This window comes from Brachycentrus maculatus, unplaced genomic scaffold, assembly GCF_059751285.1.
Source record: "Brachycentrus maculatus isolate JH-2025_06_01 unplaced genomic scaffold, ASM5975128v1 h1tg000329l, whole genome shotgun sequence".
Lineage (NCBI taxonomy): Eukaryota > Metazoa > Arthropoda > Insecta > Trichoptera > Brachycentridae > Brachycentrus > Brachycentrus maculatus.
In genome coordinates, this window is record NW_028281078.1 from 40236 (window position 1) to 112324 (window position 72089).

The 72089-nt window shown below is 31.1% G+C and overlaps 2 protein-coding genes and 1 long non-coding RNA gene across 3 annotated transcripts; 2 read left to right on the plus strand and 1 right to left on the minus strand.

The window, feature by feature from the left end:
* The first annotated feature begins 10210 nt into the window (after nucleotides 1–10210).
* Nucleotides 10211–12801, plus strand: LOC148304124 (uncharacterized). The gene is made up of 3 exons (XR_015838391.1): nucleotides 10211–10328; nucleotides 11371–11483; nucleotides 12270–12801. It is a non-coding gene; the product is annotated as an uncharacterized LOC148304124 (long non-coding RNA).
* Nucleotides 12802–31238: 18437 nt separating this feature from the next.
* Nucleotides 31239–59555, minus strand: LOC148304125 (guanine nucleotide exchange factor DBS-like). The gene is made up of 12 exons (XM_088268811.1): nucleotides 59364–59555; nucleotides 42167–42456; nucleotides 39710–39800; nucleotides 39097–39327; nucleotides 36648–36781; nucleotides 36117–36236; nucleotides 34865–34985; nucleotides 33383–33533; nucleotides 33089–33243; nucleotides 32756–32950; nucleotides 31931–32107; nucleotides 31239–31250 (listed from the first exon to the last, which is right to left on the minus strand). Exons 1-12 carry the CDS (start codon nucleotides 59553–59555, stop codon nucleotides 31239–31241), a joined length of 1869 nt encoding a protein of 622 aa, XP_088124937.1.
* LOC148304126 (E3 ubiquitin-protein ligase CCNB1IP1-like) lies at nucleotides 33734–34760 on the plus strand. The gene has a single exon (XM_088268809.1). The coding sequence runs from the start codon at nucleotides 33820–33822 to the stop codon at nucleotides 34615–34617; it is 798 nt and encodes a 265-aa protein (XP_088124935.1). The 5' UTR covers nucleotides 33734–33819; the 3' UTR covers nucleotides 34618–34760.
* Nucleotides 59556–72089: the final 12534 nt, after the last annotated feature.

Sequence of the window (72089 nt, forward strand, 5' to 3'; positions counted from 1 at the left end):
GTAGGCAGAGAGAACAGAATGCCACACTAATCTGTCTTTAAAAACTATTTTCGCCTCTTCCACATTCATGCATCTCATCATACATACACGTCGATTATTACGACTTGACCTAACAACTTTCGAATATTTGAAATGATCGTGCCAAGTTTTTTCGGTCTTCTTTTGCTTATTTCTTTAATATTCTGAAAAAAAGGTTAAGCTTTTGAAACAATAAATATAAAGAATTGTGAAGAAAATTTATTTCATACTAATATTCGACCATTTAAAAAAAAATATGATTGCATTTATTAATATCTGTTGACAACTTTGTGAAGTACTTTCTCTCTCTTAGGGTGACGACTGCCTAGTAAAAAATTAAAAAAAACACAAACAAAAAAAAGTAAAATGCTTCCCCCCCCACATTTTCTTCGTATAAAAGATCTTTAGCGCTTGTTGAAATATCTAATACGTTAGTATCATGGTATATAGCCTTTAGGAGTAAAATCTAGTATTAAGTTTATTTTTAAATTCTATATTGTGTAGTTATTACATCACATTTTGTAATATTTAACTAGCCGAATAATTTGAAGCTTGCTGACTTATAACATATTACAGTTATACTAAAAAAATCTCGACTATTTCCAGGATAAAGCAAAACATAATCGCATAACTAACGGCAGATAATATTTATTTTTTAGTTTGCAGATGACAAAGATTTCCATTAAACTCTTTCAAATGCAAATAAGTCATGTAGAAGTCGTACGGTGATTATAAGTACAGCTATGTTCATATGTAAATGTCATTCTAAAAAATATCTCCGAGCAAAATGAATGCGCGATACCTAATTTGTTGTTTGCAATATGACAAGAACTGCTAAAATACAAGTGTAAAATTTATTCTACTCGCGTTCGGTTAAAAATATTTCCATACAAACACAGGGAGGTGCTTTTTATTATCGGACACCGAAGTTTTTTACGAACTGTTTTTATGGAAAAAAATATGTTGTAGAATGTAAGTTTAATTCTCAAATTGCGCCGAAAAACAATATGTACATGTGTATTAATAAGTTGGTGATAAATGATTTAATAAAAAGATTACCGTTTTAATAATCGTATATTAAAAATGTATTTTAATGTCGGACGGTTAAATTTAATAAAGAAACAACTGACATTTTCAACATTTTTTTTATGTAAGTGTTAAACAAGTAGTACATTATTTTAATTATATGTATATTCTAATTATCTTCTTCTTCTGACCCTTATCCGCACCCAATGGTGCATAGGGCACTGCATAGTATTGACGCAGTGTTATCTTGATCGTTTCTAATATGAATGCAAGGTGATCACTTCTGCGCTGCAGGGACCAGACCAGGGTAATATTTTTAATAAATATTAGAGTGTAAAATCACATATATTTATTTTCACCCCTTCTGGGAATCGAACCCGGGACCTCTAGCACGGTAGCTAAACACGCTAAGCGTAATTTTACTAATATGTATTCTAAGTATACATATTATTAAAATTATGTAGTACACACAAGTCTATTAAAATAGTAAAAATCCTGCCTTGGAAACTCAATATCCTAAATGCCACTGTGCAGAAGCAGTATGTTTTCAAACCTAGATAACCAAACATTCGTCCACGCGACGACGCCCTTCTCCAAAAAAGTCAAGTGCACTTACTTCCCTTTGCCAGGCTTTGTTTACGGAATAGTGATTTATTGTTAAATGTCTCTTACATTCATTCCTAATAAACCAAACTTAAGTGTTATGTAACCATTTACTATTTTTATTAAATACTTTTGATAATTTTTACGTTTTTAACTGCGTAGTTCACCTGACGAATGTTAAGTTACTATGTTTCTAAAAATATATTTTAGTTATCTAGGGTTAAACAGACATGCTTTGATTAATTTAACCCTTGCTTTAATCCCATACAGTTGTTTTCATATGATATTGATATTCTGTAAAAATTTTAATTTTCTTTATGTTAAAATAAATGTGTCAAACATAAACATATTCTGGCATCTAGCAACAAAAACGATTCCCGCAGATCACTACTTCTATACGTACTTAAAATATTAGTCTGTGTGTATTTTTATAATTATTACGAGTTACGAAGTAAATATGTACCTACTATCCGGCGCGATGAGCTGTCTGGCCATAGAATACTTTACCCTAACTACTATCAATCAATAATCGCAAAAAGCAAAAATAAAACCAACTTTGAGAAATATAATACATCAATATCTTATGTTACCTATATTTTCAGGCCCAAAAAAACCTTTACGAATTGCAGCATTTCAAAGTACACTAAATATTTATAACGTTCGTATAAATTGCTCGTAAATTATTACACTATATTGATTGCAAATCACGACTCGTTACAAGGATTTCTCTCCGTAGATATCTACATACACATCCCGAGACGGGCTGTGCTAACTGTACTTGGAAAATGTTCTCATTGTGAAACAATCAAATGGAACATGCTAGAACTCAACTAGGCATGTATTGGAAAATCGAAAAGGAAATACAATAAGCAGTTTTTTCTCGTCTAACGCAATAAAAATGGTAAATCACTTTTTACATTAAATCCTAATATGATGTGTAAGACAAGACTTAGATTTTAAGTTAAACTACAGACAATATTACATATTATACTATTCATTAATAATTTAATTAATAAATAATAACTACCCACTTTTTTCCACATATCACTCACCCCTTTGAACAACGTCATATTTCAAAAATCGTAAATTTTCAGTTGTTCATGTTTTCGGAATGCTCAGAAAATGTACTACATCCCAGCAAAAGCGGCATATTTTCAACTTAATATTTACCCGCTACAGGGCAGAAAGTGTTGTTTTTGTATGTGAAGAAAAGCTATTGTTTTATTATATTTTTAAATATACTAAATATTTTTCAAATAGAGAAAAAACATTCAGGTTTTACCTAAAAAGATCTGCTGCACAGTAAAAAGTTCAATAAGTGGCTTGATATTTATTTTTAAAACATTGTATTATGTTCTTAAACTTTAAAAACGATGTTGGTAATGATAAAACCCGGTCACTAATACGACTACTAAAGTAAACAAAATCTGAGCTGAAATATTTTCTTATATTTATTGTATTATATTTTAAGATTTAACAATATGGGGAATAAATAAAATTTATAAACATGGTAAACACGAGTTATTATTTCATAAGTTTAAACGAACATCAGATTTAGGGGGAAAATTTAGGTTAAAATGGAGAGTTGAAAAATTAAATAAATAAAAAACATGACGTGCGATGAGAGTTTTGCTAAAATATTAAAGAATAGCGATAAAATATCTGGCCCGGTGACGAAATATTGATCGGAATCTCCCACGCGATACCAGGAGAGTAGCACTTGAAGAGGCAAGTCGAGATCCCCACTCGGCGGCACTCAGCAGCCCGGGCTTCAGTCGGAGGTGGCGCAAACCCGCCATCTCCTTGTATGGAGACTTTAGACACCCACTGCAGGAGATATTTGGCATTCAGGTCGGCCACTCACGGCAGTTTGCACTGGTCGAGGAACTCTATCGAAATTACGTCAATTCTAAAAATCATTCGAGGAATGTGATGTTAGCGAACGTGACTTGTTGGTCGTCAAAGATGCCGAGAATATATGCAGGCGTTGCGTAAAATTCGTTGAGCACACAACCTGATAGGTGTAAAAATGCTTTAACGAAAAAAATACAATTATGAAATCACATTAATAAAGCCATTGCAGTGAAATATTTGGAGTAAATATAAAAACTTTAAAAAAACTAACTAATCACCACGTCGCATCCCCGCAGGGGTAGGTAGAGAGAATAGGATGCTACATCAATCTGTCTTTGCAAACAAACTTCGCCCTTTTCACATTCATGCATCTCCTCATATGGCACATACCCGCCGATTATTCCGACTCCTGACCTGACCACTATCTAGTATTTGAAATACTTGATCATGTCAAGTTTTCCTAAGTTTTCCTCTGCTTTCGCCTCAAAATTTGTTTTTATGTTCTTTTTTCAGTAATTTTTTCACATCTCCAAACCATCTCTACACACCTTTCTTAACGTTGTCGATAATGCTTATCTCAGCCTTGCATTTTTTATTTTTAACCTTAAAGATGAAGGATACATTAAAACATTAATTAAATATTCTTTGAGATTTTTAAAATGACGGTGTGCTAAGATATATCAAAAAGCAAAGTGCCCCAGTCCTCTAGAATACACGTACATATTAATTATACTTTCATATATTCACCCAGAACTTTATATTTCATATTTTTGACAATAATTTTGTCACATCAGGGTGAAACAATTTGCATGAAAAAAAAATGTATTCAATTAAACGCGTTTTTTTGTTTTTATTTTATTATTAATTTCTCTTTTTTAATCCACCAGTCTGATAACGTCGGTATCAACAAATCCCAGTCACTGGTCAAATAAAATAAAAGCGAATAAAACTATACAGTTGTTTTATTATATAAAATGCAAATCCACCAAAAAAAAAATACATTTGTTTTATTTTTATTTAGGCAAGCGCCGTGTCATAGTTGGGTGGACGCTCGACTGCAAAACTGGCGTCGCGGGTTCGATTCCCGCCAGTTGAACAATGAATTCAAGAAAGATTTATTTTCAATTGGTCTGGGTGTTTGTGATGTATTTTTCACATTTACCTTCCCTATCCTTACTATCCTACCTGCAGACAAGCATCTAAAATAGACGCAATAAATTGCGGGTTATTCCTTTAAATTTTTTGGTAACAATTTAAACAAATATAAATTACTATTATTTAATTAATTAGTAAGCCTATCATTGACGTTAGTTATTAAAGAATATTAAGCACATAACTTAAATTTTCTAAACTTGGTATAGGCTACAACGAACCTTGAGTGGGAGACTTTAAAATGGCGGTAGATTTATATATTACCATTCGGCGATCACTAATTTGAATAAAAGATCACTGATATTATGTAAGTTGCTACAGCGAAATTAAAATGCCAGTGGAAAGAAATTATTATAATGAGTTCAATGTATGTGAATAATATGCAGTTACAAAACACATAGACTAGGTTAAATTATATATTATTTCTTAACGCAGAAGTATTTCCTATGTGAACGTATAAGTATTTACAAGTCTCGGAGTAGTTTTCTAGGCATATGGGTTGAGAAATAAAAGTAGTGAAGAGAATATATTGAAGAAAAACAAGAATATTGCACAAGCGACACGACCAAAAAAGTCGATATGCGAGTATATTCACACAAAAATGTTAACTACGTAATAGAACGGTACAAAAATGAACTTTTAACAAAGAATTGATATTTTATTAAAATTAGGAACGCATAAAGAATATTTATTTTCCTTTTTAAAATTACAAAAGAACTAAGTTTAAAATCACTCGTTTATCTAAATTTGACTTCATTATTTATTATGTCGACTGAGCAAATAGCTTTTCCTCAAGACAGTAAAATTATTCTAACCCTTATCCGCACCAATGGTGCATAGGGCACTGCATCATATTGACGCAGTGGTATTTTGATCATTACTTACATGAAGGCAAGGTGATCGCTCCTGCGCGTAAATTATTACTAAAATCTAACTATTTGGATGATTTCGACACTTAAAATGTTACACACTCAAATTGTGAATAAAATGACTGGTCAAATTAAAAGTTTCATAATTTTTTTATGACAATTAAAGAATGTAGTTAGAAAAAGAATCATAGAAAGATCGAGAAAAATTTGGCACAATCAGGTATGTCAAATACTTGAAAGCGGCCGGGTCAAGAGTCGGAACAATCGGCGGGTGTGTATGAGGAGATGCATGAATGTGAAAGAGACGAAGAATGTTTAATTAATTAATGAAATCGGTAATCTGATCCTATCTGACGGAACGTGTTTTTTCGAAAATCTATCTTGCCATAATATAAAAATAAATATTATATTATACGTACAAACTCGTATTTTCAAGTTTTTTTAAAAACTATATTTCGGTAATCTTGAATTCCCGATAATTTAAAACCATCAGGTTTTATGTGATGCTAGATTAGAAAGGTTTTATTGCATTAAATAAATAAAATTAAATTAAACACGATTATTGGATTGGATTCTACTTTTATTTACACATATATGATAATGTGTGACGCGTTTCGTCTTATTAAGACATTATCAAACACTTAGAGGAGAAATTGATAACGTCTTAATAAGACAAAACGGGTCACATATTATCATATATTATATATAAATAAAGTAAAATTCAATCCAATAACCATGTTTAATTTTGGATACAATACCCAACAATTCAATCAATGCTACCGATACGAATTATTAAAAATAATCACATTAACTTTAAAAAAACGCGTAATGAAAGGTTTACGTTTCTTATTTTTTATCATTTACTATTAGTGATGTACATTATAAAATAATACATTTTTTATGCATATATATATGTATGTACAGATGCTGAAGGCAGATAGATTATACCTCGCTATTAACGGGAAATTAAATGGAAAACTGTACCTACCTATTCATAAATTAATCTACAATCGTTCGGTATTTCAATACGCATCAGAAGCCATAAATATATATGTGCCTTCGAGTTTAAACATTGTAATATTGAATTACAATTTAAATTCGCATACTAATGTATGCGAACGTTTAGAAAAAATAATAACAACAATTTAATGATTATAATAAAAATCAATATTAATAATGCAAAAATCAATTATTTTCATTAAAATTCGTGTTTATTATTGTGTATTCACATAAAATAGTAGTTGATAAATATGCTTAATTTGATAAACACTAATATTTTAACTCGTAGTGCTATTTTCACTATTTCAATGTAAGAATCAAGTTGTAGAAGGATTGGGATATAACCTAATAAATGACTGATCATAAATTTAAGACGTATTTGAAAGGCGTAATTCATAAAAAAATATTTACTATAGAATCAATCAAAATTTGGACGACACCAGTACAATAGAACTAACTATATGCAAGATATTATATTTAAATAAATAATCAATGAATATTTTTTATTTATTAATTTTCCTATTATGAGTTACTGATATCAATTAATCTGAATATCAGACTGCGTTGTTCTTTTGTGTTGACTTTTAATTCAAGTGTATGCATGTACTTTTATTGAAGAGAAATAAACTATGTTCAAATAAGGCCTTTAAAAGTTTATGACCAGATTTCATATATTCATACAAAACCATGATTTTCAACCCTTGCCTCGTTGCATATATAACATAGAATTTCGTCTAGCCTCCCACCAGTGTAATGATGTCGGTAATGACAAACCCCGCTAACTGGTCAAATAAAATATATGTGGAAAAAAACTATAGTTGTTAATTTATATATAACGCAATTAAACTATGTGCGAGTATATCTATTACCGTCGATGTTATTTAAACTCAATCAGCACAATACGAGATTGGAAGGATATCCGATATTGAGTTTCAACGGACCAGAACTGAACAGAAATACCATATGTACTAGCAAGCTACATACAGTTTAAGCATACGGTACATAAATAGTAATACAATATTTTGCAGTACAGGTTTACACATTTTGCTGGCACTGACTGGCTGGCTTGTGTGATCACTTTATACTCTCTGCGACGTTGACCATTCTACCCATTTTTGTACATTCATATTGCATAATTATCTAACGTCCAAGTGAATGAAATTTAGCTTATGCAACACCGCTTATCATGACTCTACATAGGATCCAACTTTATAAGTTTTGTAGCATATTTCTACATGTGAATGAGTTTACTCTTTATGTTTAACGTGACTAATTTAATTTAATTTATGAGTGAAAATTGTAGGCAAAAACACTCTTTTTATACATTAATTTTTGAAAGATGCATATATGCAGTGTTAGAATTACCGCATTTTCGCATTTGTATCTTATTTATAACTGATAGATGCTGCCATCTATTATGGACTCAATTCATGAAGTAAATCGTTTTCTCAATATTATTAATATTTAACGCATTTACATTGTGGTTAGTCATTTTTACTTATTTGTTTTTTTTAGAAAAATGTTAATAAAATTAGTATATAACCACTCACTGAGATTTTTACGTCTACCAGTAGACGTAAAAATCTCGGTGAGTGGTTATATACTAATTTTATTAACATTTTTGTAAAAAAAATAAATAAGTGAATCGTTTTCTTCACATGAATATGGGTGAGAATTTTCACGATTATTTTCACGTTTTGAACTTGTAATAATATTTCTAATTCAGCAAGTTAACTATTATAAACATTTTTTTGTATTCATCATCAGGTAGTCTACATTTGAACTGATGATGGAATGGTTATCCAGAAACTGGTAGTCATGAAGTAGTGTTTTTAAATGGCATAACACAAAGTGAATGATGAATGATAAGGAGAGCGTTTGATTATTATTATTCAAAATTAATTAATTATTTTGATTTTTCATATATCGCTCACTCCTTTCAAGAACGTCATAAATCAAAAATCGTCAATTTTCAGTTGTGCATGTTTTCGGAATGCCCAAAAAAATGTACTATATCCCAGCAAAAGAGGCATATTTTTAACTTAATATTTACCCGTTACCTGTAACGGGTAAATATTAAGTAAACAACACTTTCTGCCCTGGCAGAAAGTGTTGTTTTTGCATTTTGAAGAAAAGGTATTGTTTAATTATTTTTTAAATACACAAAATATTTATCAAATGGAGAAAAAACCTTCAGGTTTTACCTTAAAAGATCTGTTGCACAGCAATAAGTTCAATAAGTGGCTTGATATTAATTTTTAATACATTCTATTATATTTTAATCTTTAAAAACGTTCTCCTAAAAAATAAAGTTTAATTTATTTATGACGTTCTTGAAAGGAGTGAGCGATATGTGTATTTTATGTATGTCAATTTCTGTGTCATCTTCAAGTTGTAATGCATACATAGTACAAGGTGGTCATAGTTATAAAAATTAGTCCATTTCGGTCACACCACGTTTTAGTGGAACAAACAACGAGTCCATAGTTAGTATGTTATATTTTTGGTTGTATAAATTTGATAATACGAGCTCATTATATATTTCCGATTTGATGAACTAATTACTTAACGACCGTAGCGTGATTTTACGACATGTTGATATGTTCGCCACTTACACGTGTGAAATATAATATATAATACTAGTTCGCCAAGAATACTAATATGTGCCATATATCATATGTGGGTATGATCTTATGTAGGTATAACAAAATAAGGCCCCTTCATCTCTAATCTAATATAAAATACTTATCCCTCTAAGAAGTAAGAAGTAAGAAATCTATCACAGAAACATGCCCAAGCGAAATCTGCCCTAATCTCGTTAATGCCCTAATCTCGTTAGTGAAAAGGTTGGGATAATATGATAACAAATATAATAAAATAACAACTTTGTAATTTTTCCCACATGAATTTTATTTGACCAGTAACCAGGTCACGTCGTTACCACGACAGGACACCATCAGACTGGTGTTATATACACTGATATATATACCTACAGTCAGATGATGTCGGCTACGACGAAAACCGGTTGCTGGTCAATTAAAATAATGTGAAAAAATTATATAGTTGTTATTTTATTCTTTAAAATGCAGTTCCACCAAGAAATGTCAGTACAAAACGTAAATATGATAACATATGTATTCCAAGAAAAATAATGGAATTATATAAAAAAAAACACTTGTTTTTTACCACTTGAGTTAATTTTATTATGACGACTAGTTTCGGAAGCTATGCTTCCATCTTCAGGTCTAAATGTAAGTAGTAAATTGTAGTTTATATTTCAACCTGACGGTGGTAGCATAGCTTTCGAAACGAGTTATTATAAAATGAACTTAACTCAAGTGGTAAAAAAACAATTGTTTTTCATTTATAATTTCATTATTTATTTTTATACATACTTATGTAGGTACTATAAATGTATTTTTTGACTGAATGTAACTATTGACCAAATAATAATAAGCATTGTTTTGTTTTTGTTTTTTAAAACGACGTTTTTATTTTGAGTATGACAACGAGTTATTCGAGCAATCAGATACAATAATTTATGTCAAAAAGTGTAACGGATTTATATTACAATGTCAAATAAAAACAACTAGTTGTATAAAATGCCAATTAATTTTGATTTCAATAACTAGCATAGCATTGTAAAAAAATAAAAACACTAGTAAATTAACCGATGATATTTCATTAATAAGATAACGAAATGTGAAATCGAACCGTGTGCATGATATACGTGTACCTACTGTGGCACTGTGAATTCAATTTGTACTACTATTCCTTCTACTACCATCGGGCTGTTTCCCTGAAGAGGTAAGCAAAGAGGATGGAACGCTATACTCGTCTGTTCTGACATACACTCCTAGCTTCCTTCACATCCATACATGTTTTTGGGTACACTATTTGAAAAACTGAGCCAAAATATTGGGGGTCCTACTTTCAGGCTAGTACAAAAGAATCTACTGACCAATTAATACCACCATTAGGGTATTTATTTGGTAAAGGAGTAAACATCTACTGAAGGAATCAATTTGGATGCCTTCAAAATTCACCCATCTCATAATACACTCAGATTTCAAGCTTTGATACGTTAAATTTATAAAAAACATAATGTGAAATGTGAATGTGAATGAACAATGTGCGAGTGCGATCTTAGCTTTAGTCCCCTCGACGACACCTGTTTATACTCGCTTGTCTCAAAGGGAGTATGGACATAGGCCGTGCTCTACTCGTGAATGCTACACACAAAGGGAATAGTGTGTACTAGTATCTACAAAATGAAATTGCATATTATTTTACGCATTTAGAACATTGCTTCTTTGTCAGTATCTCGTCATTGTTCGTGATATATTGAAATCAGTAAACGTGTTAAAAAATACACACGCAAACCCTTACCCGTATTTGATGGTGCATTGGGGACTGTATCATACAAATGCAGTGTTTTATATAGATTGTTAACATATGAAGGAAAGGTGATCAGCCCTCCGCTTCAGGTACCAGTCCTGGGTAATAATCAACAAGTATTACGAACATTAATAATGAACAAATATTGTATAATGGTCAGCACGCTCGGCCCCCAGGAGGGGGTCACATAAATATTTTTTTTTCACTCTAAAAAAGTACATATGGTAAAAAAAAATTACATTTAAAACAGCGGCATACATAATTTAAGAAGATATACTAGACATATCCGATATGCGAGTTGAACAGATTGACATTTAGGAGGCGTACGTGATACGCCTACATTATTATAATGTGTATTATAAAATGAAGTTACGTTCTATAAAGCAGAGCAAGTTCGTTTTGATATCAGTTGATCATTAACCTTATTCTTCTACATAATATTAAATTACAGGTGATCAATGATCAGTTGCCCTTTATTGAGCTGTTGACCTCGGCATTCTGATCGCAGAAAGTTGCGTATACGATATCACGTTACTGCAAAGAAGACGAAGAAAAATAATCGAGGTATTTTAACATAATATTGTATTCTCCCATTTTCGTAAAATATATAAATATTTCTTACAGTACCTTCTAAGGAGCCCTAGAACGTCAAACGATTTATATTCGTTCGCCTGTCGATCGTTTTTATATCAATTTTCTAGACCAGTCGTCGGCAAACTTATTACCCAACAGAGCCAAATATCCACAATACAACGCATGAGTTTTTTTTTGGGGGTCACATTTCTTAAATTAAAACTATAAAGGTAGAAACATCGTTAATTAACTTAATAAATTTTAAATAACTTTAGTGCCTTAAATAATATTAATAATAATAAAACCCTTACCGCACCCCAATGGTGCATAGGGCACTGCTTCATATAAACGCAGTGTTATCTCGATCGATTACACATGAAGGAAAGGTGATCAGCCCTCCTTTTCAGGTACCAGTCCAGTGTAATATTGAATAAATATTAGAGTGAAAAAATCACTTACATTTATTAAACCCCCCTGGGAATCGAACCCGGGACCTCCAGAACGGTAGGCGAGCATGCTGACCATTACAACGGAGGCGGCCTTAAATAAACTACGAGTATATTCAACTAAACTTGGTATACTGAACAATGATATTCTTAATTGATATAAATTACAGGTAAATATTAATAAGTAAGGTATCCATAAACTGAAATTATGACAATGACTGACAAACACTTAAAGTGAACTATGGCTTTAAACCTCATTGAAAAGTTGTTTTCATTTTTGGTACAATTCCAGATTCTCATCAATAATACGATTTCTCGTTCTTCTCTTTAGATTGTCAGCTGGATCCGATTACAACCCGACGTTGGCCGGCACACAGACGCCTACACAACCCCAACCAGCACAGCAGACAGACACGGAACAATGCCGAGGCATTTGCAGAAAATGTCCAGTCATCGCATTTCCCACTAAACCATTATTAATTGATATTATTTTTTGACATCTCATCAAAGATGAAGAAGAATATGGAAGTCTGGGCATTTAAGGGGCTGACGACTGTCATAGGCTGGTTTAAGTGATCACTTTACACACCTGTAACATTCACCAATTCTACCCATTATTGTCAACCGCACTACTCAAATTCTTGGAAGTTCTATATATATGAGCCAATTTAGAAACCTTGTTCTTGAATCACTAGAACTTCACTAGAGACATCTATTGGTGAGATACTATCCTAAAAAAATATGAAAAAGAAACAACCCAACTCACAACCTAGCTCAAAGTCCTTACCACGACAAAGAAAGACATTCCAGGAGTCAAAAATCATGTCTTCCGACAAACTAAGTGTGGGTCGCACTTAAGGGGCTAAAGAACCGCCCGTGGCTCTCGAGCCACGGTTTGTCATCCACTGTTCAGGTCGCTAATAAGAGAGTTTGATTAGAACATAAATCAAATGAAGATATATTATAGAATAGAGAACAGACACTCATTCAGTTATGAATTGGCTCACTCAATGTAATGTCAAACAGAGAGCTTTCGACTTTTGTGAATGTTATGGCAAGAAAACAAATAATGATTTAAACTGCATTTGATAATCATTTACCAATCTCAATAATACCAACCACACGAAATCCCAGAAGACAGACATACCGAATATACCACGCAAAAAATATTTATAAACTAACAAGTTATAAACTTGATTCAATTTCACCTGTGAGAAAAAAACAACTTGTCTGTAAGACAGTACACGTTTCGGTCAATACGTATGGGTCGCAATATTAAATTATAGAAAATCAATTATAAAAAAGAGCTAATGTCAGTATGGGTCAATTCAATTTACAAAAAATAAATTGAGTCATAAAGTATCGATTTAGCAATAGAATATAAAAAAATAAATAAACGTAAGTTCTCCGTCTCCGCAGTGTAATGGTCAGCACCCTCGGCTACCGTTCTGGAGGTTCCGGGTTCGATTTCCAGGGGGGGGTCAAATAAACATAAGTGATTCTTTTCACTGTAATATTGATTCAATATCATCCTGGACTAGTACCTGAAGCGGTGGGCTGATCACCTTTCCTTCATGTGTTAATGATCAAGATAACACTGCGTTTATATGATGCAGTGCCCTATGCACCATTGGGGTGGGGTAAGGGTTTGAAGAAGAAGAAGAAGAAGTCAATCGATTTTATTAAATTTATTCATGTTATTTTCTTTTTAATTTTCATAATCGTTGCACCTGAATAAATAAATTTGTTGATTGGTCTCACCCTTTGATCGGCTACAACTGCTATGAGCTAAGTGATCTTACCAGCTGGCAACCAAAATAATAAATTTGACGAGCGTTCCTTTGCTGTTGCAGGACCGATGGCGTAGAATGCTCTTCCACCAGTAGTTAGAAATAGCAAGAGTGGGATGTTCTTTAGAAAAAAACTAAAAACACATTTGTTTGATAAATTATTTCCACCATAATATTTTCCCCAATTCATTCACAGTGAAGCCCCCTTGAGGTAGTATTTTACGAAAATGGCGCTTTAAAAGTTATCAAAATTTGTTATTATTATTATTATTAATAACGCTTTTGATTTACAATTTTGTTTGTTTGTTTGTTTGCTTAATAATTTTCATACTCTGTTTTTCCCCTATTCAATCACAGTGAAGAGCGCCTTTGAGGTAGTATTTTAAGAAAAAGAGGCTGTATATATTTATTGTTATTATTGAGTATTCTGCAAATTGTAACATTAACACTTAGCGCGACGTTATCGATAACATGATCATCGTAAAAACGCGCTATTAAAATGAGTTCAGCACAAAGCGTTGAGGCTAATTTACTGTGCAGTTTTTGGAGGTCGGGTTTGCCATATGGAATGGACAATAAGCGAGATATACGTACGGTAACTCGGACATACGCTGGCGCTGGTGAGTAGCTCTTGCATAACTGTACTTAGTCAATCTGCACTTCCGCGTGGGATATTGATCTTCAACCGAACTATTGTAAATGAGAAAACAAAACGTTTTTGCTCTAATTTCATTAAAAAGACAATGCGTCTTAACCCTTTGAAAGCAAAAAATAAAAGTTGATTTTATATTCTATAAAATTATTTTATTTCCTTTTATTTGTTTCAGACATGTCCATGGCTTGTAAAAGCCATGGACTATAGTCGATTTACGCGTCTGAAGGAGAAAAAAATTCGGACGACTTTAGTCGATTTACGCGTACAAAGGGTTAATGGTATATAAGGCAAGACAGAATTCATTCACCGGTCGACTGCAGTAGAGGTAACACCTTTTTTCACGCCCGATTTTTAAAGAATTTATTGGATATTTTTCTGTTTTTTTTTTTAATATATCGAAAAAATATTTTTTTTTATCTCCTAACCTTTCAATAACTCTTTTCTTTTCAAAACCATATAAGGTAAGTGGCTATAATACTGACCTAGTTTTTGTCTTAAGCCGGTCCATATTTTTAAAATATTTATTTAATATTAAAACGGCTTGATAATTTTTTAAATTTATTTTTATTTTTTAATGGGATAGTTTTATCCTTACAAAGTTAAAAAAATAATAGTCAAAAGTCAAAAGCATATATTAAAATCCACGCAATAAACAGTTAAACGCTTTGTATTCAATACTGACCTATTCGAAATGGATTATTTCATAATACTGACCGCTGTTGCCCCTATTACTGACTATGAGTGAAAAAGACAACTCAATTCATATTTTAATATATTTTACCATATGTAAACTGGAGTAAGATATAAGTATTTGTAATGGAAATAAATGTAAAAGTAAGTACTTATGTGACAATTTATTATTTATTAAAAAAAAACATATTGGTTAAACATAATGTATTGTTAATGTATTTTTTTAAGCTCTCTATAAATAAGTAATTCTGGAATGGAATAATTTCCTCTAGCATTTAGTCACACCGGTTCTGGAATTGTTTTTATGATTCCTTCTGAAGTATACTATATAGTATCCTGTTTTTTTGGCACTTCCAGTTCAGGCATACCACGACCTTGATCAAAGCGGAACCATCCTTTTTGGGATTTATTACAATTCCTAAAAAATTCCCCTTCCTACTTTACAATACAGGACTCATTTTATTTTAGTTTTTACGAGGAAGATTTTTTGAAGACCCTTGGTGATTTTCAGTTTTTTTTTTTCTTCTTTTCTGCCACTTTATCTTCTGGCACACAGAGACTGCTTAACCTTTCCTGTCCAGAGTAAAAAAAAAACAATCCGCGGGTTCCGAAGGGGGTACTGGCAATATCCCAAGTGAAATGCTAAAAATACAGGTTTTTCACAAATTCGACTAATGTCAAAATGTTTATCATGCTATTGTTATTCTATTTTTTCCATTTAAATTTGAATTTTCTGCAATAAACAATAATTTTCAAAAAAACATAGTTGTGAAGAAGTTCTCTGCGGAAATGACATTTAATTCCGCCCAATGTTTAAGCATCACTGGACACTAGGCGCTTCGGCCGGAAACGATGCAAGCGAGAGGGGGTGAAGAGAGAAAGAGAGAGAGAGAAGCATACTACTCGGTACATACAAGCGGGTTTCTAATTTGTCGTATATTATGGTGAAAAAAAAAACAAAGAATGGTAAAAAAATCAGATAGCGAGAAGCAATACAAAAATGACATTACGTTGTATGAACAGTTTGGACTTGGGTTTGGGAATATCTGTCCATCTGTAGCCTGATTTGGAAGTGAACAAATTTTCTTCATTTCTACTGTTGTCTACCATATCTACGGGCTTGACGCTGTTAGAGTCAGATTCATCAAGTTCTTGGATTATATAGTTATCTGAGTCGGCGTCGGAAGCATAATCTTTATTTTCTAACCCTAAATGGAATTCATCATCACTTATATACATACATCAGTGTCCGTATAGCTCAGAAGTTGCTCAATCATATCATCTGTCAATTATTTTCCACTCATTGTTAGGGTAAAGTAAATATTAAAATTATGTCAATTTAATTAGTGTAAAAAGGTAGATATTTATAAAATAAATATGAAAATGCAATTGCACCAAGAAATTTCATAAGATAATTTAAATTAATAATAATTCTTATTAGAAACGAAAAAAAACACTCTGTATTTGCCAAATAACGCTCGCGTATCGAGAACACGATTCACACGCGTGCAAATTTGAGGATCTACCGCCGATGGTTAAACTGTGGAGATAGATATAGCGCTAGTAAAGAAATTGATATCCCCTTCGGAACGGGACAGTTAAACGCTGTTAGAACATTTAAGATCGTGGGATTTGGAGGTTTACAAGGAGTAACCTCATCTGGGTGTGCAACATTAGAGCATGATGGTAGTGTGCCTGATATGTATATACACATATATATATATATATATATATATATATATATATATATATATATATATATATATATATATATATATATATATATATATATATATATATATATATATATATATATATATATATATATATATATATATATATATATATATATATATATATATATATATATTTATATTTATATTCTACTAACCCTTATCCGCACCCGATGGTGCACTCCTTTTCTGAAATAGTATGTGTTTATAATACTGATCTAGATTCGTTTCTATTACTGACCGCTGAAACTATTTATTATAATTATAAAACCAAGCAAAAATATATAGGTCAGAATTAGGCCCCCATAATCCAAAAACTGTATGCTATCCAAAGCACGCAAGAAATTTACGTATTTAAGAATTTTCACAAATTTATGTAAACTTTAAAAATGCTCTCGTCTTACTCATTACTGACCTATAGGTCAGTAAAGGAAACTAATGAAATTTCGGGTGAATGTAATACTGACAACTTTTATTTTATAAATGTATTGTATTAATCATATGGTTATTTCACAAATACTTTGTTTTTTGTAAATTCAATACACTAAACTAACTAACACATATAAAATATTAGTAAATATCAATCATATAAAAATAATACACCTTTAAAATAAAACTTGAAAGATTAGGCTTGTCTGTTAAGGATTTTCCGTGTGCGCGCGCTACTTGCCAGATGTCCAAACTATAACTGATATTTCAAATATGAAAAATCAAAATATTGACTGTAAAACATTGTCATCACATAACACAAGCATGGCTGCAGTGTTGGTAATATTAAAAATTAGTAATAATTGAACCAGTGTCTTATTATCTGTTGTTTCTTTGAAATAGGTCAGCAATAGGGGATAGGTCAGTTTTATAGACACTTACCTTAATTATTTATAAGAAAAACTTATTTTTCAATGCAAAAACGGTGTTTTAAGAAAAAAATCAACTACGTAAAATGTTACCTGGATTTAGAGAAAATTAAATGAAAACTTAACCAAAAGGAATGTTTAAAAAAAAAACGTCAGTCTCTTAAAACATGATATAGCTCTCACTGTCAGAATGACTAATCACATTTCTCTGATTGTAACATAATGAAGTGGAGTTGAAAAGCTTTGTCATCAAATATTTTCGAAGTGAATCTTCATGATCAATATTTGGACAAAATTGAGGGTGAAATTTCAAGAAAGCGTCACATTTACCAGGCACATTTCATCACATGACAGAGAAAAGAGATATAACGCAGAAAGAAGAAAGATAGCTTTACATTTCGACGCCACGGGGGTGGAGCAAAAGAGAGCGATGTATACACAACGATACGAAGCAATAGAATAAGATAGTGCGATAGACGCGTGCGTTGCAGATGTACACAACAGACGCTATATATGAACAGTGAGGTACCACGCGTTGAGTAAGTAATATTTATCGTTGTGTTTTGTGATTATTTAAGCTTTTTCTTTCATTAAAAAAAAACTGAATTATGGACATATATATCTCATATTTTGGTTGTTATAAATCATTAATATCAGTACATATCAATGAGAGTTTAAATTTATGTATAAGTTTTAAATTAAACACAGATTTTTTGAGTCTTGTTGTATTTTAAGACTCAAAAAATATGTGTTTGATTTATAAATTAATACATCAATTAAAATTGAGTTCTACAAATTGAACGCCAAATCAATAAGTAACTATAGAGAGTTAAAATATTGAATAAACAGTATATTTTTATGGAAATTTTATATTGTTGTATTTCTTTTGAGATGCTCTTTTTGTCTCTCAAACTAAATTATTTATTTTATTGTTTTTCTTATTCATTATTTTTTTCTTATATTTTGTGGTGCATTTCATAAAATTATACAAAAACAAAAAGCCTTGTTCTCAATTAATTTTATTTTGGTAATATTTCCTAATTGGCTTCATAAAACAGCTTTTATTCTTCTGTAATGGGTGGTATATAACCATCCCCGGAGAAGACAAGGTATTAAAGAAAATGGTACTAAAGTAAAAGTGACTACTAAAAACGACTTTGTTTTAAGCAAAGAAAGCCCGTTACATTAATATCATGATATTTACAGTAATATATAATAAGCTGGCCAGCAGGAATTAATGCAGGCATTGCTTCCTGCTTGTCTGCACCGCTACAATGTGCGGCGTATAGCGAATAGTCTGTACGTTGCACACTGCAGTTCCGTTATCTCATGTTCCTGCGAGAAGGTACATCATATCTGCAATTTGTTTGGGAATGCAGTAAAGTAGTTAGCTTGGGATATCGACAAATATTGCGTTATTGAACCGATAATTCGGGAATACTGTTTTGAATATATTGAATATTTAAATGTCAAAAGCTGGACACTCTTCCAAGCTACCATTTATTTTATTTTGTTTGGAAATTCTAAAGCTTGTACGTAAAAAAAGTTAGATTGACAATGATAAAAGCCACTTAAATAATTACACATATCGCTCACTCCTTTCAAGAACGTCATAAATAAAGAAACTTGATTTTTCAGGAGAACGTTTAAAGTTTATAGATATAATACAATGTATTAAAAATAAATATTAGGTCACTTATTGAACTTTTTACTGTACAACAGATCTTTTTAGGTAAAACCTGAAGGTTTTTTCTCCATTTGAAAAATATTTAGTATATTTAAAAAAATAATTAAACAATACCTTTTCTTCAAAATGGAAAAAAAAAACACTTTGTGCCCTGTAGCGGGTAAATATTAAGTTAAAAATATGCCTCTTTTGCTGGGATACAGTAAATTTTCTGGGTATTCCGAAAACATGCACAACTGAAAATTGACATTTTTTATTTATGACGTTCTTGAAAGGAGTGAGCGATATGTTATGAATACTGTATATGAAGAAAGAAGAGAGAGAATGAAAGTGAACCATAAAGAAGAAGAAAGAGAGAGAGAGAGAGATTTTGTCCTCATCCCGCTATTCATACAGGTGTATTACATTCTAAATAATTTAGGGCTTACGACCTGTCAAAGGCTGGTTAAGTGATCATTTTACACACATTCACCATGGTTGACAACCACACTCTTACAATTTTTGGAACTCCTAGATATTATATATTGATCAATCTCATGACATAGTACATATGAGTTCACAACAGCCATCTACCATATGTTGGATTGAGGAAAGCTTTTGTTTAGCAGAGACCCTTTTTGGACACACTCAAAATGATGTAAATTTTAGTGTTTAAAATCAGTCGTAAAATATATTTCCAGAATTCATGCGTGTTTTCGTGAGGGCATTCAAAACACAAGACTGCCTGATAAAACGTTTTATATTCAATGGGCGTTCTGAGTGATGCTTATTTGTCTAAATTTGAGAATAATTGATAGATTGAAGATCTCAGCAAGTAACCAGTGTTATGTAAAGCCAGCAATCTGTTACAGCTGAGGTTGTTCATCTGCAATCATTTTAAACTGCGTCATGTGGCAGGTTATTTTCCGAATAATCTGTACATGGATCATAATCGATTAATCTGTATCTGCATTTGAATATATGTAATCAATACTGTATCTACTCATCACATCAAATAAACAACGGATTTTGTAACATACGAAATAACTAACATGATATATATTATGCAAAGTCGGTTTAAACCTTTTCAACTGCTTAGTTGAAAACCAAAAAAATAATTATAAACATTTTTTTGCAGTTTAAAATAGTTGAACTCAACAGATGAAATGCAAGAAGTGTTTGTTCGAAGGGCAAACCAAGCATTTAAAAGTAAAAAATAACCCAATGTTATTTGCTAGTATTTATTTGGCGCAAAAAAAGAGTTAACGAAAAAAAATCTCATTAATTGATTCGTCACTTTGTGGTAAAATCTATCCATATTTAATTAATGTTTTACTTAGTAAATAAATAGTAGTGGTATTTACTAAGTGAAATATTAATTAAAAATGAAAAAAAAATCTACTGCAAGACACACTAACAATTTCTTGAATGTTTTTTTGCAAATACTTTGTGCCACATTTTATAAAACCGTATAAAATAAAACTAAAATTTTGCTTTTAATAACTTTTATTTTTGATAATTTTCTCCAACCAGTTTTGACAAAGAATCTTGTCATCTTCAGGGATAGACAATTACTAAATCTAAAACTGTGAAATATTTCTATTCTATTCGCGTAGCCGGATTTTCAACCATTTTTCCTTCTTCATAAATATGTAAAATGTAATAATAATTTTGGATAATTTATATAGCGCCATTTTAACGGCGCTTTGCTGTGATTAAATTGGGGAAAAGGAAAATTACGAAAATGATTTAGCAATTAAATGCGTTTTTAGTCTTATCTATTCTAAAGATCAAGTATGGTAGATAGTTGCTTTATGATTGTTGAGGGTTTAACCGTTTTAATTTTCCGAATGATCTTATAGATTATAGACTATAATGCAATAAAATAAAATAAAACCAAATATCGTGGTAGAATTATCAGAAGAACTTGGGTTACGACCACAATTTGGAGTTAAACTTGGCATTAATAGCTTGTTTTATTACTGATGGATGTACGCGTATGGTAAACGCTAGGTACTTTTAATGGTTTCGGTTAGTTTCAGAGTAAACAGTAAAACAGAACTTGAGAATGTTGATTACATATCGCGTACGTGAACCAGCACGTAAAACAAACGTGCCCGGGTATTATTCTATTGTGCAATATAAAAGCAGTTACCTAAATGGTTCCTAAAAATGGTGTAGGGTAACGCAGAACTGAGATGTAACTCGGAGATAAGAAAATAAGACATTGTGTCTCGCAGTTGGACACAAAATAATTATATGTTTTAGAATAGGCGTTGCGTAGGCAACACACATCACGTCAATGTCAAGTTGAATAGCGCTAAAGCACGCAGTGAAAATAACAAATTGAGTATTATTTACCATTGCAAGTGTAAAAGGGGAATAGTTTATAACACGTAGCTTAATTTTCGTTAAATCCAGTTAATATATTTTTTTAAACTCGCCTGTGGCGACTACCAACGTTTTTTAAGCGTTGATATTGACTTCAATCAGACGTCCATATACTTTATTTTTGTTGTATATTAAAAACATTGTTAACTTTGTGGTATGGTAATATAACTCTCTCCTTATCATTCGTCGTTCACTTTGTGAATTCAAAATTCTATTTTTGTATTAATGCCAGACCGAAACAATTTCATTTTGATCTACATTTGACCCGATGATGGAATGATTATTCCGAAACCGGTTGTCACGAAGTAGTGTTTTTTTTAAAGTGGTATTACACAAAGTGAACGATGAATGATGGGGAGAGTGTCCATAATGCAATAATGTCCATCTATGTTGAGATATTCTTCCTGGTTCCATCCCAACTTATCGTCTTTGTAGACTGTTGGGGTCAGCTCTCCTCGTCCTAGGGTTGTAGGTCCTTCTGTCCTGGACAACGTGTCACCTATGCCATGCCTTCAAATCGTGTTTTCTTTCTGCAGCATCCATGAAATCTTTGGTGTTCCTCTTGATGTCGTTCGAGGAAGATCCATGGCGATCGCCTGGTCCACAGTATGATCAGGTTCTCTGAGTCCTATGTGCCCATACCATCTAAATTGCCTTTCCTCTACCTTACTATTAATGTCTGTTACACCCAGGATTTCACGAATACGTGGACTCTTTGTTTTGTCTCTAAGGGACACTCCAGCTGGCCATCTAAGCATTCGCATTTCAGCAGTTTCTAGTTGCCTAGAGAAGGTGTTACACATTGTCCAGCATTCGGAGCCATAGAGTGCTAATCTGACAATTGTTTGGTGGACTTTTTTTCCCCTTTAGCTTGGCTGGCATTTTGGGGCATAAGGACAGCCATAACGGATTATTACACTTATACGTTACGCTTAGAACGTTTTATATTTTATATTTCGTTTTGTCTCAAGGATCTCTAAAGACTCTATGTTGAGATGTTAACAATATATGAATTGAATTAATAATTTAACAATACAGTAATATCTTGTTCGAGCTCTCTTCAGAAGAACTACACTTGGAGAAGCTTCCTAGTCATTATTCGAATTCACGTATTCATTCGATTATTATTAAGAAATTTAATCAGCGCGTGAGATGGCCATAATTAGCACTATATAAAAAACGTCGACGGGTTGATGATGTATCAATCAAAAATGAAGAGTTCGATTACAAATTACATTTCATCAATCTTGTGGAATACTATCTCGGTCGTGTCGGCTGTTTCAATACGACATCAACGGTACCATGGGCTGTGTCGGTATTACTATAGATATCCGAATTGTACCTTCTAGGTGCCTATTACTCCGTACAAATTATAGATTTAACGGATTTTCACACATTTAACATCGTGATTATTAATTATTACCATTATGCACTGTGTGATTATACATTAGGAATGCAAGATCGACCAATTGAGGGAAAATAATTCTAATAATAGCGCAACAAACTCAGAGCTTTTTAAAAAAAAATATTGATGTATCAGTATCACATAATAAAATAACAACTACTTATGTTATTTTTCCCACATGAATTTTATTTGACCAGCAACCGGGTTTCGTCGTAACTGACATCATCAGACATTTTGATTTTTCTGAAATTTCGTGTGGAGATTGTGATAAAAATATATAGGCCAAACCGCGAGAAATTTAAAGATTAGAATTAAAGAACATCGTAGCGGTCTTGTTAGTAATTATTTTTTCGGAATTTGCAAATCATATAATAGATACAAATCACTCATTCCACTCTCATAAATTAAAATGATTACACCTTGTTCCACATAAAGGATTATTTAAATAATAATAATTATGTAAATAATAATAATTTATTAAATAATATATTGTTTCAAAATTCTTCACCTTTGCTTTCCTTTTTTCCTTTGTTTTCAAACTCCGTCCCTTGACTAACCCCCTCCCCTAACTTTACCCTCTCCTTATTTATAGAACAATTTTATATTTCATATTTTAGTTATTATACAGACCTGAATGATGGAAGTTCAACTTCCGAAACAAGTAGTCTTTAATAAAACTCAAGTGGTATAAAATAAGTGTTTTCTTTTATCATTGTAAATGATTATGATATTAAATGGAATAAACCACGATTTCGTTATAATTTTCTTATCTGAATGCAGAATAAAACTTGATGCAATTCTCCCTAGAAGTGCTATTCATAAGCGGATAATGAAAGTGGGATCTGAAAAAGATTGCATCATTCAGCCATGTCGTATTTGATTGCATAAACAATTTTCTCACATTATAATTTTAAAATAATTTTTGTAAAATGTTTCTTCGGCACGGGAAAACTAGGTGGGGCCACATTATTATATGACGAAACAGATCATTTTTATAAATAAAACACTATTTTATTTGTTTATTTTTAGCTCTTGATGACAACAAATGTAGTTCTCGAAACTGGTCGTGTGTATACATTAATAAAACTCAAGCAAGAGTTTAATTTTCATGACAAATAAAATAATTTTTTATCCATAAGTATTCCCTTTTTATTTTGTGTTTTTTTTTTTATATTGAAAATTCTACTTAAAAGTATTAAAGAAAACACTTGTTTTTTTTTACCACTTGAGTTTGTATAAAAAACACAAGTGATTTCTTTAATTATTTCAACATGTCCTACCACAAAGTAAATGCCGAAACAATAAATAAAATATAATTCTACTTATTTTCTATGAGAAATTAAATAAATATCAAAGCGACTTCCGATGACAAGGCAATAGTATGTAATGAATAATTGACAAAAAATTAAATTATCATACGTCTACAGATATTTTTTTACATAATCTAATATAATAATGCACGTAAAATTAATGGTGATATATTACCCATATATCGACACGCGAAGTTCAATGCACTCGATACGCACATGCAGTATGTGTACTAACATAACAGCGCATTTTTAAATTGCTACAATTTTACTGGAAATATTCCCGTATAATTATTAACATATTTGTGAAGGTAACCCAGTCTCCGTTCCCGACCCAGTAACCATATGCAGCCGGTCGGTCAGCGCCATTGCTGCGTGAAATTATGACAGTTAACCAAAAAATATTTATCTTGGATTGAGAACATTGTCGAAGCTTGCCACTAAGGGTGTACTCTCAAATATACTAAATCCGACCGGCTGCGCGAGAAGCCACACGTGTTGTCCGCGGACATTTTTTTTTAAATATACATGTATTGGAATTTGGCGAGTAATATTTTTTATCTTAACTCTTTACCTTTCAATAATTAACCATATAATTATTTCGAAGAAAATCTTACATTTTCAATACAAACAGACTGATATCTCATAACGTACGAATTCAGAACGCGACCAGCCGCGCTAGGGGCCAGACGTGTTTCCGCGCAATATTTAAAAAAAATATGTATATTTTCAAAACTGACATTTGAAAAACACATCCGCGACATGCAATTCTATAGTCAGGTGAAGTCTGCAATTTTGTTGATAGCTGTCAATGTCGATGTTTTTCAACGAATATCGTTGTCAAATAAATAAATTATCACACTATTATTTAAAAAAGTAATAAACATATTAAAAAATGTGACCATTATAGGATATATATTCACAAGTTACAAAAAATTAAGAAGTGTGATTATCAAACTCCACCGACAAGGCACACAAGGTGGCTATTTTCAATATGTTTACATTTACATATTTAAAAAAAATAAATGAATGCAGTATATGAAAAAAAAACATGGGTAGAATAGTGAATGTAATATGTGTACAAAGTGATCACATAAACCAGCCCATGACAGGTCTTAAACCCTGTTAAGATATAGTAAAAGTATTTCCTACCACCATAAGGCTTCATTAATAACCTTTATTGATCAGCTGTCTCTTCAATGAAGGCGCCTATCTCCGTTAATTTTGGGGGAGGGGCCAAATAATAAATTTCACATTAATGGACGGGTTTCCGAATAGGCCCTCATCACGTACACTTTTACGTAAGACGGTAACATCAAATTAGCGGAAGTAGTACGTGTTATGAATTCATTTCATAATCAAGCTTCTAAAACAGTGATGTGAGAAAAAAGTAACAAAATAAGGAAAAAAGCATCTCAATATGGCATTGCGAAAATCTAAAAACTTCTTTCCCATGAGTTTAAATCATCTGTTAAAAATATTTGGATAAAATATGTTAATTGGTCATAAAAGATAAGTTACGTAATTATTTACCTACCCACTAAAAACGTGTTTTGATTAATATCACATTTAAAAAATATAAGACGGCGATTTCCATAACTATTGAAATAAATTAACAATGTGAGATTTTCGGAATACATATCGCTCACTCCTTTTAACAACGTCATTTATCAAAAATCATCAATTTTTAGTTGTCCATGTTTTCGGATTGCCCAGAAAATGTACTACATCCGAGCAAAAGCGGCATATTTTTAACTAAATATTTACCCGTTACTGGGCAGAAAGTGTTGTTTTTGCATATTAAAGAAAAGGTATTGTTTAATTATTCTTTTAAATATACTAAATATTTTTCAAATGAGAAAAAAGATTCAGGCTTTACCTAAAAAGATCTGTTGCACAGTAAAAAGTTCAATAAGTGGTTTGATATTTATTTTTAATACATTTTATTATATTTTTAAACTTTAAAAACTCAAGTTTTTTGATATGTGACGTTGTTGAAAGGAGTGAGCGATATGAGTATCTAAAATAATCACAAATTAAACTTTATTTTTAATTTAAATAAAGTATTTTTCGGTACCTACTTTAAGGTTGAAGATGATGTTCACGTTCAATTATGGGTCATTTTATGAACACGCGTATTGAACATTCAAAGGGTTTTTTTACGATTCTATTTTTGAATTAAAGTATCAAGTTTAAAATTAGAAATAAGGAAGTGTTCTGTTTTGAAAATAAAGCAATATGAAAGAGCCTGTTATTATTTTTAAAATTTATTTAAAAAAATAATACGTACGGTTGATATAATAAATAAGTTATAATAATAGATCTTTACACTGCGAAAATCATTAATGACAATAAATAAATTAACAAATGGTGAACAAACGCATTTTCCAGCGTTAATATGACATTAAATAATACAATTAAAAAATACCTGCGATGGTTAAGACACGTGGAACGGATGAGTGAGGAAAGAACCTTAGAACAAATCTATGAGGCGAATTTAGTTGAAAAAGGAGCAGAGCAAGACCGAGGAAAACTCGACATAATCAAGTATTTCAAATACTTGAATTTGGTCAGATCAGGTATCGGAATAATCGCCGGAGATGAGTGTGGAAGAGGAGAAGAATGTTTGCAAAACAGATTGGTGTTGTATTTTCTCTGACTACATCTGCGGTGAAGCGGCGTTGTGGTTTGTTAGTTATTTTTTATTTAAATTTTACTTGGTGAATACTACTACATATTTATAATAATCCATTAATATCGTACATTCAACATCATTATCTGAATTTATCGAAACACGTGTCATAATAGACTTTAAGAAATAGTGTTATTTAGCTAAATTTTCTATTAAAAATGGGTAAATAATACTACAAAGTGACTAACGAATGAATCACTTAATGAAAAATTATACCTAATAGAATCATAAATATGATTATAATATTACATGGAAAGTATTTCTGCGATTCAAAAAATATTTATCTTACGAGTATGCGAGGAAAAACTATATTTGCTTTTCGAAAGGTATTTTTATATTTGCGCATTACAGCAACTTTTTAAAAATTGCGCAAAATATTGACTCAGCTTTGCTCTCCATTGCAGATGGGTCCAGATGGTCCGACGAACATTTTTGGCATATCTCCGATTATGAAGCGATATCACACTACACTACGGTACAACGAGTTCATCGCCTCCACGAAGACATCCCCCATAATCCAAAAAAAATATAATACAATATTAATGCAATTCGAATCGAATTATAGGTTATACCACTATTATTATCGGAGTTACGTATTACAAAGGCTACGCTTTTTTATAAGCAACTGCTATCATTTGAATATAAACGATATATATTTATGCGAAACGTACTTTAATCTTGGTATACATATATGTACATAATATTAGATCACATCTTGCTTGAATTAACGCATTATAAAGAAGTTATGCATTTTTTTACCGAGGTAGCGAGTCTAATAATCTTATTGAAGAAATGCGTATTTCTACTCCGTTAGATATTCTTAAACTGAGACAATATTTTGCGAATATAAGCAAAAGTTTAAAAGATTTTATTTTAAAATAATAACCAGAACAAATATCCAGTTAATACGTAAAATTTGTAGAAAAAAGGCGCGTTAAAAATGGCGGAAAAGCACATACATGAGAATTGGACTAACGCATTGATATAACTAAAACAAAAATGTAAACACAAAAACCATTTTGAAACGTTTTAAATTCGAACTTCGAAAGTAGTATAATGAATTTAACCGGATGAGGGAATAGCGGTTATCGGCCTAAATTTTTCGTTTCAAGTCCAAATTTTAAATGCAATTGTAACAAAAGGTGGGTAAGATCTGGTTATTCAGAAGATCCGCATCAATGGATCTATGGCACATAATTGATTTGTTCACATAAACCGGATAGATTAAATGATGGATCTTTCGCCGGACAAGGGAGAATTATGGACGACTCGTTGGTTCATTAGTTCACTAATAAATTGTGGAGTGAGGAGCTAAACAGTCTTGCTGGGAAATTTTGTTATTATGAAACCTTATCTTTTCTCGAAATTTTATAAGATGACTTTTTTTAGTCTTTCGTTTAGAAATTTGCGAATAGCATCGACGACGACGGAAATGGTCGTGAAGAGATGGATTTTACTAACGTGAACCCTACTTTTTTTCTTATAAAATTCACGAATCTAAAAAAATTAACTAACCATCACGCCGCTTCCCCGCAGGGGTAGGCAGAGATAATAGAACGCCACACCACTCTGTCTTTGCAAACAATTCAAGAATCTGTGATTCGGTAAACGAAATTGGGATCCGATCACTCAATCAATGTATGTAAATGAACGCGTCATTGACATCTGGTAGTTCACGAACGACCCAAGTTTAATTTTGGCAATGCAATCTGAACATAAATTGCAATTTGAACATCCGGATCCCAACACTTAGACCAGTTTTTACGTTGATTTTATTCAATTATTCGCTGGAAACAGACAAGTTGCATCTTAAAATTGAAAAAAGAAACGTCCTTAAATTTAGCGGGAGATCCGATTTATTTGGAACGCAATGGACGCGGAATACATTATGCATAGAAAGCGAAAGATGGAACATAATTAGGCTATCGGTGATCAATTTTGGGAAAGTTCTAGGACGGCCAATTTTTGTTGACAGGTACCTACTTCAATACGTACAAGGATTTGGGGTCAACGGGCTAATGCTGTTTGATTATTGACAGTAATAAAATAATTTGTTGAATACCTACGTCTATGAGCCCACGTATCCGGATCTCCCAAAATGGCGAATAAATAAATTCTATTCAATACCAGAGGTATGTTGTAGAAATAATTGTTGATGAGTATTTAATAATTGCGTCACGAATACGAGAGTTTATTCTCGAATCGTAATAGACGTCTTTATTAGGCGTTCGGTAACGATTCAAGTAATTTTGATGCGGAGAAATTTACGTGCGAGATAACGTATAAATTGATTGTCAGAAAATTCAAGATAAATCATCGAAACTACTCGTAATATCTACAATTATACTCATTATATTTTTTACGAATACCGCAGGAGCTAAGTTACATCATATTTCGATTACTTAATTCATCTTCGAACGTTAAGTGATCACATTTTACTATTATTTATGACTAGGTGAAATAATAAAGGTTTAACAAAAAATAAAACGAAGAAAATATTTGACAAGTTATCTGAAATATAAAATCATTTTCATTGTCAAATAACTAAAAACCGTTTATATTATCAGTAGGCATTTTCACATTTTTTATTGATACACAATTTAACACAAAAAATATCACAAGACAATCAGCACTATGATATTCTTATAAAAATCTATCAATAAGGAAGATTTATAAATGATTAATTTTCTTATATTTCAATTGCGATAAAAAACAAACGATTCGTAACGTCATCAAGTGTGACATTTATTTTTTAAAAATCGAGAAAAAAACAAAAACAAATATTCTTGGAACCTCTGTTACCGTGGAGTTTACGTACCCTGTTGAAGCAAAATTTGAAGAAAAAATATCATGTACCTAAGTGGTGTAATCGACACGGATTTCAGGTGAGATGATCGGTGAAGGAACTCAGAGTAAAAGGGAGTTATGGTATATGGGAAAGGAAATGAAGATGGAATCGTAAGTACTGCAGTAGAAAAGGAGAATATCAGCAGTTGTTAGGGCATTCAGGGTTGCATACCTGTACTTGTAATAGCTTGAGTACGTTGTACACTCTAATATATATGACCCTATTACAAATAAATATTCACTATCAGAATAATTATTTTAGAAAATATAATATTTAGGTAATGATATACATATTATGGCTGCGAGACATGGTGCCTATCTGAAAGAGATAAGAATAGGCTGAATGCGTTTGAGATGTGGACCTATAGAAGAATGCTCGGGATATCCCGGAGAGACCACATCTCCAACGACGAGGTACTACGATTAATCGAAGAAAGAAAGCACCTACTCGCGACTATCTCCAAGAGACGCACTGAATGTATCGGTCACGTTTTAAGACAAGAGGGTTTCCTCCACATAATAAAAGAGGGGATGATCGAGGAAATAAATGCCAGAGGACGCCCATTGCTCGAATATCTAAGCGACTTTTACGAGGACATGGGCTGCTCGACGTATGAAAAGCTGAAGAGGGTTTCAGAAAATAGACTAGAATGGCGAAGGAGATGTTATCTGTTGCTACAGACCAATCCGTAGGACTGAGACCAGAGAGAGATACATATTATACAATACATAAAGGCGATGCTAATTTTTTTGGTGCTTTTTGTCTCCAAATATCTGACTGACACTGTATATCCCCCTCAACATTCCCGTGAATCCAACACTTATTTAAATGATTTTGTACTAAGTATTATTTCTGTATGTGAATGTAATTACATAGTATGGAGGGAAACAAGATTCATAAAGTATTTTTATATCTCATAGAACCATATGGAATGAGAATTGTCTGTCAGTGGGCGGAGCAAGTAGCCTTGAAATAAGAGTGGGAAGAGTCACATCTCATTCATAAATATTAACAAGTGCACAATAAAAGACAACACTAATGTCAGGGTTTCTAGATATGGTCAGTTGAAATGCCAAAAGAAAATAATCCTTTGATAATAAATGATTGTCATTACTATCCAAGGATTATTAAGGATAAATTCAATTAAAGATCAAGATAATACTGAGTCGATATGATGCATTCCCCTATGCACCATTGGGTGCGGATAAAGGTTAGAAGAAGATCGATATTTGTTTTTAACATAATACGTAAAATCAAATTGGTAACTTAAAAATTATTCTGGAAAAAACATGGTATCCAAATGAGAGCAAGTAAATTCAATTAAGTATTCCCTTTTGTCACTTCTATTTAACAAATAATATCAGCATGAAAAATGTCAAATTTATTATAAAGACAAAAAAAGTAAAATACATGCATCAGAAATATATATTAATACTGTTAAAGACCCAGCATAAGCATATTAACGAAAGACTATGGAGAGCTATATTCCATATGAAGGTATGTTCCAAACCTTCATTGTAAGTTAAATGCATAACAATACCCAATCGCTGGATATAATTAAAGGAATGACCTCTAGTAAAGACTTATGACAAGGACAACATGGCAGATTTTATTTGAAGTTGATAGCTCAATGTTGCCATCAGTTTGAATGTAAATCAGAATAAAATATTAATGTTAAAGAGACTTAAGTGTTCTAGAAAGAGAAAGAGATTCCTGCACAGCTGTCAGCTGTATACATATTTGTGTTCCCACTACATTTGAAGATGGAAGCATTGAATTTAGTCATGTCAATGCATCCAACATGGAAAAAATATTTTGAAAATTCAAATAGAATCTTCTAACAATAATAGAGAAGGTACCTACATACCATAAATCCGAAATATAGAGTAGATACTAGAAATTCATTTGTTTGAACATATACATTTTTGATCTTTTCTTGTAATGATTGGATCACTTACCTTTGCCTTAGTACCGTTGGTGAGGGTATTTTCCCTTTGGAGTGTGGGAGCTGGTGCAGGGGCGGAGGCTTGAGGGGTGACTTGCTGCACGGGGCGAGGAGGGCGTGCTACAGCTTTCTGAAGGCTTTGCCTACGGGCACCCAACATGAGCCATACATCGTCCACACGTTGCAGGACCTGTTATGAACATACAAAGCATGTAAGTTCTGTTCAAATTTCTGATTTTAGTTAGGTACCAGTTTAGGGTAATGTTAGTGGAAAAATTATTTAACCCATTTGGGAATCAAACCACGGATCTCATGCATGGTGACTTTTGTCCGAGGCATATTAACTGTGCCAAATTTAAAATTTAGAAACATATTTAATTTTTAATTTTTTTTAAATAAAAATAGAAGAGAAAAAAGTGTTTTATTTCAAATTCATACTACATTTGTATTTCTATGAGCATAAGCAGCTCATTATTAGAAATAGGTAGCAAATTGTGGTAGAGTGGGTTTGAGCCGAGAAACTCTGACTCAAGAGTCCGTGACACTAACCATGGGACCACAACCCGACACATTTAAATCATTTTAAATGTGTCGCATTGTGGTCCCGTGGTTAGTGTCGCGGACTCTTAAGTCAGAGTTTCTCGGTTCGAACTCACTCTACCACAATTTGATACCTATTTCTGATAATGAGCCGCTTAGACTCACAGAAATAGTATGAAATTGAAATATTTGTGTAAATAATAAAAACACAAATATTTCTCTTTTTGAAAAAAAAATAATGCTCCAAAGTTAAATATTTGCATTTAGATGATTTATTTAATAATATTACGAAATTTACCTGTGTTACAAGAGCTTTGGTTTCCTGAGTTGCAGATTTCATGAGCGCTTCTCTAAACTCGTGAGGCGCAGTGAGGCCAAAGTGATGAGCAGCTTCAACAAATGCTTCGAGGTTCAATAGTTCTTCTGCAGCTGTTGAAGAAGTGGTGCTACTAACAGCCAACTTTTCCACTCCTGCAGCGCACCATTGATTTGCCTGAAAAAATATGAATATATCAAATTTGCAAGCCAATAATTCGGTTAAAAAAATAAAACCGTAATTCTTTCCAGAGTAATCGAGAAAAAACAATATTAACTTTAAAAAATCACGAATGTCTATGAAATAAATGCTTACTTTATCTATTCTATCCATTAGCTCTCTTGCTTTTGCTAGTAAAAGGTGTCGTTTTTGAAATTTTTCCATTAATAGAGAATTTGTTCTTTTCAGCTCCTCGCATTTTGATTGGATACTGTCAATCGCGCTTAGAGGATTTAACATCAAGCATTCACCTAAAAAATATTTTAACAAGATTTATTTTGGATTTTTGCATGTAGTAATTTAAAATTATGTCTTAATTTTTTAAAAAAATCATTGCTTATACAGTGAATATATATTTATTATTAAGCATCTTGAAGAGCAATAACTCACCAACTTGAACAATTTCATCCGCTCGTGCAAGATCCGATGTACAAATTTTCTCAAATGCCATTGTTTCTTTTATAAGCGTATCAACGCGAGATGCAGTTTCTCCAACCTCTGTCATATCGCAAGCTGTTTTCATATGACCATCCAGAATTATCTAGGTAAATTCAAATAATGAAATGTATTAAAAAAAATATGAAATTACAATAGGAGTAAAGAGATTGTTAATTAGAATATTCATTATTGTATCCTTAAATTCTAATATATTAATTTGAATAAAAGTACTAACTTATCAAAGGTACTTATTTACAAAAGCACACCATATTATACAGCCAAAAAAAATATGTTCCATTTTTAAAATACTCTTCTCAAGAATTCAAATATGTCAAATATTATTTCATCTTCAATAAGATAAAATAGCATTTAAAATTATATTAACAATCATGGTTTTGGATATGGTATGCAACTTTAAAAAATGCAGAAAGCCATTGTCAAATATAGCATGGGTGACAAGCTGTTCTCATGCTTTTTGCGAGGAACATGGCGAAAATGAATTTGGTAAAAAAATTCAAGATATTTTGCTATGTCCAGCGTGCAATTCCCAATTGAGTGACAAATTTGATGTGGTACAAGCGGATTTGAACCCACCGGAAACATTTAAAACAATTATTTTGGCTGGGATGAAACCCGATATCATTATGGATATAGCAATGCGCGCCATGTCATTTTGGTCATATCAAATAGAAGAAGAAACTAAATACCAAGAAAATATTGGCAAACATGCCAGAGAAAGAGTTAAAGGGCTAGAGGAATTCCACAACTTAAATCTACAGCGATTGAAAACAGAGTTACAGAGCAACAAACAGAAGATTGAAAGCTTGCAAACAGAGTATAATAAACAAAAACGACAAACTGAAGAGTATGCCGTTACTATTGAAGAAAAAAATAGGAAAATTCAAAAGTTACAACATCAACTCGAGTCACAGAGACGTAGTTCAGTTCATATTAATGATATTGATGAAGAAGTACAGTTCAAAAGTAAACAAAATGTTGGCAATATTGTTGTCAACCGATTTAAGTCTCCAGTGCTACCAAATGCTGATTTTACATTTCAACCGCAGATGAATAATCTAAGGGAGCATGGAAAACCAGTATTTGATAAAAGACCACCTTTACAAAATCATCATTTTTCATTTAATCCAGTTACTCCGACAGACCAGCAACGTAATCACCACATTTGACGGCATGACGTGTGACCATTTCTGATTTGTATGAATACTTTTAAGGGAATCAATGTTATTCAAAACTGAGGTTTGTAGAGAGTGATTTATGAGGTTTTGTAAAAAAAGAAATAAGAATAATGCAATGATACACAAGTGGAATCTTTTTAGAAACGATAAAATAAATAATAATCCGGATTTTATCACAATTTACGTAATATGAATGTAAATATTTACTTAATTTCAGAAAAGAGAACACATAATTTACCTGCATTTCTTTAAAGTCCAATAAAAATGTTCTAAATAGTAACCAGTGATTTAATTTTGAAGAGTGCCTTTGCCAAAATTCATCAAATTGTCGTTCGGTTTCTTCCAATTGTACTAATAATCTGCAATGGTCAATTTATACATACATGTAAATGTCTTCTTCTTCGTCTGTGTTATAGATTTTATTTTGTATTTTGAAATCGCCAATTAGACAGATATTGCATGAATCAAAATCAAAATATGTTTTGATAAATTAATATGTATGATTTTTACAATAATGACAGCTGTTTTGCATTGGTAGAAAATTATTATTTTAGTAAATTTTACAATATTTTTGTTTTGTATGATATAACATATAAAATCATTATTTTAATTAAATAAAACCTTTTTGTAAGTGGGGTATAACTTAATTCCAAGTAAGATTAATTCAAATTACTTTTTTTGTTTGTTTTTTATTTAATTTTTATATTTAACCATCAAGAAAAGTGCAAGTGCATAAATAAAAAAAAAATATTATTTCAAAGATTCAACAAATTTAGTTACTAGAGAAGAATAATATTTCTAAGGGACATTTATAAAACAGTTTTATATTTATCTTCTACGTGTTTTATTGTTTACTACTCCACCTTCGTGGCAAAGTAGTTAGCACATTTGTCTGATGTGATGGAGGACCTGCGTTCATTTTCCAGGGGGTAAAAATAAATAAAAGTGATTTTTCACTTCAATATTTTTGTAATATCACCCTGGGCAGGGACCTTAAACACAGGACTGATCGCCTTGCCTTCACACAATTAAGAATCAAGATGACAAACTGCGTCTATATCATGCAGTGCCCTATGTACCATTGGGTGCATATGAGGGCATATTATATAAAAAAGAATTTACTGAAATCTATACACATTCAAAATACCTGTCATTAGAGAAAAATTTAATGGATTTGTATATTGTGTTAACTTTCTTTGCACAAATAATAAATAAAGTTTCATATATTTGTAATTCTATAAAAAAAGTTAGTGTAAGACATGCTAAGTGATACTAAATATAATTCTAGAAATGTGATGAAAATAATGATATTAGTAAAAAGTTAGAGTAAATTTAGTGTGGATTTTCCCTCAGAAAACTACACGGCTCATGCCTGACTGTAGTGCACCTAGTTTATCTTCAAAAGCATCAGTGCGCAAGGAAATAGAGCATCATTGGGAAAATATGGCGAGTGAATTAATTTTGATTAAACAAATGGTTTGAATGGAAACCTTTCAATAGCTGCTATGTGGCCGATTGCATTCTGCGGTTGACTCTCTTTTTTCATCTCCCCTAATATCTGTTCTCCATGAGTAGCAGCAGAGAGGATTTCTTCTTTTAACGATTCATATCTGAAATAAATATTTAAATTGAATGCGTAAATAAATATTCAAATCAATAATAAAAGATAGTTATTCCATTGGGACAGCGAATCCTATTTTAATGATTAAACAAATTCTTTAATTGTTATTTATAAACAATGTGATGTTAACTGAAACACAATATTCCCATAATCAGGTATTTTTTCAGTTCATTGCTTATGTCTATGTACATTTTGAAAATACAAATTGTAGCTGGTTTAAGCTTGCAAATGAATAACTGCATAATGCATACAGTGGGGAATGATTTTCGACAGTATTTTGTATCTCTTTACAATAGAATGGGGTTGGATAACATGATACATATTACGGTCAAGTTGTAACAATTTTTAACAACAAGTTTTACTCCGTGTATGACAGTTACAGCTTTAGCGGAATACTTACTTAGATCCCTGTGCTTGTAATAGATCCCGAGTTTGTTCCGGGTCATTCCCCAAATCACAGTCTACAATATCGCGCATAAAGTAATCCAGATGAGTTGAGACATCTCTCATAAGACCAGAAAACTTCTCCAAAGCCTAAAAGTATAAAAAATTTACATAAAATTATAATAACAATTTAATAAGAATTAAAATATATTTAATTAAGATGACATTTTGTTTGATAGTGACAAAATAAATGGGCAAGCATTATTTTTAGATTAATAAGGCACAAATACTTGATTAAAAATAAAAATATCAATAAAACATTCTCAATGTTTAGGTTTTATTGAACAATTTTCATAACAAAGTATTGTCGATCAATATATTGCGGCAGACTCGATCAAGTACTGACTACTGATGATAAACGGTCAGCCGGTTGTCAACACTGACAAGCACGTCACGTGGCCATCCCACCAAGCTGAAGGGGAGCCCTTAAAAACACCGAACGGACGGTAGATAGCCCTTACTTCCTGTTTGTCATCGCCCAGGAGGCAACTGCCACCAGCCAGCATCGTCATTCCCATTATTTAAATTCAGTGATTCCATTTCTCTGTTATAAATTGATGTTATATAGTTTAGTTAGTTTTTTACCAATCAAACTGTTTGAACCAGAATGTAATGAATAAACCACCTACAAGCCCGTAAGTCGATTATTCTTATTTAAACGCCTTTCTGAGGACATATGTGAAAGTTAAAGTGCATGGCGTGTGCGCGTTAATCCACCCCCACAGTATAATTGATTTTAATTTTCAAAAACATACGGAATTTCTACAACATACTGGGTTCCTTTAGTTACTTTGAGTAATTAGTTGATAGGTGTCGCTATTGATCGATTGGCCACATACCACAAAGGCCATGGGTAATATGATTTCAGTGCATTAAATTTGGGGAGCGTGTCTTTGTTGTTGCTGGATCCGATAGCATACGGAATGAAAACAAAAACGCATTTCTTTTCAAAATATTTTCCCCAAATTTTCATCTTAATTGAATTACAGATTTAAATTCTGCAGATGTTAGATTAAAGCACCCTTGAAGTGTTATTTTATGAAAGTGGTGATCTATAACATAAATTATCAATGTTATAATTCACCATCCAGAAATTTATAAGAAATCCAATTTCTTACGTTTTTCATTCATATACCTATTCCATGTTACCTGTAGGTACCTACTAGATTGCAATGGTATAAAAACTAAAATTGTAGTACAATTAGTAGATGTAGTGTACGATTATAGGGCTACAATTGTACATATGTATGTACAATATGCGTAGTGTTCATTTTTTAAAAAGTAAATTTCCCATCGCTATTATCATCTATAATTTTTATCTCTGGCTAATGCTATTGTCAAAATATGAAATAACCATCTTTGTATTTTCCATGGTTTATGATATGGATTTTGTTTCATTAATATTAAATGCAGATTGCGGTTTTCTTTTTTGGGTGGTGTTTGTATCAAATTGACTTTTTCCTGATAATTTGGATGACATTTCAGCGAAGATATTGAAAATTTGTGATTTGGTAAAAGATTCTCGCCAAAAAATTAAGTTTTAATTATTTTGTTTTACATTCAACTTTTTTACTCAATTATGATTGAAATGCCTGTGATTTCTTTGACAAGTTTCTAGTTTTAATTCTAATTCACAAAAAATGTGATGTTTGCAATTTAAAATATTTTCTTTTTTAGCGCTATTTGCAATCAAATATTCCAAAGGTTACAAGTTTCATCACTCATGATTTAAGTGTCTCATATTAGGTACTTAGGATTTAGTTAATTTCGGTTTTCACAGAAAGGTTAAAGTGCATTTTTTGCATTATCTGACATTATTCAATAAAGCATGTTGAAATCAGCAATATCACACAATGTTAAAGAAAACATCAGTTATTTTAAAAGTATATTTATATTTTTAACGTAGCAGTATTTTACAAGATTCGAATGTTTTATTTAATTTTATTTATTTACTATTCAAATTTAATTAACAACTCAGAGAACATGTTATCTAAACTCAAGGCTAGGGAGGATCTTGCTAGAGTCGGAGATGGTGACAGTAAGGAGCTTTCAGGGGATGAAGGATCGTAATCTTCCACTGACGACTCGGGATTGGAGGATGATGAATGGGTTGTCAGGTCTGGATCTCCGGATGGTGTGAAGAGCGGGACAAAGGAGGTCAGAATAGTAGGAGAGTGGGATTCTTCAGAGAGTGATTCGGGATTCACGGTAATCATCATCTGGGAAGTCAAAAAGGTTTAGGATTATACAATATGAAAGGAAAACTTAACAGAGGTCTTAGGTTCTATGACCTTCATTTTTTTTACTTGAAATCCCATGATAATTTATTTAAAACTTTGTAAAAAAATATTGTGTAGTTTTGATGAAAAAATAATTCACACAAAACTTTAAAATAAAGCACTTACGATTCTTTGTTGTATCCATTCAGAGTGTGAGTAAGGCAGATCCCCACCGAGGTCAGAAGTCAGTTGAGTTTTATCTATGTAATCATATAGCTCATCTATTGCGGAACAGACAATGACTTTGAACTTGAACTCTTCCTTGAACAGTTTGCTGCTGACTTCCGAGAGAGCTTTCTGTAGGAATCCAGCTGGCCTTAACACATATACAGCGTGGATCACTCCGGGAAAGTATTCCTGCAATTTTATAATAGGCAACGTATTAATTTTGAACTAAAATTTCACTTGGTAAACACCCCTACTTCTTAATTCAATTGTGACACATGTTTTGATGCATTCCACATTGTTTCAAACGTACGGTATTTAAAAAATGATGCGGAATAATATTGAAACATATTAATCATTAATGAACCAGTCATTAAAACACCTGTCCAAAAAAACGAGTAAATTCTTTGGATCTAGTAGGACATTTTTCCATTATTCAATAATCATTCGAGTGATGATTGTCGTTGCACAATTACATGAGTCGTCTAAATCTAAATTCAAGTCCTTAGGACCCATAAGGATAATACTGATCTAAAATTAAACAACTCATATATAAACAAGTGAATTAACTTACAGATATCCTAATAAGTACGGTTTTGACAGAATTCCATCGGTCCTTACGACGATCTATAATTAAATGGAAGCCCAGGTCAGCCTCTTGTAATCTGAAATAAACAATTTTACATCTTTATTTATAATTCTGTCAAATATTTATCAAAGGGATGGCATTTCAGTTGTACATATTTAAATTTATACTTTATTTTAGTATTCCACTGTAAAAAAATAATTCAAATAGCAATTTAATGAATTTAAAAATAGGGAGTTCAATGTTATTTTCGAATATTTTAATGTAATACTGTTATTGTGTGACTGGATCATGTTGGATTTTTAGGTATTTGTCACGTTTTCTGTATATCGGCCATACATTTATGTAATTATTGAAATGATATTTGTGTTCAATAAATAAACAACTTCTTCTTCTAGCCCTTATCTGCACCCAATGGTACATAAAGGACTGCATCATATAGAAGCAGTGCTATCTTGATCGTTAAATACACAAAAAAGGTGATCAACCTTGCGCTTCAGGTACCAGTACAGGGTGATATTAAATAAGACTGAAAAAACTATTACACTAAAAAATCACTAAAATTTATGTTGACCCCCTTGGGAATCGAACCTGGGACCTCCGCATAGCTAACCGCTACACTATGGAGGCGGACTAATATTTATAATAATAATAAATAATATTAATATTTTAATGTAATTAAACATAATTCTGCATTTACCTAAACATTAACAAAGCATCTAAACATAAAATAGCAGTTATCTCCATAAATGTGTGTTTTTCAGGCAGGCGATTTTTATTATTATTATTTTGGTGAATCAATAAAATAAAATGGCCATTGTGATTGCTCTCTCTTCACTTGATAATAAATGTGACAAAAATTCTTGGAGTTGATATGACAGATGTTATAAAAATTTTATATCCAAACACATTATTTATTTTAGTACATTTGTGCAATCAAAATACTAAAATATAACAATTAAACAAATTAAACATGGTTAATTTTGAATTGAAATATTTTAAACAGTCATCCAGGTGAGACACCGGAGATCCACGTTTATGTGAAATATTACATTTTAATTTATTAACTAGACATTTTTACCAAGCTCTTGTACTTGGAGAGCGACTTACACTTATCACTGATCATTCACTTTTTGTAATACCACTTAAAAGTGTTATTACACAAAGTGAACAGTGAATGATAAGGAAAGTGTTATTTTCTCTTACTTATTTATTTATTTATTAATACTGCGAATACAGATTTTTGCCTAGTACCTCTTAGACGCACGCTAAGCCTTATTTGATTTAGGAGATCAGGGCTGTCCAAAAAATTGTTAAGAATTTTATATAACAGGACCAGATCAGTAATTACCCTTCTATCACTAAGATTTATGAATTTAAGCCGCTTCATTATGCAATTATAATCTAACTCAACAATGGGTATATTTAGTTTAAAATTAATGTATCTAAGGAACTTGTGTTGTACTCCATCTACGCTGTCAGCGTGTATAGCATAATGAGGAGACCAGACTGTGGAGCTGTATTCCAATTGACTTCTAATTAAGGCAACATACAGGGACTTCAATGCATCAATAGATTTAAAATCCCTTGTTGCCCTAATTGCATTTTAGATGCTTTGTTTACCATCTCACTGATATGCGCTGCAAATGACAATTAATCATCAAAGATGACACCCAAATCTTTTATCCTCTGGACACTTGATAAGGTAATCCCGTTGATACTATATTGAAAAATGAATGGTTTTTTATTCTAAAGAATCGCATGATATGGCACTTTTCAAGATTTAGATAAAGTGCAATTCTAGAGCACCACAATTGAAGTTTATCAAGATTTTTTTGAAGAGTAAAATGATCATAATTATCATCAGGAGTTTTGATTAAAGTTTTATTAATAAAAATTGTATATCAAATGCATTATTACCACAAAGTTAATAATGCATTTGATTTACAATTTTTTTTTACTGTAATTAACACATTGTTGGCAGCGGATTTTTCATCAACCCAGACTCTAATTAGTATACTAATCACTAACTAACTAACTAACTAACTAACCATCACGCCGCTTCCCTGCAGGAGTAGGTACAGAGAATCGATGCCACTCTGTCTTTGCAAACAATCTTCGCCTCTTCTACATTCATGCATCTCCTCATAATTACCCGACGATTATTACGACTCCTGACCCGGCCGCTTTCAAGTATTTGACATACCTGATTGTGCCAGGTTTTCCTCGGTCTTTCTAAGTAACCTAATTACAACTAACCGCAAACCCGAACTGCGATCTGTACAATGTTTTTTGGTGTCTCACGCTGTATAAAAAAAAAGCAAATATAACACTTATAAGCATCCACCGCTCTCTACCAACAGTATTTAACAGGTTTTAAGCATTTCCCGCAAACAGTGTGTTAAAAGTCTTTTCTCATATACAAATATATATGTTAGTCCTTACGAGGGAACCGAGGTCAGGTACAGGAGCAATCTTTGGTATTCGTGGGCGGCGAGCTGGTGGAAGTTGGAGTGGTCCGGGAAGGTGATGAGCGGGCAGCCGTCCCGGGAGCGGCCGCCCGTCAGCAGCGCGTACTGCGGCAGCAGCAGCTCCGCCACGCCGCGCCCCTCGCCGCCGCCGCCCCCGCCGCCGCCCTCCACGCTCGACGCGTCGCCCTCCGTGTCTGGAAGGAACACAAACGGAAAATAAATCAATTTGTTAACAACACAATCGTGGGAATGAAACACCGCCACCTACAGACTGTTCATACATTATGTTTTAACATTTTGACATACAAAAAAAAGATAATAAAAGTTACTCCTGTGTAATGAAATACATACTTGGAACAGGCTGTGTATTTGCGTGATAAAAATATTTGCGTCTGAATAATTTTCATTTTACAGTTTTGATATCTCAAGAATATGGAAGTCTGGGTATTTACAGGGCTTATGACCTATCATAGACTGGTTAAGTGATCACTTTACACACGTGTAACATTAACCATTCTACCCATGATTGACAACCGCAGTACTACTACACATTTTTTTGGAACCCATACATACAAATATATCATAAATCTCATGACGCTTCATCCTTTAAAACTAAAATCGTTAATTTTTCCAGTTGAAAAAGAAATAAGCGAAAAAAAATAAAAACATGAAAAGTATCAAGTAATGAAATTCAAACATTTCTAAATGGAGTCAAATTTTTTAATCAGATTACTAAAAAAAAATAAAAAAATGTTTTTTTTTTACCTAATATATTTTTTCAGCATTAGTTAAAATAGTTGACCCAAATTTTACGAAAAAAAATGCATTAATTTCATGATATACAAAATTACAATAATGTATCCTCACTTATATGATCTAAGCCTGTTCATACCGTACAATGCAATGCTTATAATAATAAACATTATACAAGGGAGATGTATTTTACAAGCAAATTAGCATAAAACATATCATTAGAAATATAGTATGGAACAAATTAAAGGTCGAAATGTACATATTTGCGTTTTTGCAATAAAAACTATTACGATTGTAATGAGAAACCTTTATACCAAAAACAACATTATTATTTAATCGAAACCGCTATATGCAATTGTATTTAATGTTGTAGTTATGCAGTATTGTACCGTTAATTATGAATACATATTTTGTAGAGTTAATTATGAATAAATATTTTCTTCCAGTACAGCATTGGACATTGATTACAGATTGCAAATCTGGATTTATTTTGGAAAATTCGAATTTTCGGATTTCTCTGAAATTAAGTAATTGTTTGATTGTATTCGTAAACAGTTAACATTTCCATTCCGGTGCTAAAATAAAACGCGCGTGCCGGTGTTGGGTAGTCACTACACAATAAAAAATTTGCGATTTTAAATCGGAAAAATACTGACATTCATGGCTAATCCCCTTAATTAATTATAAATGAAGTAAAAAAATCAGATTTATTTGCTGAAAACATAAAAAAAAACATCCAGCAACGCTCACGGAACATAGGCCGACTCTTGTCGAAAGCTCAAGAGCTACTGACGCTAGCTCGCTAGCGAGCCAGAGAACATTCAGCTTTGAGCTCTTCACGCTTACACAGTTCAAATATGCAAGAGTGAGATGCGAATATAGTGTCGCGGTTCCCGCACACTCTTCACGCGCTATTTATACGCGAATTTGTTTCTGATTTTCACAAAATACCTCCGATGTACCCGATAAATTCTGATTATTATTAAAATTATTTTTTAAATCAATGCGTTAATATGTTATGGAGGAATACCTAAAATTTTAGCTTTGTACTTATTATATTTAAGTATAGAAAATGGTTATTATGGTTATTAGAAGCAATGTGTACAAGGTACACAACACCGGGAAGGGAGGTTTAATATCAGTATAGCCGATAGAAATTACAATGTCACCAAATCTCTCATTTATTATTACATACGTACATAAGAAGTTTCATTTCTCTCTGATGTATTCACGCGCAATTTTTCGTCATTCGAGAGGACATTGCCAACATGGTTATACATGACAATTAGTTACCCATTGTACTATACTAAGCACGCAGACAGTTTAATCCCCGGTCGAATCAGTCTGCGGATCTGCGCTAAATGAATTAATCTCCCATAATGTTGAGTACATACTCGTACTGTATGTTACTCTAATTTAGCCGTCCACACAAGGTCGGTAGACACAAAAGGGTCATGTTGCATTGTGCTCCGTGGCCACAGGATGGGCGGACAAAGGAGTTGTGAAGATGAAATGGATGACAAATAATTCAATCATATCGTGAGAATGTCTATTTTCAAATGTTGTAGTTTAACAAAATGCAGGCTCGGTTCCCGAAAAGCCCCGCAGTGTGCAGTTGACTTAATTGAATTCCCAGCAGGGGTAGGCGGAGAGAATTGAACGCCATACCAATCTGTCATTGTAAACAATCTTCGCCTCTCAGTCTTGCATTCTTCCTTTACTTTATTATTTTTTGCAGTTAATGATTTCCTGAAATATAATTAAGTATATAAAATTATTTTATTAGAATTATTTCATAATAGCTGTATTCGGCCGCGCATTGTTGTGGCTCAGTCTAATAAAATGAAAAAAATAAGAAAACATTTCTGTATGCTTAATTCCACAATACTTGTGAAGCAAAAAAAATATATTAAAAATCTATAAAAAACAATTTATTTTATATCTTATTTATAGATTTTTGTCCGCCTCCGTAGTGTAATGGTCAGCATGCTCGCCTACCGTTCTGGAGGTCCCGGGTTCGATTCCCAGGGGGGTTTAATAAATATAAGTGATTTTTTCACTCTAATATTTATTCAATATTACCCTGGACTGGTACCTGAAGCTGGAGGGCTGATCACCTTTCCTTCATGTGTAAACGATCAAGATAACATTGCGTTTATATGAAGCAGTGCCCTATGCACCATTGGGGTGCGGATAAGGGTTTAAAAAAAAAATAAGTTTCGGAAACTTTTCTTCCGTCTTCAGGTCTTAATATTAACTAAAACATAAATAATTATCTATTCTACAAATAAGGAAGAGAGATAAGTAAGGGGGAGGCGGGGTTAGTTAAGGGTCGGAGTTGGAATATAAAAGAAAAATGGAAAGCAAAGGTGAAAACAATATATTATTTATTAAATTATTATTAGAATTTAAGTTTTTGTGGATTTCATAATTTTCAAATAATTCATTTTTTGGCCTTTATGTGGAACTGGGTTTTATAATTTTAGTTTATGTGAGTGGATTTATCTTTTTGCATATTTTTTTTATTTTTTTATAATTTTTAAAGATTTTACTTAAATTAGTAATTAACAATATGCTGGTTAGATATGGGAGGGTAAAATTTTCGAGAGAATGTTATTTCAATGATAAAAAAAATAAGACACAAAAAGATCGATGTTCTTTGAAAGGTGAATAAACGACATTGTAATATTTTATAAAAAATAAAGTGTAATATTGTAAGGAGACGTAGTGGAGCATAAATTGGATTTAGCATCTTTTGAAATTGAGAAATTTTCACACAGCGTGCGAAATTTTGCGCGTAATAATGAAATTACGAACTTTTGCGAATGATTGATTATTGAGGGCGCTATGTTTTGCAAAGTTCATACTTACGTTTTCTCAAATTATATGTTTTTTAACCTTTTAATATCATGAAGTTCGTCGTTTGCGTTCAGTCAAAAGTGAAAAACGTAGTAAATACTTAATTGAAAATTAAAATCTCAGAATTTTCCAATTATAATAGAACCAAAATACGCGTTTATAATAAATAATCTTTATATATAGTATACATATATGTCTGCCTCCGTAGTGTAATAGTCAGCACGCTTGGCTACCGTTCTGGAGGTCCCGGGTTCGATTCCCAGGGGGGGGTCAAATAAATAAAAGTGATTTTTTCACTCTAATATTTATTCCATATTACCCTGGACTAGTACCTGAAGTGAAGGGCTGATCACCTTTTCTAAATATGTTAACGATCAAGATAACACTGCGTTTGTATTATGCAGTGCCCTATGCACCATTGGGTGCGGATAAGGGTTGATGAAGATATATTATGAAAGAGATTAAAAATAATGGTGGCTTATTTGGCTGTTCACAATACAGTCCTGATACTAATCATCATGTATATAAAAATTTGGATTTATTTTTCATATTTTTTATTAAAATAATGAAAAATCTTTAGTTGTCAGTTCTTTACTTTAAGTTTGGTTTTATAACGACTTTAATCTTTTATTTTAGCATTTTTATGGACTTTCAAAGACGGCTTTGATTAAATTAACAACGTAATAAATATAAATTATTATTTTTTTTGAAAAGGATTGGATATAGTAGGTACCTGTATCCTAAACTAAATATCCTTTAAAATCCATGCAACCCTCTCCTTCATTTTTTTCATGTCTACACTCTAATAGCAAAATTAATTTCAAAGTCAAGCGTGTAGCGAAATAATTTAAACATTTGCTAAAAGTTTATCCATATGTAGATAAGTTTACTTAAATATAGCTTACACACGAAGTAAACTTTGAAGTGAAGATACCATACATATGTTCATTTTCCTTTTCAAAGATTTTTATTTTACTTAACTGATTCCTTTTTTAATTTTCTCTTATCCGATTTTCGCTTTTCTTATTTTCAAAGTGTGTAGAGATGGTTTAGATATGTGAATCAGATGATTTTGAATATTAATTTAAATATTTTGGAAATGAAGCATGGAGTAAAAAAAGGTTGAAAGTATAGAGTAAAGATGCTCAAATGAGGAAATAAGGAAATATTGCAAGGCTGAGATAACCATTAAGATAGGTGTGTTTAGATGGTTTGGATATGTGAATCGAATGAGTGACAAAATGGATGGTAAAACAAATTTATGGGAGATTTGTGGCTGGTAATAGAAGCAGAGGAAGACAGAGAAAAACTTGACGTGACTAAGTATTTTAAATACTTTCGAGTATTCAGGTCAGGAATCGGAAAAATTGGCGTGTTTGTATTATATGAGTGTGGGAGTTGCGAAGATGGTTAGCAAAGACAAATTAATAAATCGTTAGTCTCTTTCTACTTATTCCTTCGGGGAAAGTAGCGTGATTAGTAGATAAGCTTTTTAAAGATTTTCAAAACTAAAAATAAAAAGTAAAAATTAATTGAAAAACGTCATTTATAAAAAAAAAACAAGTCACAAGCTTTTTATTTTTCATTAATGAATTCATTTGACTAATAATGTCGAAGTTAAGTTTATCTTAAATCTTTCACTAAATGAGAAAAGCTAAGAACTTTCACGTTTAAAGGATTAGGATATAAAAAAGGACTTAAACTAGACGTAAGGGATTAACTTGTTGAATTCAGGAGAAAATAATAGTCCTTGCAACGTTTCCAGTAAACCTTTGTGAGAATTTTAAGTGCACTTTGCCATTACTTCATTTAAAAAAAGGTTGAACGTGCAAAGATAGAGTTCCTACATAGTTCGATATCCTCCTTTCAGTGTGGTTTCTTTCATGTTAAACATTGATGTCGAACAGTTTAACGAATCACTCGGGTATGTGAAAATATATATACAACATTGTGAGTGTTTCCAAATACTTGTTCAAAAACTGGATTATCTTCAATTAAAGGAATTATTTTTCATATTATTTTCTTTTCTTTTCATCTCACCAATAGATGTCTCTAGATAAGTTCTAGTGATTCGTGAACAGTGTTTCGAAATTGGTTCATATTTATAGAAATTTTCCAATAATTTGAGTAGTGTGGTTGTCAATAATGGGTAGAATTGGTGAATGTTACATGTATGTAAAGTGATCACTTAAACCAGCGTATGACGGTCGTCACCCCGAGACCTCCATATTTTTCTTTATCTTTATCAGATGTCAAAAAATAATATGGAAAATATATTTACCATTATGTGTGTGTGTATTTTTTTGTGAACTATTCAGTATCTGATACCAGTATGAATAAATGATGAAATTTTTAATGGATTCAGCAATCATTTTGATGAAATATCTTTATATTTTCAATTTAAATTTCACTTCTTAAATACCGCTTTTTCTTTAAATCTATTATGATTTTTATGTATACAGACAATTTTGGTCCATGATTTTTCGTCGGTAACATCTATGGTTTTAGCCATAGATGTCACCGTAATAAGATTTGAATATTCAATTAAATATAATTTCAATTCGAAAGGTTATTATTAGCACGGCCCTTCATTTAACGTTTTTGTTTTATTTTCAATTACTGATTTTTTTAAATTGTGATTTCAAAATATTGTAAATTAAAATTTACGTACCCATTTTTACTCCACACACAAAAAACAAGATGATTTTTCTGTCAAGTAAGAAAGCTAGTTTTATACAAATTGAAATTAAAATTAAAGGCTACTTAATTTGAAAAAGATGAGTCTCATATTATAATCAAAACTTGGTGAAATTTAAGATTATTCACAAATATGAAAGCACATGGTCCTAGAATCACCCCCTATGATGATACTTACTCCTGTAATGAGAGTTGAAGTTGAACACTGTCTCAACTCGAGGCCCTATGCACCTAGCCAATTCGAAGATCAAGCGTTAATTTGGCTGCTTATACAATAAACGTACAAGCAGCCGAATTAACGCTTGGCAGCTTCTAGAAAATGTTATTTGGCTGTTTGTACAATAAACGTGAAACTCGCGTCTTCAAATGAAGTATTTTTAAACATAAATATTTTCAATCTCCTTATCATTCATCTTTCACTTTGTGTAATACTACTTAAATAAATGCAGCATTAAACAAAGTTAACAATGCTTTTAATATACAAAATACAAATATTTACTTCCGTTTTCCATTTAACATTTACGGAACTGGACTAACAAAAGAATTTGTTAAAAAGTTATTATGTGATTACAAGGAAACCATGTATTTTGTTCATCCGTCCGGTTTGACGCTAGCGGATGGTAAAAATAGTGAAATAAATCAAATTTATTGAAATTTTTGGTCACTGGGATGAACTGACACGCAGTCGTATATAACAGAAGAGTTATGTTTTGGAAAATATGTTCGTCATAATTTATCACACGTTTAGTCATCAATACGGAGATTCGGTGATAAATCCATTTCATTTTTTTAACTGAGTGAAATATTGTATTGAGAAATAGACCAAAATGCTGAAAATAACTCGGTTGGTGGAAAAACTCATTTCAAAATGTTGAAACAGCTTGTTAAATACGAATAAAATGTGTTTTGGTAGCCTTTTTAAGCGATTTTGCGCGTTAATTGATAATTCACTTTCAGAAAATAAAATTTCCCTTACTAAATTCGTTTGTGTATTTTTAATTGTTCAAAAGGATTGATATTTTATTAAAAGTTTATAAAATATTATAACAACTTAAAAAAAAAAACTTAGCAAATTAGAATCATTGAAGGGTGATATTTTTAAAACAAATTTAAGGTTTTTATTTATTGTTTTGGCATTTACTTTGTGGTAAGACATGTTAAAATGATTAAGGAAACACCTGTTTTTATACCACTTGAGTTTATAATGACTACTTGTTTCAGTTATTTAAAATCTAAGGTTGGTAAATGTACGTTTACTCGGTCTATTTTGTATCCTCAAATTTCGAAATTATTCGTCCAAAAAATACTTGACGCAATTAGATTATATTATAAAATTATAATTCAAAGAGATATTTGGAATATATCGCAACGAAAATTTCGTATTCGTTTATATTTTCTTGTAGTGAAAACAGATAAAGAGTTATCAAGGAATAAAAAAATCCTACCTCCATTTGACTGTTATAATTACACAATATAGTGATCGTTTAATGTAATTTTAAAAAATCCTTTATTACATATAATTTAATTTATGATGGTTAACATATTTTAAATAAAAAAATCCTAATTATACCAATTGATACACTGAGTTTAAGTCTTTCATTATTATTTTTTAACATTTTAATAATGTAGATATATTAATTTATTTTATATTATTTAAAAGATATAAATAAATTACATACAGGCAAAATTGATTGAATACCTGTATCTAAGTTCTAATTGGAAAAAATATTTTTGCTTAAATAAGTATTTCTTTCTATTAAAACTTATGGTGAAAAAAAAATCTAAAAAGTTTAGTGAATGCAACAGTGAGGAACTATAATAAGGTATAAATATAATTCGGAAAAAAAGTAACTACTTTTTTAGGTCAATGTCACTAGATGAGATAGAAATCCAAATATGTTAGCACCGAAAAGAAATTTTACGAAATATCTTTATATAAATTACATAGACACAACTAATAATGTACTGTTCTTTTTTTTAAAAACTCTTGATCCAGTATCTGTTATTAAGTTGAAAATTGTAAATGAAAATTTCATAAATTACTTTGACTTTATACAAATCTTGGTAAACCAATACTTATAATCTTAAACAACAAGTTTTTCAAGTAACATTTTTTTCATGTTTTAAAATTAAAGCTCTTATCGCCCTTTTTCAGCAGGATCACTTTTCAGGGATCCAGCTAAACGCAGGCTTTTCATGAAAATTTTCCCATCGAAGAGAGTATTCAATAAGGCTCGCGAGTGCTAAAAGAGCGGAAGATCCGGCGAGTGTAGAGCCTACCTACATTTATCGATTCATTCCGTTCAATAGAACCTTCTTGGGTGCAGGATTTAGGGGGTATTTATTATTTTCCGATAATCCGAAACCAGTCCTGAAATTAATCGACCGCGAACACGCGGGGGGGTGTAGTGACCTATGATTGTTTTGCTTAAATCGCAGCCTCAAAGCTTTTTGAAAAAGTACCTATGTCATAAATTGTTTTAATCATGGTTTGTATACGTACTCTTGTTTATCAGAAAGAGAAAATATTTTTTAACAAACAGTTATCCTTCTCTCCTTCTCATAGTTACATGGTACATCAGACACTGGATTGTCCTTCCAACTGACGATACACATATAAAAAAATTCATAACTGGAGATGAAATATGTATTTTTTTTTAAGAAAAAAGATGGAAGTCTGAGCATACCACGAATAAGGAACTTCCATTCGGCTGGCTTAAGCGATCACTTTATATGCTAGTGTAACGTTTGCCATTGTGACCATTTTGGAACTTCTATTTTGCAATTATTTATAAAACTTGTATATTTGCAATGGTTTCGGATCTCTTTTACGTGTGGATAGTATTAAAATTCAATAGTTTTGGAAGTTTGGTGGATTGAATCACCATCAGATGAGAGATTTATGAAGGATCCAAGACCATTGCATATGTAATAGTTTTGTTAAATTAAAAGATGTTACGACAAATTGATTGCCGATCAATTTATGAAGTTTTAAATGTTGTTAGCGAAATTGATATTCAAACATATTTCTAACGCACACGTATAACAGACGTAAAAGTATGGTTTGAATTTACTTTTTGCAACCTACCCTGAAATTTAGAAGACTGCCTTATACGAGTATACGTAATACGTAACTCATACAAGCCAGTAGGATTACAAAAACACCATTTCTGCCGATAAATCATTCCCCGATGTAATAATTGTTAGGCCTTTCTAAACCCCATTCCACGACTGTTTGATAATGGAGCTTTTGTCCGTGTAAAATATTCGATATTTCCTTCGGAGTGTCAAGTAATATACCTACTGTTCAATGTTATTTAAAACATGTTTTTATTCATTTAATATGAATATATTTTATTCATCTATGAACCGTAAAGTGAATTTCACAAATTTAAATGATAAATGTTTAAACCCGCCTGCTACCACGACTTAGATTTTACGATTTAAGTAATTTATATTATCAATGAATTCATTTAAAATTATTTTAATATACACAATATTTTGGGTGAACTGAAATCCTTGTTCGTGAATCTGGGTTTTGAAATCTTAACTTAACAATATGTTTTTTTTTTCACTTTTGTAGTGTAGTCGTAAGAGCGTTTGGCTACCGTGTTTAGGTCTCGGGTCCGATCCAATAGGGGGTTAAAATAAATATGGGTGATTTTCACTCTCATGTTTTTTTATCACCCTGGACTGGTATAAAAAGTTCAACACTGCACACCTTGCCTTTATGCAATTTAGTAAGATATATCATACATTATCAAAACAGCACTGCGTCATAAGAGTGCATACCACACATGCATTATTTGTTGGGGATAAAGGTTTTTAAAAGAAGAAGAAGAAATAGTGGTATTTACTTAGTAAAACATTAATTAAAAATGGATAGATTTTACTACAAAGTGACTGCCGAATCAATTAATGGAAGAAGAAGTCTAAGATTTACAATTTTCGAGTTTTCAACATACATTTTACCAACCATTTTTTTCATAAAGAAGATAACTTTCCCTTTTTACATTACTTACATGTTATTTTTTTACACCTATTAAGATAGTACAGCTCTACATTTCAGATCTGGAAAGGTCTTCGAAGGAGCAATTTAGATTCTGAAAAGATAGAATGGAGAAACTGAAAGTTTATGTTTTGAATATATGTTAATACCATCCTTTTTCTATAAATTGACATTCAAGCAATTTCATTTTTTCGAGCTATTTTATGGAATTAATCTAAGAAGGATTGGGAATCTGTTAAATTAATATTTATGGAAAATATAGGCAAAAAAAACATTTTTCGTCTTTAAATTGACTAAGCACATAAAATTTATTTATTTTTAAAGATAATATCTCATAATATGCTGGTAGCATAATTGATTATTAAATTTTTATAATTTCCTTAGGTTTTTTCCACCTTTTAAGGTGTCTTGCCCTGGTATGGCACGTGCTGAATTATGGACTCACTAATCCGGTTTAGTTAAGCGTTGTCATAAGCATTTTGAGAGATAATTGGTTTTGAATCCAGTCTTACGAACCTATAACGGTACTGTTTGCCTCCAGGGCGGCATTAAGTATATAAGTCGAATTTGATACACTTTTTTTCTCATTTTAAATTCACTCGCTCGCAGTAAATTACCATAATAATGAGAATGTTACACAACGGATTTTTAAATCGTTCCTTTTTGGGGCCGACGTTGTACGTGATGGGGCTGTACAAAGTCCCTGAAAAAGTACATTTGAATTATGTATTTTTAAAACGTTACGTTACGTTAAGTCTGCCAGCTGCAATTTTACTTTGAAGAAAAAATTAGTCACCTGTAAACATTAACATGTTTTTGTTTGTAAGTATTAAGAATTGTATGTATATTTAAATAAGTTTTAACATTTTATTTATATTTTAGCCAGTTAAAAAAAGAATATCGTTTATTTCGTTAAAAATAAAGTTTTTTTTTCTTAATTAATATGAAAAGTGCAGATATATTACCACAAAGGGACTGACAAATCTATTAATATTTTTTTTTAATGACTTTTGATAGTTTTTTCATGTAAATACTTTACTGCAGCTAAAATATTATGTTTTAAGCTTACATGTTTATCACGATAGCAATCCTTTTCTGGGTAACATGTTTTTACTTATTTCTCGAATAAATGTGACTTGCATCTTTCTCGAAATACAGAAAACGTACATTTTTCAGCGTGGAAACATTTCACCGTTGACAGCGCCGAGTAATATCTGTGACAGAGGAATGCGAAATCACTGAAATACGACTAAAGGACTCATTCTTGAAACGTGAATTTGAAATGTCCGGTCAAGTGACAGTGTAAACTTTTCAGTGACGATGAAAAAAAGGTTTTTCCAGATTTTATTTCAGTTTTCAGACACAGAGTTTTAATGTTAACACAAAGTACACATTTCAGAACATCAGTTAATTATTTATTCTTTAAAAAAAACATGGCAAATACGCATACGATTTTACTTGTTTAGTTATACAGAAATTTAACTGTATGTAATTATATTCATATGACAGAATAATAATATTATGTCCACATTGTAATGTAATGGTTGGCGCTTTAGCTACTGTGCTGGAGGCCGTGAGTTCGATTTCCAGGATGGGGGGGGGGATTACAATAAATAATATTGATGACAAATAACTAACTTAAAAACTAAAAAAACATAGCTTTGCTTCCCCGCAGGGGAAGGTGGAGAGAATAGAATACCATACCAATCTGTTTTTGAAATGAATAAAAAAGAATGGAAACTGAAAATAGTTAAAAAAAATAAAAAGAAAACTTCATGTGCTATGATCTGTAAGAAAAAAAAAACCTTCAACAATTTTTTTTTTAAATAATTGTTGCTCGAGAGTCTATTATTTTCAATATTTAATACAAACCAACATCTGTTTGCTTTGATAAAATCTCGCATAAATATAAGTACTTACTTTCATGCAAATAAAATGTCAACGATTTTTATTATGTTTCTTTAAAATGCAGACATTGATAAATATAAAGTCGATCTACTCAACGTTACCACCTTAAAAATAATTTGACTTTTGACACCTGAATACAGACATTTCCTGCCACCTAGCGACATTCGTCCGAAACTTTTTTTACCCAAATGGTCTGTGCATCAAAAAGTACTCAATCAATCAATTTTCAATACGTCATCAATCATTTGAGGACCCTTCAGTGTGCCAGCAGGATTTTCACCGCATTGACAGCGACAGACTCAAGAGAAAAAAAACTACAAAAAGGTTGATAGGTACTCTCGTTCGAAAGAAGGAAAATTCTCGTAAATTAATTGTGTTTTTAATTTGAGAATAATTTATTTTACTATATTTTCATTTTTATTGAACACAAATAAAATACTAGACAAATTGATTTTTGGCATGTTAGATAAAATACATTATTTTTAAATGTTTTTTTTTATTTTCAAAAGATACTCGTGGTGTTGTTGTTAATTAATTTTAAAAAATATTATGTTTTTTCTCTACGTTTATCTAAATATCCGATATTCTGAATCCAAAAAACTTAATAACTTACTACCACACTGCTTTCCCGTAAGGGTAGAAAGAGAATATAGATCACAACACCCTTTTTTTTTTCGTCTCTTCCACATTCGTGCACTTTCTTATATAAATATATATATATATATATATATATATATATATATATATATATATATATATATATATATATATATATACATATATACATATATATATATATATATATATATATATATATATATATATATATATATATATATAATATATATATATATATATATATATATATATATATATATAAATATACATATATATATATATATATATATATATATATATATATATATATATATATATATATATATATATATATATATATATATATATATATATATATATATATATATATATATATATATATATATATATATATATATATATATATATATATATATATATATATATATATATATATATATATATATATATATATATATATATATATATATATATATATATATAAATATATATATATATATATATATATATATATATATATATATATATATATATATATATATATATATATATATATATATATATATATATATATATATATATATATATATATATATTTATATATATATATATATATATATATATATATATTTATATATATATATATATATATATATATATATATATTTATATATTTATATATATATATATATATATATATATATATATATATATATATATATATATATATATATATATATATATATATATATATATATATATATATATATATATGTATATATATATATAATATATTTATAATATATTTATATACACACCGATTATTGCAACTCATTAACGCAGAACATTTTCAATTATTTGAATTAATTGATTACGCCAAGTTTTTTTAACATTGCTTTCCAAAATCGCCACCATCTCAGCACACCTTTCTTAATTTTGTCGATAGTGTTTATCTCAGCCTTGCATTATGTCTATATACATTATATTATATATATATATATATATATATATATATATATATATATATATATATTTATATATATATATATATATATATATATATATATATATATATATATATATATATATATATATATATATAAATATATATATATATATATATATATATATATATATATATATATATATATATATATATATATATATATATATATATATATATATATATATATTTATATATATATATATATATATATATATATATATATATATTTATATATATATATATATATATATATTTATATATTTATATATATATATATATATATATATATATATATATATATATATATATATATATATATATATATATATATATATATATATATATATATATATATATTTATAATATATTTATATACACACCGATTATTGCAACTCATTAACGCAGAACATTTTCAATTATTTGAATTAATTGATTACGCCAAGTTTTTTTAACATTGCTTTCCAAAATCGCCACCATCTCAGCACACCTTTCTTAATTTTGTCGATAGTGTTTATCTCAGCCTTGCATTATGTCCTTATTTTACCATTCGAATAATTATTTTTCACATAGTTTTCCGGTAAATTCATCAAAGACATCGTATTTAGATTGCATTCAGTGAAGATTCATCCTTCCACCAGTAATAAATTAAATCAGTAACGAAAAAAAGTTTAGGTTTTCCTATTTAAGCAGCTAAACATGCATAAGGAAAATATTTTTAAGTTTAGGGTTTCGTTAGACGTTCAGTACAGGGAATTTAACTAAGCCATCACGCCGCTTCCCCGCAGGGGTAGGCAGAGAGAATAGAGCGCCACACCACTCTGTCCTTGCAAACATTCTTCGCCTCTTCCACGTTCATGCATCTCCTCATACATACCCGCCGATTGTTACGACTCCTAACCTGACACTTTCAAGTATTTGGCATACCTGACCGTGCCATGTTTTTCTCGGTCTTCCTCTGCTTCTTTTTCCAATAACATTCGCCTCATAAATTTGTTTTACCGTTCTTTCCTCACTCATTCGTTCTACATGTCCAAACCAACTCAACACACCTTTCTTAATTTTATCGATAATGCTTATCTCAGCTTTGCATTCATTCCTTATTTCACTATTTGCACATCTATCATACATCGTTTTGTCGCACATTCTTCTGAGAGATTGCATTTCGACTGCATTCAATTCTTCTTTTGCCAACTCCGTGTTTCACTTCCATACATTAGAGTTGGAACCAGGACTCCGTTGTGCACTGTTAGTTTAGCTTCCGCTGATAGGTTTTTATTAGCTATAACTGATTTCAGTGCACCATTCACTTTGTTCCCAGCATTCACAAGGAATTTAACTCTGTTTAAAAAAAAATTGTAACTATGTGTAGCATAAAATACTTTTTTTTACTAGAAACCTCAACACACTATAACATATTGCCCCTAAGATCTTGGTATCGATGTTCCTCGTTACTCTCTCGTTCGCCTCTCGGTTCTACAGAACCAAAAATACAGATGTCCAGGGAATAAGTGTATTGACACCTTGAGTTCTATATGGTAAAACATTTTCCAAAAAAGGTTCGTTTAAACACATTTTAATTACAATTTAATATTTAAAATTTAGTGCTTATATTTTTTGTTTTGAATATTGAAAGCATTTACTTTGTGGATCATATTGATATATTATTTCTTGAAATAAAAATACTTTGTGTTTTGATCCACTCACACTATTATTAACCAACTAGTTTCGTCTAGTCTAACTAGTTCTGTCATAAATTAAACCCTGAAGACGGCAACAGGTTGTTGCCGAAACTAGTTGGTTAGTAAAAATGTGAGTGGATCAAAACACAAAGTATTTTTATTTCTCGAAATAACTTTTATTTTTTAATTGAAATATTAAAAATATATAATGATTGTAGTTGTCACGTTTTGATTTTGAACTACTTAGTTATCATAGTCACTGTCTTAATTCATTGTACATACAAAGTTAATTCAAAAGAGATCTCATCATTGGGCCATGTCGTATTCGATTATTCTTCTTCCTTGCTCCATTCCGACTTATCGTTTTTGTAGACTATTAGGGTAATCTCTCCTCATCTTCAGGTTTTAGGTCCTTATATCATATACATCGCCATCTTCATGCATTTTAACGTTTTCTTTCTGTAGCACCCATAAATTATTTGCTCTTCTTCTAGATGTCTTTAGGGAAAGATCCATGGCGATTGCCTGGTTTACAAAATGTTCAAGTTCTCTACGTCATTTGTATTCATACCATCTCAATTGCTTTTCCTCTACCTTACTATTGATATCAGTTACACCCAGGCTTCTCTAACTCTTTATTTTCATCTCTGAGGGACAATCTAGCTGACCATCTAAGCATTCGCATTTCAGCAGTTTCTAGATGCTTAGCTTAGGTGTTATACATTATCCAGCATTCAGAGCCATATAGAAGTGCGCATTCGATAATTGTTTGGTAGCTTTTTCAGTTTATATCCAAAACAAAACGTTTTGGGTATTACCATACTGTAAATTTAAGAAGACTTTTAATAAAAAAAAGAATTTAAAAGTGAAATCCCAATATAATCAATGGAGCCAAAATAAATTAAAATTTTTTTTTTAATAATATCAGTTCATATCCTAAATTAAACGTTATAAACAATACCAAAAAGTTAACAATGTTTTAAGTATAAAATGAAACATCTCAATAAGGCCAATGTAGCCAAAATGGAATAGAATTGTAAATTTAAAAAGCTTTATCAGTTCATATTTAAAATAAACCGTTTTAAAGTGTATGAATATATGACCATACCACAAAGAAAACAATGCTTAAATATACAAAATAACTTTTATCTAATACCCTAGTATGTAAGGTCAATGTAGCCAAAATGTAATAGATTTATAAATTTAAATTGCTTTATCAGTTCATACCTAATATTAACCTTTATAAAGTGTATGAATATATGACCATACCACAAAGAAAACGATGCTTAAATATACAAAACAACTTTTATCTAATACCCTAGTATGTAAGGTCAATGTAGCCAAAATGTTATAGAATTATAAATTTAAAAAACTTTGTCAGTTGATATAAAATTAATATTTTTAGTACGGAATATAATACCATACCACAATGAAAGCAATGCTTTATGGTAATATTAAAAAAAATATATGACTTATATCTAATACTCTAGTATGTTAGGTCAATGTAGCCAAAATGTTATACAATTATATATTTAAAAAATCCTTATCAGTTGAAATCCAAAATTAAACGTTATAAAGTGTATGAATTAATAAACAAGCAGCGAACAGATTTTCGGTCATGAATTAAGAGGTTAAGGGATGCCGGGGGGAGGGGAGAGGGGAGAGGGGCGGCCACCCCCCGCAGGCCTATCGGGTATGACAAATTGGTCCGGTAAATCAGGACGCCCTGTTGGTAAATAGGTTTTGCCTGGACGAGGATTACGTAATTGTGTTTGGCCATTTTGCTCTCAGGATGTTTGGGATCCATATCAAATATCAAGGGCTCCGATATCATCAACGTGCGAAACATATTTTATTTTTATTTTTATCTATTAAAAATTATTTTCATTAATTGATTCGGCAGTCACATTGTGGTAAAACCTATCCATTTTTGATTAATATTAAAAATTATGTTGATCCATGAGTTCTATATAAAAAATTTAGCTAATTTGTTGATTCGACATTAAATAATTTGTGGAATAATTTCATGATTTAATTATAAAAATAAAATACTTGGATGAGATCACTTTTAAGTTTAATAATTTAAGTACGTTTAGTTTCGAAGACTACAAAGGTTTTCATTAAAAGGTGAAAAAAAAACTTTTATTTTCTGGTAAAAATACTTTTATTTTTATTTTTAAAACTAGTCGTATTTACATCAATGAACTCCAAAGTGGACTTTTACAAGTGTTTTATTTTTACATTAAAAATAAAATAAGGGTTGCAATTTTCTTTTCATGATAAATACAAATCTAAGTAGCGCAAGCTAGAACAAGTAAACTAATACAACCCCAAGTACCCTAGCCAAGTACCCCCCAAAACTTAACCTCCATTTCCTTTCCCACATTCTTCATAGTGAGCTTCTTCACTTCATCTGCATTCCATTAATTGTAATTCTATGAATTACGATATTATGTATTTTTAAAGATGCTATTTTTTTCTCAAGGAGTTCGTAAATTTAAACAGTTATGTACCCTAAAACCGGTATGTACCCTAGCATAAACCCTAGTAATTGGTGCTATAACCTATTTATTATTCTTCCTTCCTCCATTTTCTTTCCCATATATCAATAATGAACTTTACCCTGAACTTTACTGATGTGTACGTGATAAGTTTTTTATACTCATATTCCATTCCTTTATGAATCTGTTATAGATAATCTGGATAATTCAGATAATGTGGTGCAAGACTACTCGCCTTGCATTTGTATAACTTACGACTAAGTTAGCACCACATCAATCCAATGCGATGCCAAAAACAAGACAAAGAAGTAAATGAAGCAGAATGTATCGAAACACGTGTCACAGTAGATTTTAAGAAATAGTGGTATGTACTTAGTAAAACATTAATTAAAAATGGATAGATTTTACCACAAAGTGACTGCCGAATCAATTAATGAAATAATATTATTTTTTGACATCTCATCAAAGATGAAGAAGAATATGGAAGTCTGGGCTTTTACGGGGATGACGACCGTTATAGGCTGGTTTAAGTGATCACTTTACACACGTGTAACATTCACCAATTCTACGTATTATTGACAACCACACTACTCAAATTCTTGGAAGTTCTATATTCCAATTTTGAAACATTATTCTTAAATCAGATTTTGTGAACAAGCATTTGGACACACTCAAAATGTTGAAGGTAAATACAATCTTCATCTACAATTTGATAAAATATTTTATGACACGTGTCATCGTTATCATACATCAAACGATTTTAATAAAAAGTGTTATTCACCAAGTAAAAGTGCAATAAAAGAGCTAAGAAAATTAAGAAGGGAAACATAGGGAAGTTTCGTGAAAGTGATAGTCCCTACCCATGTTTCGTTCACCTTCCTAAAGTCTTTAGTATGAGAAACTTGTACACATTATTTACCATTAAGTATGTAAGTGCTATAAATATAAACGTGTGAGAAACTTTCTCCACACTTCTTTAGCTAGCTGTAATAGAAACATATGGCCCTACTTTATGTACATATTATACACCATGTCTTATAACTTCTGCGATTCATTCACACTTGCCAAATATACTTCTTGGTCATTTTCATCCCATCCATTTGCTTCATAGTCAGAACCACCTCAGTCAACATTTTAAAAATTTAACTTCACTTAACTCTGCCGTATATTTTATTTTAGTGCATAATATTTTCTTTCATTTTTATTTTTTTCTTTCATATATAATAATAAATATATAATAAATCCCTTACCGCACCCCAATGGTGCATAGAGCACTGCTTCATATAAACGCAGTGTTATCTCGATCGATTACACATGAAGGAAAGGTGATCAGCCCTCTACTTCAGGTACCAGTCCAGTGTAATATTGAATAAATATTAGAGTGAAAAAATCACTTATATTTATTAAACCCCTCTGGAAATTGAACCCGGGACCTCCAGAACAGAAGGCGAGCATGCTGCCCATTGCACTTATTATATAAAATAAATAAAATAAAAATTTTAATAATAAGTTTTTTTTTTTAAAGAGATTTTTTGTGTTTTTATTATTTTCAAAAATACTTCAATATCTAACTTTTTCCATGAGCCTAAGCTGCTCACTATTAGAAATAGGAATAAAATTGTGGTAGAGTGGGTTTGAACCGAGAAACTCTGACTCAGAGTAACAGTAATCATGGGACCGCAACCCGACACAATATATGTACCTACCTTGTAATCAAATTAATATAATTGAAATATTTTTAAAAAATCAAATTTTTTACTATATCGTTTTATTAATTCCTAGAATCTCATAAATGTAATGTGAATGGATTGTTAGTAAAAATCATTTTATAATTTTGTACTTCAAATGCATTTTTGTTAACCTATAATCTTTAAAGTGAGTATCTTTTCAGGAGGGTTGGTTTATAATATATAGTTTAGCAAAAGTGGCACGTACTGGTTAAGAATTTGTGAAGAAAAAAGCAGACAAGGATGAAGAAAAATCTATGCGCGGGAAAAAATAATGAAAACGATATTTTCAGCCGATAAAAATTATTCGAGGAAAATTTACTGTAAGCGTTATATCGAAAACACATTTTATTCTTAGTTTTACTGAAGAAGAATTATGCGAACATATAACGAAGGTTTTTTCATACCTTAGATAAAGTATGAAGTGCTAGGTCCACTAGTAAAGTATCTTAAGATCAACTGTTTGGCATTACCGATATCGGTATAGCTTAACAGGCATTTCAAAAAGAAAACATCAAGTTTAAGTTGACGAATTATTAATACTCGTGAATCAAGTATCAATATGTCTAGAAGTTCCGTGAATTTGAGTAGTGTGGTTGTTATTCATGGGTAGAATTTGTGAATGTTACACGTGTAATCGTAAAGTAGTCGTAAGCCCTGTAAATGCCCCGATTTCCACATTTTTATTCATCTTTGTTGAGATGTCAACTTATTTATTTACTAGAAACTTATTTAAATCATTCGACATATAAAGTATGTACTTTTTTACTGTACCTCATTCAAATATTGATATAAAAACGTGTGAATCCTGCTTCAATTGGTAAATCCAACGAGTGCGTAAAAACATTGTCAGGCATTTTTTTATGATGATAAATATTGTCGCCATGGAATACCGCAACTCCAAACTATACAATCGCAATTTTCGTAGTAATATAAACTGCTATTACAATGGTAATATACAATGGCCTTAGAAACATCCAAAAGCTTTTTTTGGTTGATAAAACTTGGTAAATTTTAACGAGCAACATTGCGCAAAACTTATGTATTTACTACACGTATCTCCCGTTATAACAGTTAAGTAGAGTTAAGCAATAACGTCCTATCTCCATACTTAAATACCACCGGTGATGGTCCTGAAACAACTCAACAATACTACTAAGACAATTTTACACGAATAAAAGTGTTTCAAGTCATATAATTTTACGTAATTGAATGACGGAATATAATGTTGTACATATCCGTGACAAACGTTTGCTACAGTCTCTTATATTACGTTAACTTTAAATAAATTTAAACAAATAAAAATGTGAATGAGAATGTTTTCCGCCTCAATAGTGTAATGGTTAGCACGCTCGTCTACCGTTCTGGAGGTCCCGGGTTCGATTCTCAGGAGGGGGTCAAATAATATGAGTGATTTTTTCACTGTTATATTTATTCAATATGAACCTTGACTGGTACCTGAAGCGGAGGACTGACCACCTTTCCTTCATGTGTTAACGATCAAGATAACACTGCGTTTATATGATACAGTGCTTTATGCATCATTGAGGTGCGGATAAAGGTTTAGAGAATGTCAGATTGTTCAAAATCTTAAATTGTTTTAAGTTATACACCAATTGACACAAAGTTGCATTCGAATACGTATTTTATATAAGTACCTAAAACGGGAGTTTTTACCTGTGACAGGTAAAAATATGATTTTTCGGAAGCCATTTTTTTTTCACCGCAATGGCAGCGCCACCTGTTGAACATTACAAAATATTATAAAATTAAACGTTGTTTATGGCGAAAATAATGTTTCTATTATAATTGAATCAGATACTAAAATATTGTATACCCATATATGCATTGCATACTTACTAGTGTGATTTTTCTTTCTTCTCTATTTAACTAAACTGAGCCACAGCATTGCGTGATTGGTCACAGAGAGTTGTAAAATAAAAATCATGAGTCCGACTAAATGTGATTTACTTTTTGTCGAGTTTAGCCATGAATATTTAATTAATGACCTGAATTTCGGACGAAGCTCATAAAACTCAACTCCTAGGAGCGAATTGGCTGGGCAACGGTTTCGCGTCCTATATCCACACAAAGTGTATCCAAAAAACACACGCAGGTAATTATAAATGGCTACTTAATATTCAGGCCATGGACCTACATAACAAATCTACGTAACTGTTATCACAAACTTGGCTCAGGGGAGCGGACTGTTTGTTAGGAGAACTGTGCTATCGATCCGAGGGTATGCTCGTGTATATGTACAAGTCCAAAATCATAAGCGAAACAAACCCGATTTTACCCTGCCAACCCTTCATGGTGACAGTGAAACCGGAGGAGTATAAGTCCAAAACTAAATTAAGAAAATTAAGGTCATCAATTGTTTATTTTGAATTTAATTGTCACATGGTACTATTATTTTTAATTTATGGTGACATACGGTGTTTGAAATTATACAAAATGCAACGGTAAACATTTCGTAATAGATTTTTTTTATAAGTGTTTTTTTTTTAAACAGATTTATTTTTTATTTTTTTTTTCATAATACATTGATACATTCAAATATAGGTACATATTCACTTCATATATACATTTATTATACGTAGATATATTATATTTGTTTATGCCACAAAATGATTACAGAATCAATCCTGGAAATGAATTATTTCATTATTATAAATCGGGGTAAAAACAATACAATGTACAACATTTTGAGTGTGTCTAAATACTTGTTCAAAAATACGAATTATCTCAAATTTTGAGATTTTTTTTTATTCTTAATATGTTGAGATGTCAAAAAATAATGTGTTCATATGTGTTGTAATATGTTCATTACACAGGCTTTTTTGTGGGTTACAATCTTTGTGATGATTGGTTTGCTTTTTTCATGGTCACAAGCCTCTATCCTCCGCTCGTCTCTTATTCGGCGTCACCGCTACAGCTCATATCGGAGATAATTTGGTCCATATAGCTTGAGCGAATTCATCCTCTGTAGTTTGCGCCTTTACACGTGGTTTCCGCAATCGTAAGAAGCAGGCCTGGATGACTTATATTATGGCCTATCCATTTTGCTCGCTGTTGTGTTATTTCATTTAATAAGCATCTAGACTCACCAGCCCTGCTAAAACCTCGTGGTTCCCTACACGTTCCGACTAATGAATCCCCAACATGCGTCTATAACACCACATCTCAAACGCTTTTAGCTCCCCTATACACAGAACGTAATTGTTTAAGAAAATTGTAATATATTCAATTTATATGTAACATATTACGTTTTTTATTGAGACAAATTAAATTTTGGAGCAATAAAAATTAACAACTCCAAAGAATAAACAGAGTATGTTAGGTTGGATCTTAAAATTTAATAAGACAAGTTTTTAAATAAAGATAAAACGGAAGCTTCTCGTAACTTTTTAGTGCGAGTATACGGCCAAAACTTGATACTACGGAAAAATTCTTCTGTTCACTTAAGGGTACATTTATAGTTATGAGTTTGCTGATACGGGATCATCTGATCTTTGAGATGTTGAGAAAATGCTAGATAGTTATTTTATTATTATTAATATTCTAAATGACGGTTACTAAGATGACAGATAGCCCTAATGAACTCGTTTATCGTAAAATGCTGTCATCAACATTCATCAGGCCAGAATATACACGCAATATTCTGAGTGTGTCCATAGATCTGTGAACAAAGATTTTGACACCCTCAAAATATTTTGATTTGATTATTGGTTAAATCAAGTAAGTCGTTTTGAGATGGTTTTAACATGTGGAACTTATGAGTGACGAAAGAACGGTGAAACAAATTTATGTGTGCAATAATTATATTTTAATTGTCTTAATTATTTCATTAATTGATTCGGCAATCACTTTGTGGTATAATCTATCCATTTTATAAGTAAAACTTTAATTAAAAATGTCTTAATTATGTTTAATGTTAATAATTATCTGTTTTGTACATTAAAGCATTTTCAACATTGTTTTATGGTAATAAAACACTCTCCTTATCATTCCTCGTTCACTTTGTGTACGTAATACCACTTTAAAAAAAAAACTACTACATGACCGTAGTCATAAAACAATATTTTTCTAAAGTGGTATTACAATATATTGGATAAGGAGAGTGTAAATAACTTTTCATAATGTATTCTAAAAAATGTCCCTAAATGGTGCTATTGTTGAACCACGTTTAACGCCATTAAAAACTAACCATGATGTTTACAGAGGCGTAGCTTGGCAGTACGTTTAAAAATCCGAATGGTCGCTTTTGGCTCCTAATCTATATCTAAGAGTGTAAATTTGATCGATAATGGAAGGCATATTTGCCATGCATTTTAATCCCTTAAATTATTATTCTTTTTCTTCTTGATGAAGGCCTTGTGGCATGTTTTTAAAAGGGATTAAACTCCTGCAATGTCAATTCCCAGCTGTCAATCCATCTTTTTGGTGGTCTTGCCCGGGAGTGGTATAACTTGGGGTTGGTCGTGCAGTGCAATGTGGGGGTCTGGATGGTTCCATTCTCCTCACATGCGCATGCCATTATCTTCTTATTTATCATGAAATATATGTTAAGGGATATAGATGACGTATATGAGGGAGCTTAAGGTAAAATACATAACTTGAAAATAATATTTCAAATATTAATATAGTGAAAACTTGATATCGTGGAAGATTAATATTTTCACATCCCATAGAATCCTCGTGCATGAACTAAAAAGATTATATGTTGTTTCTATAATGGTTAAGTAAGTAGATTGAATTTCTGTACCTAGAAAATATTTATCTACTCGTTCGGTAATAATTCACCCTAGTAAAAACAAGATCAGTAAAAAACCATTACGCTTTTTTCAGAATTCTTCCACTAAGACCATTAGCAAGCCCGACAATACCTCCCCGTGCCATTAGTAATTTTGTGACAGTTTTTTCTTCAAAATAAATCACCCTCATACACACTTAACTTGCACTTTATCACCATTGACTACTAAAAAACAGTAAATCACCAACGTGAAATGTTTAGATATTGATTTTAAATAACTTTATATCAGCGCGCTTCGACATATTTATAGTTAAAACATCATGATATTCCACGTTATTTCCAAATCACTGAATAATATTAAAACTAAATTGTTGCAAGATCCGACATAACATTTTTCTGTCAAATTCCCTTGCCTTATTTACGAACCATAACAGTTATCGAATCGTTAAATTTTCGATTACAAAATTTTACTATCAATTTTACAAGATAATGTCTTTGAATATCGTAAAGTTTGAAGATTAATGAGTCAAAACTAATGATTTTGTGATTTTGTCAGGGAGTTTTCATTCTTTTGCATGCTAGCAAGTCGTTACCAATGAGTTAACAACGTTTGTTTAACGGTAAAATCGAAAATATATCGAAATGGTATGGAGATTCTTCGATAACTGAATTTAATTTTATGAAAGGCAATAAAAGTATTGGAATTGAGTCGTCTGGTTTTGATTCAGTCGTTTATCAGTTGGTTTTTTAGATATTATTTTTTGACATCTCATCAAAGATGAAGAAGAATATGGTTTTTTAGGCTTTCATTTTTAAGTTTTTTGAAATAAATCAAAAAGTTATTCGTATAAAAGCTATGTCAAAACTGCATTTTTAAAAACTTTTAATAAAATACATAATTTAAATGTTTTTTTAGGTAATAAACTTCGAAAATTTTGTAGTTAATCGAATGAGCGGATAAAAATAGAGATAACATTTTGAGTGTGTCCAAATACTTGTTCACAACATCTGTATTATCTCCAATTACAGGAGTTATTTTCATTTTATTTTTTGACATCTCATCAAAGATGAAGAAGAATATAAAAGTCTGGGCATTTACGGGGCTGACGACCGTTATAGGCTGGTTTAAGTGATTACTTTACACACGTGTAGTATTCACCAATTCTTCCCATTATTGACAACCACACTTCTTAAATTCTTGGAAGTTCTATATATATTGGCCAATTTTGAAACATTGTTCTTGAATCACTAGAACTTCACAAGAGACATGACGGTAGTCAGCCCCGTAAATGCCCAAACTTCCATATTCTTCTTCATCTTTGAAGATATGTCAAAAATAATATTTAAATAGAGATAATCAGGTTCCAAATTTGACTATAAATAGTATGAATATTCCAAATTATTACTTTAAAAAACATGCTTTTTTTTGTACTGGACTTATTCAGCCTATAAGAGGTTATAAATCTTGTTAATACACAGACATCAATATTCTTCTTCATCTATGTTGAGATGGCAAAAATGTAAAAATAATCTTAAGTGGAGAAAACCTAGATTTGTGAAGTATGTTGATAAACTAAAAATGTTGTGTATAAAGTAGTCATTTAATCCAGCCAGTACCCGTTCAAGTGTCCTGGAATGCCCAGGCTTCTATATTTGTTACTCATACAAATATTTTCATTTATTTATCTAAGAATATTTTTGTTTGTACTGACATTTATAGATGGAACTGCATTTTATATGATAAAAAATAACTCTACACACTTATATATTTAATTTAACCAGTGACCGAGTTTCACCAGTCTGATGATGTCAGTTACGACGAAACCTAGTCACAGGTCTAATAAAATATTTGTAAAACAATATAAAAATAGTAAAAATGTATTAAAAAAGAATTCCACCGACAAGACACACAAGGTAGCTTGGTGGGTCTCTGCAAAAAAAAATTGTTCCAAATATGTAAAATTTTGATTTATTTAAATGTATACAATTTATGTTCATAATAAAAAAAAATTTTAAAAAAAATTTGGAAAAAAACTATGTACTTGGTTGTTATTTTATTACATTAATAAATAAAAGTAATTATACATTCTCAAGACTTTGTAGCTTCATTTTATACTTGTGATAAACATATACGAGTATGTATGTACATACATATACATATGTATATTATGAAGGCGTTAATATTTTATGACCTTTCACTTGTTTTCATTACTTTTCAAAATACCCTTTGACGCCAAAATACGGCGGCAGCTCGCAGCTGAATTGAAAAATTCATTAAATTCTTAAAAGGTTTTATTTTTCCATCGATATTCAAACAATGTGAAAGCTTAAAATGCATTCCAAGAATTAACCGAAACCGTTATCGACCGATGCAATTTTCAGTATAGAATATACGCGAAATGCTACCCCCGTCGAACGAATGTTCAAAACGGAAAATTTAATCAGTGGCCGGCCAACTGAACTCAAATTTTCAATTAAGCTTGTCTCTTACTAAAAATGAAGTATTATTTATTTCTTATCTAATTATTTCTTGTAAAAGGATATTTCTTGGATCGGGATTCCTTTCAACATTTTAAATGTACCCAAATACTTGATAACAAATTTGGTTTTTATCCACTTTTTATTTTTACATTTTTGACATCGCAACATACGAATAGATGAAGAAGAATATGGAAGTCTGGATATTTACCGAGATTATGATCTGGTTAAGTGATCGCTTTACACTCATGCAACATTCACCAATTCTACCCCTGATTCTATATGCAAAGGCATTGTATATTCTAAAAAAATATCGTTTTGTCACATAATTATCATTCACTTATTATTTATATCTTTTTTTGTAATTACCTAACGTACAAGTGACTCTGAAATCTAGCTACGGCTTATTTAACACTTCTTATCATGACCCTATTCAGGCTTCAACTTTTTAAGTTTTATAGCCTATGCCTACTAGTGAGTGGATTTACTCTTTAAAGTTACTATAATTTCATGTAATTCATGAGTGAAGAAAAACACTCGCTATCTCGCTGGAGGCATAAGTTTATACATTTCATTGATTCTTAGTAGTGAAGTTACTTAGGTGTATGATTTTAATTCTTCATTTTACTCAGAAAGTGAATTTACTTATGTACGTATTATATAACATACTTACAATGCGCCTAAAAATACCACATACTTAACATGTCACTGTAGCACAAGTAGCGTCCGTGTGCGGGAGGTCGGGCAAATATATCTATATTACTGACATTTTGAATAGTTTATGTACTTAAAGTGACAGAAGAATTTCACATTTTCAATACTAAGTTCTGTGCTACCATCTGTGGTTTCAAATTTTGAAGTATAAATAAGGTATTGTTACAATAAAGCAATTATAATGACGTTGTAATAAATAAGTTTTTAGGTCATGGTGAAATTCAATGTAATAGGTTGTTTTGTTTTTATGTCAAAAGTTTGGTTCAATTTCTTAGCACCATATCTGTCCCAAAAGGTTTCATTGTGCTTTTTCTAAAAAAAAACAATTCTTAAGTCTCCATACCTCTTACTCTAATAGATAGTTTTCCACTCTTCCTCTAGCTTTATGGCGGGAAATGTAGAAACTTTTGATTTATACCCTGAATAGACGACTTACAACCCTGGAGATAACGGCACTAAGGGATATATTAGCATTTCTAGGTTTAGAAAAAGGAAGGGATATGAAATAACTTTTCAGAACATAATGACTTAAGAGAGAGATAAAAGTCTTAACGATAGCATTAAAAATTTGCATTTAAAAAGCTAACGACCTGTCATTGGTTGGTTTTTTAGTGGTCATTTTTTAACACTGTGTAACATTCAAAATTCTACCAATGATCGACAGCCATATTACATAAAATTCTTCAAGTTGTATTTTTGTTTCAATTGAAAACAACAACGGTATTGCATTTTGACATCTCAGCAAATATGACAAAGCGTATGGAAGTCTCGAAATTTACAGGGCTTATGACCTGTCATAAGCTAGTTAAGTGATCACTCTACACACAAGCAACATTCACCATTCTATGTATGACCACACCACAACTCCTAAATGACACAATGCATATGAGTTCACAACAGCCATCTATGTTGGATTGAGTAAAGCCGTGTGCCTTTTATTTGTATACAAGATCGAAACTGTTCACAAGTATAAATTAGAAATCAAGAAATCTTTATTTTTAACAAGTATTTGGACACACTCAAAATGCTGTAAACAACTGCATTTTTCATATTTTAGTACATTTTATTGAATAATTCAGGAAAGAGTATTGCTTACATTACATGACGGTTTTATCTAAAATAAAACTTACTTATTTCAACCGTGTGTATTGGCGTCAAAGTTTTATTTGAAAAAAAGTTGATGATTTCAATTGAAACATGGATGAAACTTTCCAAAATTTAAAATATCTAAGTCGCTCTAATAAATATTTATTATCACCTTGCAATGGTACCTGAAGCGCGAGACAAGTAACCTTACCTTGCTCTCATGAAATTGACGACCGCAATTAACTACTTCGATTCGATTCAGTATCCTATGCACCACTAGTTGCGGATAAGTGTAAGAAGAAGAAAAATGTATTTATGCATAAATATATGTTTTTCGATTCATATTTTTTTAGTATGACTTACAAAATTCAACCTAGAAATATTATTTTTATATGAATATTATTTTCACTGTAATGAATTCTAAACAAACGAAAAAACGTTTTTTGCGATCATATATTACATCAGGCGAATATTTTCCAATCTCCAGCCTTCTATAAAAATAACAAGCAAATATCTCTAAAAAGAAAAGTAAATCTTTCCTTTGACGCTCAATAAACACGATGTAATAGTAAAATAACAACCGATGATTTCTGTAATATCAGACACTTTGTTTGAAGACAGAGAGGCCTTTGATATTACGATAAAACCAAAACAGAGGTTCCTGATTTTCTATGTTGCCTTTCATTTTTCTGAGACAACACTCATCCTCTATCTTCAAAGGTATCTGACGAAAATCCAAATGGAGATATTCCATAAAAAAACACTTAAACGTAAATAAAATCAGAATGTGAAAAGCCAAGCAAATAATCTGAACTTTTCATGTCAGTCTGATAAGATCAATAGCAGCAATCTACATTTTTAGATGATGAGAATTTAATGTTTATTTCACAGTTATAAATAAAATATAAATTAAGGAAAACAAAATCAGTGGTGCAGTTAGAGTAAGCACTTATTTTTAAAAAGGAATAACCTGCAAAGTCTTACCTCAAGAGGCTTGTCTGCAGGTTAAATGGTAAGGATAGGAATGGTAAATGAGAAAAATAAATTACAGACACCCAGACTAATTGAAAAAAAAATCTTTCTTGAATTTATTTTGTACTTGGCGG

Excerpts from the sequence above, each read along its gene's own strand:
- LOC148304126 (XM_088268809.1), top strand. The coding sequence starts at position 33,820 with ATGGTTTTGGATATGGTATGCAACTTTAAAAAATGCAGAAAGCCATTG.
- LOC148304125 (XM_088268811.1), bottom strand. The coding sequence starts at position 59,555 with ATGATATCGGAGCCCTTGATATTTGATATGGATCCCAAACATCCTGAG. Across the intron at positions 42,457-59,363 it reads TCCCCTCTCCCCTCCCCCCG|GTGGCGGTGTTTCATTCCCA; the intron begins GCATCCCTTAAC and ends AACAGTCTGTAG. Across the intron at positions 32,108-32,755 it reads CCAAAGCTCTTGTAACACAG|GTCCTGCAACGTGTGGACGA; the intron begins GTAAATTTCGTA and ends TGTTCATAACAG.